The sequence below is a fragment of the Mercenaria mercenaria genome, chromosome 5 (genome assembly GCF_021730395.1).
Source record: "Mercenaria mercenaria strain notata chromosome 5, MADL_Memer_1, whole genome shotgun sequence".
In the NCBI taxonomy this organism is placed as follows: Eukaryota; Metazoa; Mollusca; class Bivalvia; order Venerida; family Veneridae; genus Mercenaria; species Mercenaria mercenaria.
In genome coordinates, this window is record NC_069365.1 from 27,243,126 (window position 1) to 27,309,918 (window position 66,793).

Sequence of the window (66,793 nt, forward strand, 5' to 3'; positions counted from 1 at the left end):
AAGGATTCATATGAAACCTGGTACAAATGATCATCTTATCAAGACGATGTGCAGAACTCATGAGTCAGCCATGCCGGCTCAAGGTCAAGGTCATAGCTTAAGATCAAAGGTTTGAGCCTTCCATTTTGTGTTCACTCTGTATCTCCTAAACCCCTTGAGATTTTCATCAAACCAATGGGTTAAATGATCACCTCATCAAGACGATGCACAGAATTGATTAGTCAGCCATGTCAGTTCAAGGTCAAGGTCACAGCTCAAGGTCAAATGTTTACTCTTTCACTATCCATAACAGTGGCGGGGGATTTAGCTGTCTTTCAGACTGCCTTGTTTATACAAAAATCACCAATGTACTTCATCCAGTGGATTTTCCTACAGAATCTGATGACCATTTTGTGTCGATTCGCCATAAAACCCAACTCACTCACTCACTTTCCTACAGTTTCACCATTTTCTTATTTTTAGCTCGACTATTCGAAGACAAATGTTAAAGTTTGCGTACCACCCCAAATATTTTCAAAGTCCATTGAGATATTGCTTTCATATTTTGCATACTTGGTTTCCATCATGACCCCAGTCTGTAAAAAGGAGAAGGCAACTTTATTAAGCATTTTGACTGAATTATGGCCCCTTTTCGACTTAGAATAAATGTTAAAGTTTGCGTACCACCCCAAATATTTTCAAAGTCCATTGAGATATTGCTTTCATATTTTGCATGGTTCGTTACCATCATGACCCCAGTCTGTTAAAAGGAGGAGGCAACTCTATCAAGCATTTTGACTGAATTATGGCCCCTTTTTGACTTAGAATAAATGTTAAAGTATGCGTACCATCCCAAATATTTTCAAAGTCCATTCAGATATTGCTTTCATATTTTGCATACTTGTTTACCATCATGACCCCAGTCTGTAAAAAGGAGGAGGCAACTCTATCAAGCATTTTGACTGAATTATGGCCCCTTTTTGACTTAGAATATGCTTATTGTAATGTTAAAAGTTTTACTCATTGCTTATACTATACTATCAAGCACTGAGAATAGTCGAGCGCGCTGTCCACTGACAGCCCGTGTTATATTTATATTAATAACTTGATTACAACTCAATTATCTTAGATATCATCAACCAACAGTAATTCTAACAATATTCTTATTAGGCGTAAAAAAAAAAATGTTTGTTTCCGGTATCCCGACCTACCCTAAATTTTTGGCCCGACCCTAAATGTTTTTATGGCCTTGGAGAATATTTTTTTCAACTTTTTAACAAAATGATGCAAAACTGCACTTTTTATGCGTTAAACATGACCAGTGATGTTAGAAATCAACTTACTGATGCTCTAAAGGCATATCCCACTTATTTGTAATCATTTTTTGATAAAAAAATAATTTCCGAAAAGTCTCCCTTAATAAAAAAAAATTCCAAAAAAAAATATTTTCCGACCTACCTACCCTAATTTTTTTTAGCATGTTACCGGAAACAAAGAATTTTTTTTTTTTTAGGCCTTATATTACCTCCCATTAATGTTGCACTCAAAGTAATATGAATGATTATTAATCTAAGAATTGATTAGCAAAAATGGACCTTGAAGTGGCAATTACTTCATCAAAATACAGTTCAACCCAAAAATGCTAAGGCTAAAAAAAATAAAATATGTTTAGTTCAGGTAACATTGGACAAAAAAACAGGGTAGGTAGGTAGGTTTTTTTTTTGTGATCACCCGTCGTCTGTGCGTCCGTCCGTCAACAATTTCTTGTCTGCTCGATAGTGGTTTCATTTATGATTTTATTTCAACCAAACTTGCACACAACTTGTACTCCATAAAATCTTGGTTCCTTTCTTGAACTGGCCAGATTCCATTATGGGTTCCATAGTTATGACCCCTGAAAGGGCCAGAATTAGCTATTTTGAATTTGTCTGCACAATAGCAGCTTCATTTACGCAAGTGGTTACAGACAGAAGTAGTCACACTTATGTAATAAACATATCACTTATACTAGTTTATGCAATTCTTAATGGCATTTTGTTATTACATACAGTCATATTGTACAAGGATGGTCCCTTCTTCGGATTGAAACCAAGGTTCGAATCCTTGTCCTGGCAAAAATATTAAACCACAGTTCTGCATGGAATTCAATTTTTTGAGCAATTCTAAAAGGGGACTATTCAAGGAACATTCCTGTGAAGTTTGATCAAAATTGGCAAAGTGATTTAAGAGATGTCATTTGAAGCTTGTAGCCATGACTAGCCAATTGCAAAAACATGGAGCCATTTTATATCCAAAAGTGCCAGAATTAGAAGCCATATTTTTGTGCCCCGAAGGGAGGCATATTAGTTTTCAACTGTCCGTCCGTCAAGGTCACAGGGGCCAACGTTAACTTTTTGCATGAAGGCACTTTACTCGCGAACCACTGCACCAAGGACCTTCAAACTTCACATAGTGATAGTACTTACTGAGTACACAACCACTACTGACTTTGGGGTCACCAGGTCAAAGGTCAAGGTCACAGGGGCCAACGTTTACTTTTTGCATGAAGGCACTTTACGCGCGAACCACTGCACCCTGGACCTTCAGAACTTCACGTGCTGATAGTACTTATTGAGTACACGACCCCTACTGACTTTTGGGTCTCCAGGTCAAAGGTCAAGGTCACAGGGGCCAATGCTAACTTTTTGCATGAAGGCACTTTACTCGCGAACCATTGCACCCAGGACCTTCAAACTTCACATGCTAATAGTACTTATTGAGTACACGACCCATATTGACTTTGGGGTCACCAGGTCAAAGGTCAAGGTGCTGCGGGGGCATTTGTCACCATTAGTGACAGCTCTTGTTTTAAAAATCTATTTCATTTGATACTTTAACCAAGCAATTCGCTCTTGAACCAGTACATCCTTATATCACACTGAATCAAAAATAGTATATATATAATAAAATGTTTTAGCCATTCTTCAAGAACATTTTCAAAGCAAAAGTAAGTGCTCCATGTATAAAATTACCCCATTAATAGTTTGCCATTTTTTAATTATCTCTCTTTAATTGGCATTTTTCACTACTTAGATGAATATTTAGCTCGTTATTTTTTACCATTTGTGTTTCAAAATTTATATAAGGTCATTTATCACAAAACAGAGTTATTTTATTTTATGACTTTTCAAAAGCTTTTTAAAATTCTTTAAAGTTTCATTATATATGTATTTCAATTTCTATTTCAATCCATACATATTAATGTATAACGAATATACCACCTAAAGGTATTAGTCGCTCTTTGTTTTGAAGCTCTTTGATGGGGCTTTTAACTTTAGACTGAACGCGACTTAAAGTTTTACAAACACGTACATTTATTTAACATATTTTATGATTGGGAACACGTAGATTTATTCAACACATTTTACGAGCGCGCATATATTTTTATGCCCCCCTTCGAAGAAGGAGGGGTATATTGTTTTGCAGATGTCGGTCGGTAGGTCGGTCGGTCTGTCGGTCGGTCGGTCGGAATGTAGACCAATCTGTTTCCGGATGATAACTCAAGAACGCTTGGGCCTAGGATCATGAAAGTTGATAGGGAGGTTGGTCATCACCAGCAGATGACCCCTATTGATTTTGAGGTCTGTCTGTCAAAGGTCAAGGTCACAGTGACCCTGAATAGTAAAACGGTTTCCGGATGATAACTCAAGAACGCTTGGGCCTAGGATCATGAAAGTTGATAGGGAGGTTGGTCATCACCAGTAGATGACTTCTATTGATTTTGAGGTCAGTATGTCAAAGGTCAAGGTCACAGTGAACAGGAACAGTTAAATGGTTTCCGAGCAATAACTCAAGAACGCTTGGGCCTAGTTTCAGGAAAATTGATAGTTAGGTTGGCCATGACCAGCAGATGACCCCTATTGATTTTGAGGTCATTAGGTCAAAGGTCAAGGTCGCATTGGCCAGGAACAGTTAAACAGTTTCTGATCTTCTTGTCCAAAACCATAGGGCCTAGGGCTTTGATATTGGGTATGTAGCAAAATCTAGTGGTCCTTTACCAAGATTGTTCAGATTATTTCCCTGGGGTCAAATATGGCCCCATCCCGGGGGTCACATGGTTTATATAGACTTATATAGGAAAAAAATTTGAAAAACCTCTTGTCCAAAACCACAGGGCCTAGGGCTTTGATATTTTGTATATGACATCATCTAGTGGTCCTCTACTAAGATTGTTCAAATTTTTCCCCAAGGGTCAAATATGGCCCCGCCCTGGGGGTCACATGGTTTACATAGACTTATATAGGGAAAAACTTTGAAAATCTTCTTGTCCAAACCACAAAGACTATGGCTTTGATATTTTGTAATGTAGCATCATCTAGTGGTTCTCTACCAAGGTTGTTCAAATTATCCCTCTAGGGTCAAATATGAACCCTCATGTCCATAACTTACATCATTCAAATTTGGACCACATGTATAGTTTTGAGTGGCAAGATGAACCTTATCCCTCTAGGGTCAAATAGGCCCCGCCTCAGGGGTCACATGGTTCATAAAGACTTATATAGGGAAAAACTTAGAATATTCATGTCCATAACTTACATTATTCAAATTTGGACCAGATGTATAGTTTTGAGTGGCAAGATGAACCTTGACATGAGTTGACCTTGATCTTGACCTAGTGACCTACTTTCACATTTCTTTAGCTACAGCCTTCAAATTTGGACCACATGCATAGGTTTGTGTACTGAAACAAACTTTGACCTTGTTATTGACCTAGTGACCTACTTTCACATTTTTGAAGGTACAGACTTCAAATTTGGACCACTTGCATAGTTTTTTGTTCCAAAATAAAATTTGACCTTGATTTTGACCTAGTGACCTACTTTCACATTTCTCAAGCTACAGCCTTCAAATTTGAACCACAAGCATAGTTTTGTGTACTGAAATTAACTTTGATCTTGAGATTGACCTAGTGACCTACTTTCACATTTCTGAAGGTACAGGCTTCAAATTTGGATCACATGCATAGTTTTGTGTTCCGAAATAAAATTTGACCTTGATTTTGACCTAGTGACCTACTTTCACATTTTTCAAGCTGCAGCCTTCAAATTTGAGCCACATGCATAAGTGAGCATATAATTTGTTCCTTGTGCAATTACTAAATGCATCAAGGGGGGCATTTCGTGTTCGACGAGCTCTTGTTACAATTTATTTTTTATTCTTTGTGAGTGCTTTTTTTCCCCTGTTCTCCTCGACGAATCAGCTTGATATTAAAAACTTGTAAATTTATCTTGTGATTTTAGCATAAAAATGGTTGGAGCTTTAGACGAAGCACGCAGCTAATATTTTGTTTCATTTGCTTTCATAGAAGTAGGCGGGGTGAAGTTTGGCAAATCAGATTCACTGATAATCGTTCTTGTGTGAAGGAACACTCTCGCAACTCTCAGGGAAGTTTTAAATTATGCCCCGAAGTCTAATTTGATATTGACACGTTCTTTGTGTATTGGTGAATAAATGTCTTGGTCTTCGTGTATTGCCAAATATATGATTATCAATTGACAGAAGCTTTGAGGAAAGCGTTTCAGTTCGTACTCAATATTTTTCATCCCTGGCAAAACATTTTCGTTCCAAAAATCGATAAAAAGTCATAGGGTCGGCTGTAAAAAATAGGGTCGGTCTGGTTACATGAACCACACATATCACTTTTTTTAGCCTTTACAACAATATGCAATACTAATTGTGCCAAGTATTCCTACAAAGTCTGGTTGAAATCCCATCAGTAGTTTCAGACAAGTAGTCTGGACAGACTTTTGTGACATAACAGACAGGCATACAGACAGACATGATATTTATATTATGCTTACACTATACAGAGAATTTTCGTAGATTAAAACAACAGAAAATGTTATCTAATGTGGAAGTTATTCATTCTTACAATATTTTCTTCATAAGAGTTTTACTGTTGAAATCTGTCAAGTGGTACACAACACTGTCAGCCCTAGTCTCAGCTAAAACAGCTTTTCGATGGGGATATGAATTTAAGACCTTTGAAGATAAAATGACTTCTATCTGTTCCATATGTCATTGATGCAACTGCAATCTACAAAGTGGTGTTATGATTTTAAATTTTACCTTAGACCAAAAACACAATAAAAACAAACCGTTATAGTTGAGGTATGGGCATCAGGCACTGGCCCTTTCACCATAACTGTTGAAGTCTGTGGTATGTGTATTAACTTCTATCAACTGTAAATAAGTTTTCTTTTGCTTCCTTACCACTTGAACATTAAGTCATTATCTAAATAATCAAATTTTCATGAGTTTCACTCAATTGAAATCTAGTCAGTATAAACAAAATATTACTGTCTTATATTTTAGCAAGCAAAACATCTCTTTATTTAAAGGTAGTTCTGCACGTTTGGATCAAAACGTTTTCTACAATGTAGAATTTGATTAAATTCTGATTTTTCAAAACTTCAGAATGTACCTACATAATTCAGTACATAAAAAGGATAGGGTCATGTGCTTGATTTTTTGCTAGACTGATTTGAAAAATTTTGACCTCACAGTTTTTCATAATGGGAGTCTATGGGAAAATCATAACTTTCAAATCAATTTCGCGAAGAGAATTTTTTCTACAATGTAGATTTTGATGAAACTTCTCACAGTTGTAAATAAACATATGGCCTTTAATATGGTGAAATAAAATGTATAGGTCCGTATGCTTATTTTTGAGATATTTGACAATGATTAAAGCCTTCCATAATCCAGCTTTGTGGCTTTCTCACATGAATGAATTCTAAAACTTCTCGAGCTGAAAAGGGGCAGATGGGGTCTTGAACATTTCATCAGACTCAATCAAACCACATCTGCTTCCAAAAATATCTTTCTAAAATTTTAACTGACAAAGTATTTTTTTCCAAAAGTAAAGTGCTCACTCTCTCTTCAGGCAAGCATACTTTGTGTGTTAGGTTTTTCAGCCAATTTTCCTCCAAACATTAAATAACAGTAATACTTATTATCTGGGTTGTGTTTTCTTTTGCAGTTCGCCCTAGGCATCTCTTCAACACCATCACAGGCCCTTACAATATCTATTGAATCATCTGTCACCTAAAAAAATAAAAAATAATTCACTTTAATATACATTTATTTTAACAGCCCAGTATCTCTTGTGGCCTCGACTTAAAAAAAGCAAGAGGGCCATGGCGGTGATATATAGCCTTGACTAAACAAAGCAACCTGTTACTTATAGTCCAAACTGGTGGTTTTAACATATGATTATTAAATGATATTTTGCATTCCAGGCTTTAACAGTACTCAACATTTGATCATAATTGCAATATCAATGTACATTTGAACTTCGTTAACTCGAACTAAAAGGGACCAGCAAAATTTGTTCAAGTTAACGGTTGTTCAAGTTATCAAACAAAATTCATTATACAGGGATTTTTCCAAGACCTGACAACTAGTTTGAGGGAAGGGTGGTGAACAAATTATCCTAGTTTGAGTTAACGAAATTTGACTGTATTTTGCAAATACTATATTATAATATGGTTCAAAATCAGGAACAAGTATATTCTACAGCTGGTAATGAGAGGAGAAGTGAGTAACAAGTACACTGTCTATAAAATGCAAGAGCTAATTAAACTTAAGTATACACAAATCATCCTAGTATTTCTGATAAAAAAGTGACCCCCAGGCAGAACCAATTTTGACTCCAGTGGCATGATTAAAAGTACTGAAAGTACAGAAAGACTGGCTACCACAAAACACTGGATGAAATCTGTGCGGGAAAGATGTTTGAAAATCTTAGATATGGGTTTACCATATCAAACTAAGGCGAGCATAGGGTATTGTTGTGATGAACCATCTTGATTAACTTGTAAAGGTAGTGTAAAGATATTACAGACTATTGATGTTGAAAAAATACATTGTGTTTACTTCATTTGGGAAAACATAATTAGTGAGACAAATGGCACATCATTCTCACTTGGGAATCTGAAACCACAAAAATTAATATCTTATAAAAAGTCAGGTTCTGAGAACGTAATCCAATCAAACCACATATGATAATGAATGAAATTCATAATTTATTCGAGGAACTTAGTTTATCAAATGTAAACCATGGTTTACGGTCGATATACAAATATATTAGGATTAAAAAATCGAATATTAATTTCGGTTGTGAACCTGCATTTACGAATGTGAGCCTAGGCCTATGATCTTGAACCGTAGCTTACAGACGTGACATGTATGGAAATCGTCCAATAATTACATGAACTCAGGTTCACAGTTGAAAAACTAGGATTAAAGATGGATAAACTAGGTTTTTCAAACTTAAAAGCATGTAAACCTATTCTTACAAGCGAAAACAAAGGATAACGTCGTAACCATACTTCACGCTCGTAAACATAGGTCCACGTTTGTAAACCCAAGTTAAAGTTCAATCGAGAATCCTAGTATGGGTTCAAGCGCGTAAACTATGGTTTACGCCCGCTATCCTATGTTTTCGCTCGAAAATATATGTTAGTATTCGATAATCCTAGTTTTTCGACCAAGAATGTAATTATTGGATAATTGGATTGCGGTGAACCATTGTTTACGGGCGTGAACCTATGTTTACGATCATGAACTTGGGTTTACGAGTGTGAACCATAGTTTAGGAAAGTGAACCTAGGTTTACGTTTAGTAAAATTGGTTTCTCGAACAAAACTATGATTTTTGGTCGTAATCCTATGTTCATGGGCGTGAACCTATATTTACGGTTTTAAACCCATTTTCACTGTCGTTAACTTAAGTTCTCAATCGTTAACATATGTTCACATTCATAAACTATGATTTACACTCGTGAACCCTGGATTTCGCCTGTAAACACCCGGGCGGGGCGTATGTTCTCCGTGACGATTTGATAAGAGACATTGCGTCTGACATCATTCGTCCTCCACCTCTGGTAATTCGTGGGGAAATTGGCAGCTACTTGCTGAGAACAGGTTTGTACTGGTACAGAATTCAGGAACACTGGTTAGGTTAACTGCCCGCCGTTACATGACTGAAATACTGTTGAAAAATGGCGTTAAACCCAAAACCAAACAAATACGCCCATAACCTAGGTTCACACTCGTGAACTTAGATTAACGACCAAAATTCAGAGTTCAGTTGAAAAAACAAAACTAGTTTAAAAGCCCGTTATCTTATGTTTCGCTCAAAAGTATGGGTAAGTTTTTGAAAAACTCGGGTTTTACGTTGAAAAAACCTACTTTATCGATTGTTAAATCAAGTTTTTTGACCGTCAACCTGGGTTCACATTATAATTGAGCAATTGGCGTGCCATTACCGTTTATATATGTTTATAAGCGATAATAAACATTGTATGAATGTATGAACACTGATCAGATGGGGTGATTTTCTTGTCGGTATGGGGGAAATTTTGGGCTCGAACCCCGCTACAAACCGGACTGTTAATGATTATGGTCTAGTCGTGTTCCTTTCTTAATACGATGATTAGGAAAATTGACGGACCCGTAATAGTGTACCTCCTTTTTTTTAAAGAGTATTCCATTCCTACCATAAGACTACTTTAACTAATTTTTCAGGAAGGCGTAGGTTCAAGCCCCACTAGGACAAAACTTCATTATATTTCTTTTTTTTTCAAGTAAGATAAACTGTTGTTTTTTTCAATACTTATTATCATTGATTTGTCATACAAAAGCGGAAATTTTTCATTTTATTAGCCATTTCTTGCTGTTTAAAATGAATTTAACCTGAAGGGTGAATGTTTAGACATCTTTGAAAATACTTTGTTACATTTTGTATAAGTTCTTGATTTTGCATTTATTTTTTAGTTTACAAAGTTTGGAAGAAATGTAGGTAGGTTTTACTTCTGCCATATGGTTCTTTTTGAATGCAAGGAGCAAGGCTATAACTCTTAAGAGTTGGAGCTTAATTTCTGTCCGATTTAATTCTCTTACTCGAGGCTCCCGAGAAAAATTGTTATCGACTATTTTATTTTTTGTTTTATAATTGTTACGCAATACTTTGAGGTTTCATTTAGAAAAATATGAGGTAAAATGACCTCTGTGACTGTTTTGCGCAATGGCTATCACTTTGAAATTTGTCTCTGTTTCAGCTGGAGGAAAAAACAGAATTTGTACAAGATTAACAAATAAAAAAAAAATCAAACAACAACGACACTGTAAAAGTCGTTTAAAGATGCAACACAGTGCAAAACAATGTTAACTTCAGGACTGTATCAATTAATGCATTTGTTAAACATTACCATTATGGGTCCACTATCTTAATATAACCTGAAATACAGTTGAATACTTGTGTTTAAACAAAAATCGCTTACATCTACACCCCACCCTTTAAACAAAATTATGACAAAGCACTTTTTACAATATATCTTTCAGCATTCGCCAGAATGTTTCTAAAACGAATTTAGTATAGAAATAGCAAAAAAAAAATATATATATAGCATGTACGCTCTTTAGGTATACAACTTGTAGAAAGTGGTCATTTGTTTCTTCTCACGTTACTGTGGCAATTCCATGCAGCGTTTACGTCCCATTGTACCTGTAGCAAATGATCTGAAAGAATAGATTCTTATAACTTTAGCCCTAAATACAAGACCTGACATAACTCATATCACTATAAGTTCATTTTAATTGATATTTCATATTTCTTATTTTCCATGTTAAGTCAGGTTGTCGAATAATGCGCAGTATAACTCATATTGACAATTGTTTCTCGGAACCAGCGTTTGTTATCGTTGGAGGGATATAGTTTTGGCGTTGTCCGTCCGGAGCCGTATCTAAGAAATGGTTGGGAATATTTATTTAACTTAATATACATGTTCACCACTATAAGTTCTTGCGGCCCGTCAAGTTTCAGTCAGATTGCCCAAGTAACACCAGAGTTATGGCCCTTAGAAATTTCTAGTGTTAACTATATAGGGTACTATAAATATGGCAATTTCTGCATCATAATTTTTGATATATTTGACCTAGAACTAAGAAACTTAAACAGAACTTAGATCACCATAATGTGGTTGTGTACACACAATTTCGTTCGGATTTATTTGTAAATTAAGAGTTATTGCCCTTTAATTGTATAAAAATCCACATATTTGTACATAACAAACTTACCATTTGGTAGAATTTCATTAAATTTCTTTCATTCTTTTCCATGAACATTTATTGTAAACATGTGAAGTTGTGTACCCACACCTGGTCACCCCTTACTTTGATCACACCCCTCCCTATCCCCCGACCCCCCCCCCCCCCCCCCCTCCCAAAAAAAATAAAAATTCCTTATTTAAATTTTTTTAAACAAACTTATATACATATATACATGTTCACCACTATGAGATTATGGGGCCCATCAAGTTTCAGACGTATTGCCAGAGTTATGGCCCTTAGAAGTTTCCAGTGTTAACTATATAGGGTTCTATAGATCTGGCAATTTCTGCATCATAACTTTTGATATATTTGACCTTGAACTATGAAACTTTAACAGAATTTAGAGCACTATAATGTGGTTGTGCACACACAATTTCAAACGGGTTTCTTTTGTAACTTCAGAGTTATTGCCCTTTAATTTTCTAAAAATCCACATATTTGTACATAACAAATTTACCATTTGGCAGAAATTTATTAAATTTCTTTCATTTTTTTCTGTGAACATTTATTATAAACATGTGAAGTTGCGCACCCACACCTGGTCACCCACTTGCCTTGGTCACACCCCCTCCCCCCCCCCCCCCCCCCCCCCCCCCCCCCCAAAAAAAAATTTTTTTTTTCCATTTCTTATTTTAGATTTTTTTCAAACCTTCCATGATTATTTATCAACATGCAAGTTGTACCATTCCCCCACATAGTTATTGTTATATTACGTTTATTTAAGACTTCTTTAATTTGAGACGTGTTTGTCGAGAAAATTTAAGTAATTCTGATATGTGTATTTTTGTATAAATGTTAAATTATAAATTGACTGTATGATTGTGTGTATGTGTGAATGTATATCAGTTGAAGGCCATACTGGAAATAAGTTGTATCTTAACTGTGTTCTCTTAAGAACATCTGTTCTTTTAAGTTCAAATGTACATGTTAAACAGCAACACCTGGTGCCAAACCACTCAAAAACAACATTTCGTTCCAGTTAAACTTCACTGCCATGTTCAAGATATCTTACCTGTGTTCTCTTAAGAACATCTGTTCTTTTAAGTTCAAATGTACATGTTAAACAGCAACACCTGGTGCCAAACCACTCAAAGAAATATTTCGTTCCAGTTAAACTTCAAGCTCACATTTCAATTAACTGCATTTACTTTTAAAAGCTAAGCTTATTACAGTAAGCATATCCCATTCAAAATAAATTCTTTAGTCAGGATCAGAGTATCATACATTTATTATGTACTCTTTTATTAAACATTTGTTTTCTGTTAAATTGTTTTTGACTAATGAAATTATTTGCTTCTTATTAACATCCTTAACTTTTTGCCGGATATAATTGCAGCAAAGCAACATGATAGCAGACTTGATTGGAATAAATCTGTTCATGAGATGTAATGAAATGAAAACACCCCTTTACACCCACTAGCACCAGCTAAAGCAGTTCCAACAACTGCAGTGAAATTCCAAATGTATTTACCAGTAGGTATCAATGAGGGGAAATATGCTAGAATATTTCTGAATAATCTTCCTTTTGTAATTAGCAACTACTTAATGGGATTTATATAATCTATACATAATAAAATATTTCAATGATAGAATGTGCAGTCCACATCAACATTGATTTTCCTTCCTCAGAATACACACAAAATATATTGAAATTTCCAAAATTATCACCTCTCTCTGTGCAGTGTGTGGTCACTTTTACTTACATGTATATAATGGGAACTAAGAAATCCGTAATACCCTGAGCTTAGATATTGGACAAGTAGCACTGTGTACTGATCCTCTGCCAAGTTCTGTCCGAAGCATGCCCTGAGGGTGAGAATTGATTCAGCCTGGGAGTCACTTATACATATATAAGAAACAAGAGCTGTCACTAATGGTGACAACTGCCCCCGCAGCACCTTGACCTTTGACCTGGTGACCCTAAAGTCAGAAGGGGTGGTGTACTCAATAAGTACTATCAGCATGTGAAGTTTGAAGGTCCTGGGTGAAGTGGTTCGCATTTAAAGTGCCTTCATGCAAAAAGTTAATGTTGGCCCCTGTGACCTTGACCTTTGACCTGGTGACCCCAAAGTCAGTAGGGTTGGTGTACTCATAAAGTACTATCAGCATGTAAAGTTTGAAGGTCCTGGGTAAGTGGTTCGCTAGTAAAGTGCCTTCATGCAAAAAGTTAATGTTGGCCCCTGTGACCTTGACCTTTGACCTGGTGACCCCAAAGTCAGTAGGAGTGGTGTACTCAATAAGTACTATCAGCATGTGAAGTTTAAAGGTCCTAGGTGCAGTGGTTCGCGAGTAAAATGCCTTCATGCAAAAAGTTAACGTTGGCCCCTGTGACCTTGACCTTTAACCTGGTGACCCCAAAGTCAGTAGGAGTGGTGTACTCAATAAGTACTATCAGCATGTGAAGTTTGAAGGTCCTGAATGCAGTGGTTCGCGAGTAAAGTGCCTTCGTGCAAAAAGTTAACGTTTGCCCCTGTGACCTTGACCTTTGACCTGGTAACCCCAAAGTCAGAAGGGGTGGTGTACTCAATAAGTACTATCAGCATGTGAAGTTTGAAGGTCCTGGGTGCAGTGGTTCGCGAGTAAAGTGCCTTCATGAAAAAAGTTAATGTTGGCCCCTGTGACCTTGACCTTTGACCTGGTGACCCCAAAGTTAATATGGGTCGTGTACTCAATGAGTACTATTAGCATGTGAAGTCTGAAGGTCCTGGGTGCAGTGGTTCGCGAGTAAAGTGGCACCATGCAAAAAGTTAACGTTGGCCCCTGTGACCTTGACCATTGACCTGGTGACCCCAAAGTCAGTATGGGTTGTGTACTCAATAAGTACTATCAGCAAGTGGAGTTTGAAGGTCCTGGGTGCAGTGGTTCGCAAGTAAAAGGCCTTCATGCAAAAAGTTAACGTTGGCCCCTGTGACCTTGACGTTTGACCTGGTGACCCAAAAGTCAGTAGGGGTGGTATACTCAATAAGTACTATCAACTTCTGAAGTTTGAAGGTCCTGGGTGCAGTGGTTCGCGAGTAAAGTGCTTTCATGCAAAAAGTTAACGTTGTGACGAACAGACGAACGGACGGACAGTTGAAAACTAATATGCCTCCCTTCAGGGGCATAAAAATAGAATTCTTATCTAAAACAACAAGCCCTGGAACTATTGGTATAAGCATTGTGTAGCGATTCTCTACATAGTTTAAAATTAGTTTTTAGGCTGGCGATTTATTCGCCAGACTATTATAACCATAAATCGAGATTCCATAAAGAGAGGTGCTGAGACTGACAACACAAAATATAATTTCATGCGCAATTCAAATAGTTCGCCACGTTTATCAGTTTTGACACAGTGTTGTATAAAGATTGTTAAACTTACCAGTTTCAATAAATCTATTTGCTTTAACATGTTATAATAATGTTTTATTTTTCTAACGGTAAATACTTGAAAGATAATATTAGAAAATATTACACAATGATGGTAAATTAATTCGCCCCTATGAATGAAATGTCTGTATGAATGGAACATTTTCGTAACTCAACACTGTTGACCGTTCCGTTATAGATTATGACCCCGGTCTATAAATAGCTAATTAAACAAGCAAATTCGATGAATTGGTATCCCCCGCCGAGAGGATCAGTACACAGTGCTACTTGTCCAATATCTAAGCTCAGGGTATTACGGATTTCTTAGTTCCCATTATATACATGTAAGTAAAAGTGACCACACACTGCACAGAAAGAGGTGATAATTTTGGAAATTTCAATATATTTTGTGTGTATTCTGAGGAAGGATAATCAATGTTGATGTGGACTGCACATTCTATCATTGAAATATTTTGTTATGTATAGATTATATAAATCCCATTAAGTAGTTGCTAATTACAAAAGGAAGATTATTCAGAAATATTCTAGCATATTTCCCCTCATTGATACCTACTGGTAAATACATTTGGAATTTCACTGCAGTTGTTGGAACTGCTTTAGCTGGTGCTAATGGGTGTAAGGGGTGTTTTCATTTCATTACATCTCATGAACAGATTTATTCCAATCAAGTCTGCTATCATGTTGCTTGGCTGCAATTCTATGCTTCCAAGGGATCTTTACATAGATTTTATGGAGATGTTTTTCTCTTTTTTTTGTCTTTTCAGATTTTAAAATGGAACTAAAGCATCTGAGGAGGCATGGTCAAAGACCCGTAGGACATGTGTTTAAGATGAAGCCCAGAGGAAATGAGGGTTATTTTTTCAGTTTGGTTACAAATGTCAGCTGTGAAACTGAGTAATATGTATGATGAGAATATAAAACTGACAAAGATTAGAGCTTAAAATGGAGAGGTTTATACTGCAATAGTTGCTTATCTGTGAGTCATTCCTTTTAGCACAGTTTTGTCTGGAGCACAGCTGCCAAAGGACTGCCAAGATTTATATGGAATTGAATTACACTTGGTTCAATATGATATAAAACTAGAAATGTGTCCATCGGACACAGATGCCCCCACTACATGACAAAGGACACAGATCAACTTGGAAAGTTTGAAAAAAATCTAAAATAAGAAATGAAAAAAAAAATTTGTGGGGGTGGGGAGGGAGGCGAAACCCCAGGTGCACAACTGCACATGCTGACCAACATTCCTGTAAACTTTGGTGACTCTAGGTCAAATACTTTGGAGTTATGCGCGACACAACATTAAAATGACCAATTTTTAACTAATTCAGGGGCCATAACTCCTACACGACTGAATGAATCCGGACGTGAAACACCAGGTGCACAACTACACATGCTGACCAACATTCCTGTAAAGTTTTGTTACTCTTTGTCAAATACTTCTGGAGCTAGGCGCGACACAACACTAAAATTACCAATTTTTACAAAATCAGGGGCCATAACTGCTGCATGACTGAATGAATCTGGACGCGAAACCCCAGGTGCACAACTTCACATGCTGACCAACATTCCTGTAAAGTTTTGTGACCTTACGTCAAATACTTCTGGAGCTAGGCACGACACAACATTCTCGGAAGGATGGACGGATGGACAGGGGCAAATCTATTATAAAAATTCTAGGCAAGAAAACAATAACTGTCTTTAATGTAGTTCAAATTAGATTCATGTTTAACAGTGGTTTACTGGAATATAACATGATCTTATTAGAAACTTTCACTGTCTGTAATAGTGGGGTATTAAGTGTGTACAAAATAATGTTCTAGATATGCTGCAAAAAAATACAGTAATGATCATCAGTGCTTACACATATAAGCCTCCCATAACAACTCTTTTAAAGACCCACCATGACCTAGTGACCTACTTTTTTCACCCACAAAAACTTCATGAAAATCATTCTTATAATACTGGTAATATACAGCTATTCTTCAAGTTTTCAGGTGAACAAGTTAGGCCCTCCCTGAATAAATATGTTTACAAAACTTCATCTGCAAACTTATTCAGTCAATCTTTTTTCAGCATAGTTTTAAGAATATAGAGGAATAACTATCTTACATTGTAGAAACAAAAATGTGATTGAAATTTTGATTAAATACACTGATTTTTGTGCATATTGCTACATTAATTCAATAACATGTTAAGACATTAAACACATATTGTCTTGGCCTTATATATGTCACTGTCAGTTTGTAACTAGATACTTGTTATTTCTCATTTTCTTCATGCAAAGCATGTATAATTACCATCATGGAAGTACAAAAGAAAACAGTTATTTTGTGGTGCCTTTTGTTCTGTACATTGATATTAATGTAAATCATTTACAATCCTTAGCAGTCATATGCTTAAGGTTTTGGTCGCTTCTCTGAAAACTTTATTGTCTTGCAATCAAACTCTGCTCAAATTTGCAATGCATTCTTCACTAAAGGTAGAAAACCGATTTTCAGCTCCAGGTCAGTGTGACCTTGGAAATCTGACACCCGTAATGAAAGGGGTCAGCCACAGATCACAGGCAATCATCCTATGAAGTTTGACTACTTCAGGCCAAAGTGCTATTCAGTTTTTGTGCCCCCCTCCATGAGTGGTGCGGGCATATAGATTTGCTCTTATCCGTGCGTCCGTGCGTGTGTCCGTCCGAGCTCACATTTGCATACTTAGGTGGCTATAGGAACAGTAGGTAACTGTACTTTTTCTTGATGTCATTCATTCCGTAAGGCTTTTATGTGGCTATTTTTCTCTTACGTGGCTAAAAGAACAATAGAGAGAACAAAAGAGTAGCCACATAAGTATCCATATATAGGAACTTCCGTCCGTGTGTCTGTCCGAAGTTCGTGACACGCCTAGCTCAAAAAGTATTTGATATAAATTAATGAAACCTTGCATGAGTCTTTATCATGATATGAACTTGTGCACCTACTATTTTTCATCTGGGTCCGCCCCCTATTTCCAGAGTTACGGCCCCTGAAATAGTAAAAAAATGCACAGTTTCACCTAATTATGTGCCTAACTCAAAAAGTATTTAATGTAAGTTCATGAAACCTTGCTTGAGTCTTTATCATAATGTGACCTTGCACACTTGGCATTCTTCTTGAAAATGTTAGCGTTTATTACAGAGTTATGGCCCTTGAAATAGCCAAAATAGTGGATTTTTTGTTTGTAATGCTCATAGCTCAAAAAGTATATGGTATAGAATAATGAATCCATTTCATAATTTTTTTTTGAGGCTATACCCCATTAAGACTGCAAACATTTGGATGATTTCTCCTTATCTGTGACAAATGTACCAGTGGGGGGCACACCCTTTGTCCTACAGACACATTCTAGTTTTAATCAGAAACTGACTTTCAGCTCAAGGTCACCTTCATCTTGACAGCTGAGTAACTTGCCTAGTTTGAGATTCCTGAGCTGAAGTGTTCTTCAGTTATTGATCTGAAACCAAGAGGAAGGACAAAGTGGACAGTCTGATTACTACAATAACAGCAAATTCAGTGAATTTATATCTACTGCCAAATACGCTGCTTTGTCACATTTGAGCCGTGTCATAAGAAAACCAACATAGTGGCTTTGCGACCAGCATGGATTCCGGATGATACACAAGTTATGTATAAAAGGCCCATACAACGGTTTGTTCCTTTTTTAACAAAATTAAGTCTTAAAGTTACTGAAGAGATCCTATTAAATGAAAGATGTACATGCACAACCATCATATTGTGATCTATATTTGTGTAAAATTTCATGAAGATCTACCAATGGATTACTTTGTAATAAGATAATTTATGGATTGTAAAGTAATTAAAGGGCATTGTCTCTAAAGATAATGAAATGATCCTGATGGAATTGTGTGTGCACCACCTCCCTATAGTGATCTACATTAAGATCCATCTAAATGTTACAGTCAAAAATCCTTCTTTGCCCAAACAAGGGAGAAAAATTTTACTGGGTCAAGTGGAATAAAATGTGAGCAAAGGGCATTTGCTCATCAATAAATTTATGAGGTTTACTGATTCTTGAGTTAAAATTTTCAGTTTTTTAACCAGATCAAGGGAAAAAAAACTCTGCATTTACTCACAGGGACATGACAAGGGGGAATAATACAACATTTGAGCAAAGGTCATGTATTAATAATTATGTGAAGTTTGGTGATTCTAGCTGAAATAGTATTTGAATAATGAGCATTTTCAATTTCTTTCAAACAAATTAAGGGGAAAAACTCTGTTTTACTGGGTCAAGGGGGATAATATGTGACAAAAGGACATGTTCTGATTAATAACTGTGACATTTAGCATTTCTAGTTAAGTACTTTTTGATTTATAACCATTTCTAATTTCAGAATGATGCACAGACACACAGATGGACAGATGTACAGCTGGAGGGACAACACCAAAACAATATCCCTCCGTCTTCCATGGGGGATAATTATTGACCAAAGAAACTTTTACTAACCCTTTATAAAAATAATCACATGATCAGCTCTTACCTATTGACATGCAAACATTTTAGATAATCTAAGAATATATTGTTCTGGTAGCTTGCGAAAATTTTGCAAAAAAAAACATATCATTCCGTACCCCGAAGGTGTGAAAAGTTCATACACAAGTGCTGTTCCGGAGTTTGCCAGTAGCAACAAATAGATTAATACACAGAGACCAAGTGTCATGCTTGAGTGATTGAGTTATCAATACTCGATCAACCATGGTAATTTCACATAAAAGGGAAACAGCTGGGGCCACATGCATTGACATTGTTACAGAGCCTGTCGAATTGTTATCTCAAAGTAAGAACTCGACCTTTCTGGGACATGAACACAGCAATTCATCTTGATAAGGGCAACATCAGGTCAAAGTTCTTTTTAAAATTGGGCCTTGTATGTGGAAATTCAAGGAGAGGACAACCATAACTGTCCACTTCCGTAATGTTTTGTAAATGTTTCATGTATTACTGAAATAAAATATGTTTAAACTTTAAACTAAACTTCAACCTGAAATTACAAGTTACAAGTCCCCACACTTCATGTTGTGTTACTGTATCAACAAGAATTATGAAACAAACATGATATTTGGTTGTTTTTATGTATATTTGAAATATCTTGCATCAAGAGAACACGAGATGCAACTGATATTCTCACAAGTTGTCACAAGCAAATATTTAAGATCTGTTGTTCAAGATTTAAAGTTATTTTGATTGTTATTTTTTTGTTATTTGAAAGTTATTCATGTTGAGTAAGTGTTTTAACCAAATGTTACCCATTCTGTTGTTCTGTACAAGTAAAAAATATATTGATATATTCAATTCAGGTGGTCCATAACCTGTCTAATATGCATTATGTAGATACCACATTTGGTAAAATTGTGCAGGTATTATATTTGATTAAACTTTAGCTTGCTGGCGGCAAGTGATTCTGCCTTTGCGACTAGTGCAGACCAAGGTCAGACTGCACATCCGTGATAAATGGTACTGCCCAAATTGAATGATGGACCAGTCCGTTATAGAAATTTAGCAGGGTAAAGGTTAAATTCTTTGAGGAAGTCATCTGGCAGGCTTGCACAAGATTGTTCTAATCTACCTACTGGTAGTCGACTGCATGGCCATGCCAGTAATCATGACAAAAAAAAGACACCTTTAAAGCATAAATTCTGGCTGTTATGACATCATGGGACCAATTTACTTTTATTTTGTACAAATATCAAGTCTACTTACCATACATGTACTAGTATTCCACAGCCCCCAGTTTTCCATAGCCCATCAACTCCTGTCAGAACATCATAGCTAGTACTGTAACATATTAGTATTATAATATCAAACTTACAACATATTTAACCCTTACCCTACTAAATTTCTATATAAACTTATCCATCTTTCAGTTTTAACAGTACCATTAACTGTTTAAAGGGGTGCTTACCAAAAAGATACTGACTGAATGGTGAACAGTGAAGATCTTGATCAGACTGCATGGATGTGTAGGCTGATCATGATCTACACTCTGGTCTCAAAGGCAGAATAAATCCTGTCCAGCATGATGAGGGTTAAAGCTGAAGTTATCTAGAATATCAGCTATGTTTAATAACAGGTAAATTAACTGCTGCTTGATTAGCTATAAATGAAAGCACTATTGCATGCATTTCTGGCCCTTATGAATCAGCTTCTGCAGCAAGTTGCGTCAACCCAGACCTTGGACACCTTCAAGTCAGGGTTGGCCAACCGCCATTAAGTGTTTTAACTATTTTTACCTCAACACTACCAAGTTGTTCATCTCACTGTGTTCTTTTATATACAGTGCTCCAGAGAGAGCCCTGCAAATTATAATGAAGATTGATTTTCCTTTTGTAATTTAATGATATCATTTCCTTTAGTTCTTTTTATACCATTTTAAATTTCTATTTCACTTACCAATAGAATGGGGTGTGCCTTCTTGTAGAGATAGACCCTAACATTTTCATTGATAGAAATACATTAAATAAAGTCTAGAAATTGATTTCCAAGTCCTTGAAATTAACAAAAATGATTTCACGAATGTGCAATGTATGATAGTTTTGCTAATATCAATAACAGAAATTTTAATATTTAATTCAAAGTTGTGATCCGCAAAGAATGCCAACTCTTGCCTTGGGCTAGTACTTTAAAGCAGAGATATTTATTAGTTTACTTCCCTTGCATTTACACAATAGAGTAGAAAAAGAAAACGGTTTAAAACACAATAATATACATTTTTGCACAACAAAATCGTTTAGGATTTATTAATACGTGTTTGATTTAACCCTGAACCACTGGTTCCTATGATTTTGTCAACTTACTTATGGTAAAAAATAACTTTTAACAAGCCGATAATAAAATGAAATACCAGTAAGTATTTTATAGTGCAGATAATACAGTTTTGCTTGCATCGAAATGTCACAATAGAAGCACTTTTGTAATACAGAACACCTGGTAGGATTAGTAAAGGTGCAATTATATTGATCTCTTTTTCCTATGCCTACTTCTTGTAGTTTCTGTATGTGGTGTTATTATTCATAATGACAAATCTTGCATAGCACTCATTACTGTAAAACTGTAATTTGTCTTTCAAAAACATGTCATCAAATGTACTGAAAAAGAGTTTGCTTTTCAAGAAAAATGTATGTTTCCAACAAGTTAAGGCAATTTCAGGCAGTTGTTACAGCACAACCTATTGATGGATGCCAGAGTTATGAACCTTTGAATTCCTAGTATGACCTTGGCCTATGAGCTAGGATCAGGGTGTTGTGCATGACATGTTGTCTCATTCAAGAAACATTTGTGCCAGGTAATATCAAAATTGATTGATTGATGGTAGAGTTATGGACTGGACAGTAAAAAAAAGCTATTGTCACTTTTCACCTCAAAGTATGACCTTGACCTTTGTGCTAGGTGTTTAAGTATTGCATATGACAAGTCGTCTCATTAAGGGGAACATTTGTGCAGGGTGATACTACAAACCCTTTTGATGGTGGTGTTATTGACCAGACAAGAAAAAAAGACGATATTATATTGACTGTCCGTTGGCTGTGACCTTGAACTTTGAGCTAAGAGTTTGGCTATTATATATGACACATTGCCTCATTATGGGAAACACTTAAAAATAGTAAGATCCTGTCATGGATGACAGAATTATGGACTGGACATGATAAAAAGCCATCTATATAACAAGTGACCCCCAGGGCGGGGCCTCTTTTCACCCCAGGGGCATAATTTTAACAATCTTGTTAGAAATCCACTAGGCAATGCTACATATGAAATATCAAAGGCCTAGGCCTTGAACTTTCAGACAAGAAGATTTTTTTTCTCCCTGTACAAGTCTTATGTTAAATTTGGGACCCCAAGGGCAGGGCCTCTTTTCACCCCAGGGGCATAATTTGAACAATTTTGGTAGAGGACCATAAGGCAATGCTACACACCAAGTATCAAAGGCCTAGGTCTTGTGGTTTTAGACAAGAAGATTTTTAAAGTTTTTTTCCTATATAAGTCTATGTAAAACTTGTGACCCCCGGGGCAGGGCCTCTTCATCCCAGGGGCACAATTTGAACAGTCTTCATAGAGGACTTTTAGTTGATGTCGCATGCCAAATATCAAGACTCTACGCCTTGCGGTTTTGGACAAGAATATTTTTAAAGTTTTTCTGCATGGAATTCCATTCTTTGAACAATTTTGTAAGGGGGCCACCCAAGGATAATTCCTGTGAAGTTTGGTGTAATTCTGCTCAGTGGTTTTCAAGAAGATTTTTTTAGAAATTGTTGACAGACGCACGACCCACTACAGACGACGGACATTGAGCGGTCACAAAAGCTCACCGTGAGCCTTTGGCTCAGGTGAGCTAAAAATGGAGATAATTCAAAAAATGGGACCACCTACAGTTATGGTTCTTTATCACTGCACTTCCTCTAAACAAGCTCTATCATTGTATGAAGTTACAACATAGCTCCTTCAAAACTTGAGTTATGCTAAGGACGAAATATGATGGACAGACAGACGGACAAACTAGGTGGCAACTATATGCCCCCCCCCACCCCCAATTCGGAGAGCATAAAAAATGAGCAGAACCCTTAATTAGATGTTTATTTATGACAAGTAGGAAAGGCTTATAGATCTGGGAACATTTTCTGTGTGTACAAGAAAAAGTCATTCATTACAAAATTACAAATGAATGTCCTATTAGATATATTACAAAAGTATGGAGTGCGGTAAATAATTTATTGCAATGCAATTTACAAAATGTTGTCTGCTGATGAATCTTTTATTTCATTTTGACTTTATGTATTCACATGAACTTTCTCACTGCTTTATGTTTCATGTAAAATGTAAGACATTTATGACAATAAAAATAACTAGAGTCATCCTATATACAGTAAACCTCACTTATAAGGAACTCGGATATAAGGAAGGAACAGTTTTCAATTCCCCGATCTAATTTCTTCTTTATTCAATGTAAAAGTCCTCGGTTATAAGGAACTCTCGGTTATAAGGAACACTTTTTCTAGTCCCAAAGTACGAAATTCAATGGAAACCCCCTCGGTTATAGCGAACAGACATAAGAAATAAAAATTATTGAAAACTGGAAATAATCAGGAGAATCGCTGGTGACGTCGGAGTAACGGCACTTACACGCGCTTTCATGCATATGAATAAACAAATAATTTCATTTAGAACTATGATCTTTAGTTTGTTAATTCATGGATACAATAAAAAGAAAATATACTATATCATCATTAACATTTACCAAATACTAGACGATAGTAGACTTATATTTACTCAAGATTTTGTTCGAGAGCTACATGTATTGGGTATTTCCTGTGACACAATGGTGAACGAAAATCAGTAATGGGCACCAAACCTTGGGATATTGATATTGGTCATTATTGTCTCGTACTATCCTAAATGAATGTGCTAATTACGTGTGATTAACAATGGCAAACAATCCAGTTTACCAAATTTTCAATTGTAAACATTATAGCAGGTGCTAAAATGGACAAAAGGAAAACTATATGGGTATAATTTACACTTTAATCTGTATGTATTGGTCTGATTTTGCTATATTAATGACTGTTTCTCCTTATGTAGATTTGAGTCCCTTGTATATGTACATGACAATGTGTGCAAAATAAAAATTTGAACATTTATTTTATATAAGTATTGATGCCTATTCTCGAGTAAAGTAAGGGGAGAAACTGCAACATATCTTATAGTTATAACGTAGCACTCTCTAAAACAAGAGGACCATGATGGTCCTGAATCGCTCACCTCTTCCCACATGATCCAGTTTTGAGTATGACGTCGTTTTTTCTATTATTTGACATAGTGACCTAGTTTTTGAGCTCATATGACCCGGTTTTGAACTTGACCTAGATATTATCAAGATAAAATTCTGACCAATTTTCATGAAGATCCATTGAAAAATATGGTCTCTAGAGAGGTCACAAGGTTTTTCTATTACTTGACCTATTGACCTAGATTTTTAAGGCACCTGACCCAGTTTCAAACTTGACCTAAATATCATCAAGTTGAACATTCTGACCAATTTTCCTGAAGATCCATTCAAGGGTATGGCCTCTAGAGAGGTCACAAGGTTTTTCTATTTTTAGACCTACTGACCTAGTTTTTGACCGCACGTAACCCAGTTTCGAACTTGACCTAGACATCATCAAGATGAACATTCAGACGAACTTTCATACAGATCCCATGGAAAATATGGCCTCTAGAGAGGTCACAAGGTTTTTCTATTATTTGACCTACTGACCTAGTTTTTGACGGCACGTGACCCACTTTCGAACTTGACCTAGATATCATCAAGGTGAACATTCTGACCAATTTTCATGAAGATTTCTTGAAATATATGGCCTCTAGAGAGGTCACAAGGTTTTTCTATTTTTAGACCTACTGACCTAGTTTCTGACCGCACATGACCCAGTTTCGAACTTGACCTAGATATCATCAAGATGAACATTCAGACCAACTTTCATACAGATCCCATGAAAAATATGGCCTTTAGAGAGGTCACAAGGTTTTTCTACTATTTGACCTACTGACCTAGTTTTTGAAGGCACGTGACCCAGTTTCGAACTTGACCTAGATATCATCAAGGTGAAGGTTCTGACTAATTTTCATGAAGATCTTTTGAAATATATGGCCTCTAGAAAGGTCACAAGGTTTTTCTATTTTTAGACCTACTGACCTAGTTTTTGACCGCACGTGACCCAGTTTCGAACTTGACCTAGATATCATCAAGGTGAACATTCAGACCAACATTCATACAGATCCCATGAAAAGTATGGCCTTTAGAAAGGTCACAAGGTTTTTCTATTATTTGACCTACTGACCTAGTTTTTGACGGAGAGTGACACTTTCGAACTTGACCTAGATATCATTAAGATAAACGTTCTGACCAATCTTCATGAAGATTTTATGAAATATATGACCTCTAGAGAGGTCACAAGGTTTTTATATTTTATATATAGACCTACTGACCTAGTTTTTGAAGGCATGTGACCCAGTTTCGATCTTGACCTAGATATCATCAAGGTGAACATTCTGACCAATTTTCATGAAGATTCATTGAAAATTATGGCCTCTAGAGAGGTCACAAGGTTTTTTTTTCTATTTTTAGACCTACTGACCTAGTTTTTGACGGCACGTGACCCAGTTTCAAACTTGACCTAGAATTTACCAAGATGAACATTCTGACCCATTTTCATAAAGATCCCATGAAAAATGTGACCTCTAGAGATGTCACAAGGAAAAGTTTACGGACGCATGCACGGACGACGGACGCTGCGCGCTCACAAAAGCTCACCTTGTCACTTCGTGACAGGTGAGCTAAAAAGAAGATAAAAATAACCGACAAAAAATAAACACAAATTACGGCCATTCATACCGACATAAATTTTGGCTTAGTTTAGGTTTAACGCTGTGTTTCAACACTGTTTCAGTCATATGCCTAGTTATAACGTAGCACTCTCTAAAAAAAGTAGATACAAATAACCGACAAAACATAAACACAAATTACGGCCATTCATATCGACATAAATTTTGGCTTAGTTTAGGTTTAACGCTGTGTTTCAACACTGTTTCAGTCATATACATGCAGGCAGTTTACCTAACCATCTCTCCAGGAAAGGACTGTTACTACTACTAGACTTAGAGATAGACCCTAAAATTTTCAATGATAGTAATACATTAAATAAAATCTAGAAATTGATTTCCAAGTCCTTGAAATAACCAAAAATGATATCACAAATGTGAAGTTTATGACAGTTTTGTTAATATCAATAACAGAAGTTTTAATTTTTAATTTAAAGTCGTGATCCACAAAGAATGACAACTCTTGCCTTGGGCTAGTACTTATAAGCAGATATATCTATTAGTTTACTTCCCTTGCAATTACACAATTGAATGGAAAATGAAAACTGTTTTAGACACAATATCATACTTTTTTGCACAACAAAAACATTAAGGATTTATTCATTTGTGTCTGGTTTACCCCTCAAAACATGGTTCCTATGATTCTGTCGACTTGCATATGGTAAAAAAATTAATTTTTAACAAGCCAATAATAAAATGAAGTACCAGTAAGTAACTAATAGCGCAGATAAAACAGTTTTGCTTGTATCAAACTGTCACAATAGAAGCACTTTTGTAATACAGAACACCTGGTAGGATTAGTAAAGGTGCAATTATATTGATCTCTATTTCCTATGCCTACTAGACTCGCAACTTTCTCACAAAGATTCATGGTCGGCCCGCCAGAGTGTGAACACATAGCCCTTTTCAAACTTCAATCAATTAGTGTTCACTATACAAATTGTGTTTGTTATACAAACTTCGGTTACAAGGAACTGGTCCGTTATATGTATATAAGGAACCTCAGTTATAACGAACAATTTTTAGAGGTCCCAAGCTGTTCCTTATAAGCGAGGTTTACTGTATTTATGTAAATGATCTTATATAATGAACTCTTGTCATTTGTATATTGAATTCATTCAATGCATATTTGTATATAAATGCTTTGGAAATTTTGCTATTGTTCACATTTTACTGGTGTGTATGTATATAATTTGTTATACACGAGTTTTGAACTGTATTGTACTCCTGTATCATCATGTTTGATTGCTCTACTACCTGGAGGGAATATACAAACTGTCGACCTATCAATTTAACAAGAGGACCATGATGGCCCTGAATCGCTCAGCTGTCCCCACATGACCCAGTTTTGAACTGAGTATGACATCGTTTTTTCTATTGTTCGACATAGTGACCTAGTTTTTGAGCTCATGTGACCCAGTTTTGAACTTGACCTAGATATCATCGAGATAAATATTCTGACCAATTTTCATGAAGATCCATTCAACAATATGGCCTCTAGAGAGGTCACAAGGTTTTTCTATTATTTGACCTAATGACCTAGTTTTTGAAGGCATGTGACCCAGTTTCGAACTTGACCTAGATATCATCAAGGTGAACATTCAGACCAACATTCATACAGATCCCATGAAAAGTATGGCCTTTAGAAAGGTCACAAGGTTTTTCTATTATTTGACCTACTGACCTAGTTTTTGACGGAGAGTGACACTTTCGAACTTGACCTAGATATCATTAAGATAAACGTTCTGACCAATCTTCATGGTTTTTATATTTTATATATAGACCTACTGACCTAGTTTTTGAAGGCATGTGACCCAGTTTCGATCTTGACCTAGATATCATCAAGGTGAACATTCTGACCAATTTTCATGAAGATTCATTGAAAATTATGGCCTCTAGAGAGGTCACAAGGTTTTTTTTTCTATTTTTAGACCTACTGACCTAGTTTTTGACGGCACGTGACCCAGTTTCAAACTTGACCTAGAATTTACCAAGATGAACATTCTGACCCATTTTCATAAAGATCCCATGAAAAATGTGACCTCTAGAGATGTCACAAGGAAAAGTTTACGGACGCACGCACGGACGACGGACGCTGCGCGCTCACAAAAGCTCACCTTGTCACTTCGTGACAGGTGAGCTAAAAAGAAGATAAAAATAACCGACAAAAAATAAACACAAATTACGGCCATTCATACCGACATAAATTTTGGCTTAGTTTAGGTTTAACGCTGTGTTTCAACACTGTTTCAGTCATATGCCTAGTTATAACGTAGCACTCTCTAAAAAAAGTAGATACAAATAACCGACAAAAGATAAACACAAATTACGGCCATTCATATCGACATAAATTTTGGCTTAGTTTAGGTTTAACGCTGTGTTTCAACACTGTTTCAGTCATATACATGCAGGCAGTTTACCTAACCATCTCTCCAGGAAAGGACTGTTACTACTACTAGACTTAGAGATAGACCCTAAAATTTTCAATGATAGTAATACATTAAATAAAATCTAGAAATTGATTTCCAAGTCCTTGAAATAACCAAAAATGATATCACAAATGTGAAGTTTATGACAGTTTTGTTAATATCAATAACAGAAGTTTTAATTTTTAATTTAAAGTCGTGATCCACAAAGAATGACAACTCTTGCCTTGGGCTAGTACTTATAAGCAGAATATCTATTAGTTTACTTCCCTTGCAATTACACAATTGAATGGAAAATGAAAACTGTTTTAGACACAATATCATACTTTTTTGCACAACAAAAACATTAAGGATTTATTCATTTGTGTCTGGTTTACCCCTCAAAACATGGTTCCTATGATTCTGTCGACTTGCATATGGTAAAAAAATTAATTTTTAACAAGCCAATAATAAAATGAAGTACCAGTAAGTAACTAATAGCGCAGATAAAACAGTTTTGCTTGTATCAAACTGTCACAATAGAAGCACTTTTGTAATACAGAACACCTGGTAGGATTAGTAAAGGTGCAATTATATTGATCTCTATTTCCTATGCCTACTAGACTCGCAACTTTCTCACAAAGATTCATGGTCGGCCCGCCAGAGTGTGAACACATAGCCCTTTTCAAACTTCAATCAATTAGTGTTCACTATACAAATTGTGTTTGTTATACAAACTTCGGTTACAAGGAACTGGTCCGTTATATGTATATAAGGAACCTCAGTTATAACGAACAATTTTTAGAGGTCCCAAGCTGTTCCTTATAAGCGAGGTTTACTGTATTTATGTAAATGATCTTATATAATGAACTCTTGTCATTTGTATATTGAATTCATTCAATGCATATTTGTATATAAATGCTTTGGAAATTTTGCTATTGTTCACATTTTACTGGTGTGTATGTATATAATTTGTTATACACGAGTTTTGAACTGTATTGTACTCCTGTATCATCATGTTTGATTGCTCTACTACCTGGAGGGAATATACAAACTGTCGACCTATCAATTTAACAAGAGGACCATGATGGCCCTGAATCGCTCAGCTGTCCCCACATGACCCAGTTTTGAACTGAGTATGACATCGTTTTTTCTATTGTTCGACATAGTGACCTAGTTTTTGAGCTCATGTGACCCAGTTTTGAACTTGACCTAGATATCATCGAGATAAATATTCTGACCAATTTTCATGAAGATCCATTCAACAATATGGCCTCTAGAGAGGTCACAAGGTTTTTCTATTATTTGACCTAATGACCTAGTTTTTGAAGGCATGTGACCCAGTTTCGAACTTGACCTAGATATCATCAAGGTGAACATTCTCACGAATTTTCATGAAGATCTCATAGAAAGCATGGCCTCTTGAGAGGTCACAAGGTTTTTCTATTATTTGACCTAATGATCTAGTTTTTGAAGGCACATAACCCAGTTTCAAACTTGACCTAGATATCATCAAGGTAAACATTCTCACCAATTTTCATGAAAATCTCATGAAAAGTATGGCCTCTAGAGAGGTCACAAGGTTTTTCTATTTTTAGACCTACTGACCTAGTTTTTGACCGCACTTGACCCGCTTTCAAACTTGATCTAGATATCATCAAGATGAACATTCTGACCAACTTTCATGAAGATCCATTGAAAAATATGGCCTCCAGAGAGGTCACAAGGTTTTTCTATTTTTAGACCTAGTTTTTGACCGCACATGACCCAGTTTAGAATCTGATCTAGATATCATCAAGGTGAATATTCTGACCAAATTTCATGAAGATCTTGTAAAAAATATGGCCTCTAGGGAGGTCACAAGGATTTTCTATTTTTAGACCTACTAACCTAGTTTTGAACCGCACGTGACCCAGTTTCAAACTTGACCTAGATATCATCAAGATGAACATTCTGACTAATTTTCATGAAGATCCATTGAAAAATATGGCCTCTAGGGAGGTCACAAGGTTTTCTATTTTTAGACCTACTGACCTTGTTTTGGACCGCACGTGACCCAGTTTCGAATTTGACCTAGATATCATCAAGATGAACATTCTGACAAACTTTCATAAAGATCCCATGAAAAATGTTACCTCTAGAGTGGTCACAAGCAAAAGTTTACGGACGCACACACGCACGGACGGACAGACGGACGCCACGCGATCACAAAAGCTCACCTTGTCACTTTGTGACTGGTGAGCTAAAAACAGTTCTACTTACCAACCAGACACTATCAGAATGAAACATAATTAATATAACTGTGGTTTTTGCAAAAGTAAGAAGAACATTTATAACAAGAAATGTTCCCACAAGACACGGATGCACTCACTATGTGATGTAAGGACATGAAAGTGCGAGTCCTGAGAATAATTGCATGTTGATAAAAGTTTGCACCAAGATATTTGTAGGCATATAAAATTTATAGACCGTATAAGAATAATAACATAAATTATTTGACCTCTAAGTGTGATCTTGACCTTTGATCTTGGGGTCTAGGTCTTGCACTTGACACATTATCTCATTATGGCAAATATATATAATATTATTTGAATATCTATCTATATACATAAAAACACAAAAGTTTTAACCTTCAAGTTAAATTTTTGACCTCAAAATGTGACCTTGACCTTTGAGTTAAAGTTCTATGTTCTACATGTGACATATCATCTAGTAATAGTGGATGTTTTGCTAAGTTATATGAATATTAATTTGTTTGTATAAAATCGCAGTATGAAGGGTGACCTTAATCATTTAGCTAGGGGTGTAGGGTTTTGCACATAACAAAATGTCTTCTAGTTTAGCGAACATTTTTGCCAAGATATTGATCATACAAGTTACAGATCAGACACGAAAAATGGCGTAAAACCTGTGTGACCTTGACCTATAAAATAGGGGTAGGGGTCTTCAGTGCGACCTTGGCCTTGAGCTTATGGTATGGATTTTACAAATGACACATCTTGTTAACTGTTGTTAAAAGTAGTTATTTGTGCCAAAATACTTCAAAATCTGACAATACATAACAAAGTTTTAGACCAGACATGATTTTGTGTACACACAAACACATATGCATGGGCGAAATAATGGATGCAATAGACACACACAGACAAGGCTTACACTACATGCACACCTATTTTAACAGTTGGGACAAAAAAACCCAGTTACAGGACTAACATAGTGAACAATAGTCTCTTTCATCAACAATAAGTATCTGAGTACATAATGGCATAATACTGCACTGGTCTGATTTTCGCTGATGTTCTGAAATCAAATATATCTCAAAATTTCTGACAGCAGCTTTTTATCACCACTTGTACAATATAATTATGTGAAAAAGGTAAAGGTTTTCCATACATCAAGCCATTTCTACATTTTTGCCTAGAGAGTAGCATCAAAATTCTGCATATTCTGTAGAAAAAAATTTGAAACCAAGAAAAACAAGAGCTCCGCTAAGCAGGGCAATATACGCCCGAAGGGTTATATCAGAGCATGGGAGCAAAATTTAAAGAACTTGACTGTTGAAGCCCAAAGGACAAGAACAACAAATTAAGGTTTAGGAGTATATATATCAAATATACCCTAAAATTTTCAATGATAGTTATACATTAAATAAAATCTAGAAATTGATTTCCAAGTCCTTGAAATAACCAAAAATGATATCACAAATGTGAAGTGTATGGTAGTTTTGTTAATATCAATAACAGAAGTTTTAATTTTTAATTTAAAGTCGTGATCCACAAAGAATGACAACTCTTGCCTTGGGCTAGTACTTATAAGCGTAGATATCTATTAGTTTACTTCCCTTGCAATTACACAATTGAATGGAAAATGAAAACTGTTTTAGACACAATATCATACTTTTTTGCACAATAAAAACATTAAGGATTTATTTATTTGTGTTTGATTTACCCCTCAAAACATGGTTCCTGTGATTCTGTTAACTTGCACATGGTAAAAAATTAACTTTAAACAAGCCAATAATAAAACGAAGTACCAGTAAGTAACTAATAGTGCAGATAATACAGTTTTGCTTGTATCAAAATGTCACAATAGAAGCACTTTTGTAATACAGAACACCTCCAAGGATTAGTAAAGGTGCAATTATATTAATCTCTATTTCCTATGCCTACATGTTCTGCCGTACTGTCCCGTACTGAAAATATTCTGAAAAAGTTGTCCCCCTTTAAAAATGAATGCCATTTGTAAAGAAATAAAAATAAACAATTGCTGAAAACTGTGTTCCACTTAATTATGTAAAATTTCAACACTCGCATGCGATTGCAAATGAATCAAAACTAACATGTGTAACAGTTCTTTGAAAATGGTGAGTTTTTGAAGGCGTTTGACTGCCCGGTAGTGGGTCCCATTTAGGAAGTCTTTTTTTCGGAATTCAATGTTTATTTTAGTATACTGACACTTGTTGTGTTGTTTTTGTAATGATAGCATGTATATTACTTATATTACTCTATAAAACAAGTGTCAGTATACTGATATAAGCATTGAATTCCGAAAAAAGAACTGTTTAAACAAGCCCCACTTCCAGACAGTCAAGCGCTTTTAAAAACTCACAATTTTCAAGGAACTGTTACACATGTTTGTTTTGATGCATTTGTAATAGCGTGCGAGTGTTGAAATTTCACATAACTAGGTCACGGCTACTAAACGCTAGCGCCACCACCAAATTGTGGTGATAAGGAAAAGAGCTATCGACATTTCCGTGGTGCAGCTATCGCCCATTTCTACTTGTAAACACTTGAGTAAATTTTATATTTTATCTTATATTTTCATTGATAGAACTTTTTTCGAAAATCGGAAAATGTAGTTCCGTGTAACAACATTTTTACTACAGATTGTCAGTGATTTCATTAAAATAATATGCAAATTGTGGTGTCAGGAGCTTTTCTCCCGAATCTAAATTGAATATATCAGTCACTAATCATATACAACAGCGCCACCACTACTGTATAGCGCCACCACTTGAGTGATAGCGCCACCATTTTCAAAAATACTCGTGTTATAACTTTTTCCTGTATTTATCGTAATTGTTTGGTGTATGGGAATAGGTGTAATTCATTTCTACACGATTTGCATGAGCAGGTATGTTCTTACAGTGTGTCTATTCATCGGAATGCTGTTCGAATACTGGCCGATATGAAAATATGCCACTGTCAAATTTGGGAGAAAAGCTCCTGGCGCCACAATTTGCATAATATTTCAATGAAATTACAGCCAACATGTAGTAAAAGTGTTGTTACACGGAACTACATTCTCCGATTTTCGAAAAAAGTTCTATCAATGAAAATATGAGATAAAATATAAATTTTACTTACGTGTTAACAAGTAGAAATGGGCGATAGCTGCACCACGGAAATGTCGATAGCTCTTTTCCTTATCACCACAATTTGGTGGTGGCGCTAGCGTTTAGTAGCCGTGTAGGTGGAACACAGTTTTCAGCGATTGTTTATTTTTATTTCTTTACAAATGGCATTCATTTTCAAAGGGGGACAACTTTTTCAGAATGTTTTCAGTACGGGACAGTACGGCAGAACATGTAATGGTCAGGTAAAATATTGGTAACGATGTTGTTCGTTTATAAAATATTTCTGTGTTTTGGTGATATACTCCTAAACCTTAAAGGGAAGAAATTCAAAAAAAAAAATGCTGTCCACAAAAAAAATTCTTATCAGGTACAGATATGTCCAAAAAAATCCTTATCAGGTACAGATATGTCAAAATACACCTAACAAGAGGGTCATTGACCCTAAAGTGCTCACCTTTGTATAAGGCTTTAAGTGTGTTTGTATAACGTAATGTTACAAGTATTGATAGGTTTCTTCTATGCTAGCCGTCACATTCTTTAACCTAGGGCAATAGACAGTAAAACACGGATATCATATGCAAAAAATCAAGACTCTAGCTATAATTGATTCAGAGAAGAAGATTTTCAAAGTTTCTTATATAAAAGCCTATAGTAAGTACATGTCACATACAGGGGCGTGGCCATTTTTGACCTTAGGGCAATAATTTGGTCAATTATGGTTAAACCTTTATATCACATGCCAAATATCAAAGCTCAAGAGAAAAAGGTTTTTAAAGTGTGATAGCTGAAAACCTATTTTTAACCAAAAAGACCCATATGTTCAATGAACTGGAACCATTTGAATAACTTTGAAAGAGGGGTACCCAGAGATCGTTTGTGTGAAGTTTCATCAAAATCTATTCAGTGGTTTTGGAGGAGATGTTGTTTAAAGAAATTGTTGATGAAAAGTGACCACGTCCTCTGGCGGCCATGTTTTTTAATAAATCGGAATAATTTGAACAATATTGGTAGAGGGTCAAACAAGGACCATTTGCGCAAAATTGTTTTAAAATTGGGCCAGCAGTTTCACATAAGAAGATTTTTTAAATTTCCACTTTATACATATAGGGAAAAGTGACCACGCTCTCTGACAGCCATGTTTTTTGACGAATTGGAATAACTTGAACAACCTTGGTAGAGGGTTATAAAAGGACCATTTGTGTAAAATTGTTTTAAAATTGGACCAGCAGTTTCACAAAAGAAGATTTTTAAAGTTTCCACTAAATACATATAGTAAAAAGTGGCCACGCCCTCTGGCGGCCATGTTTTTTGACGAATCAAAATAATATGAACAATATTGGTAGAGGGTGACAGAAGGACCATTTGTGTAAAATTATTTCAAAATCAGACCATCATGGTTTAGGAGATGTCGTTTGAAGATTTTACTATTTTTAGCTCTGGCGGCCCCTATGTGCAACCAAGCGGAACCGTTTGAACAACTTTGGAAGAGGACCATTCAGGCCAAGTTTCATCAAAATCCATTCAGTGGTTTTGGAGGAGATGTCGTTTAAACACAATTGTTGACGACGGACGACTTGACACACGGATGACTGACACAGCGTGATCACAATACCTCACCATGAGCACTCTGTGCTCAGGTGAGCTAAAAATTGTAGGTACCATCCATGTTGTACCACAGAAAAGTGGTTTGGGTTTTTCCCTATAATAAAATAGTAACAAAATAAGCTATTTATAGTAACATAAAAGGGTGCTTATTCGAAAAAATTATTGTAAGTGAACAAAAAAGGGATCTACCAAATAAAAACAAGAAAACCGCAATGCAGAGCAATATACACACGAAACAAAGTCATATGACCTTTGACCCCTAAAAGCGGCAAGCCATCCAAACACATGCTCTGCACGATGTGGTGTACATTTGTGCCAAGTTTCTTTGAAATCCTTCAAGCAGTTCAAGAGTTACAGAGCGGACATGAAACAAACTCATATGACCTTTGACCCCCAAGTGTGACCTTGACCCTGAAGCAAGCCATCCGAAACATGCGCTCTGCATTTCGTTTTGATGTGGTAAACAATTGACGTGTCAAGTTTCTTCGAAATCCTTCAAGGGGTTTAAGAGTTACAGAGCGGACACGAAATTGCTAACGGACGGACAGACGGACACCGGGGGTATCACTGGCACCAGACCAGAAAGAAAATGCCCCTGTACATGTTATACCCTACCTCTAGGTATTCTATAACAAGAAATATCTTTAAAAATGATGGTCGGCGAATTGTAATAAGGAAAGAAGTTTATAAATTTTTCATCTAACATTCATCTTTCATCTAACATTTTTCAAATTGCAAAACTAAACACCGCACTTTAACAATTTAAATGGTTCTCTTTTAATTTTTCGCAAAGGTTTCGTAGGGTTGCAATTTTGTTTCGTTTATCCTTAGACGAATAATTACAGCAGTAGTTCGATGAAGATTCATAAAGCGGTTCATGAGAAGAGGTCATTAAACGTGTTTATATTTTTAGCTAAATTGGTCCCTATCCCCATTTGTAACAAAATAGCAGGAGACCTTACGATATTGTTACACATAGAGTTTGATAAAAATCCATTACATTTTAGTGGTTAATGCGAAGAAAGGCATATCTACTTTTAGCTATAGTGGTCCCTAATAGGGCCCAAGTTCCTATATAAATAAATTTGGAAGAGGACCTTATAATGATGCTCCAGACCAAGTATTACAAAGATCCACCAAGCTGTTCATGAGACGCTGTATAAAGGCATTTCTAGTTTTAGCTCTAGCAGCCCCTAAAAGGGGTCAAATGTCCCAGCTGAACAAAGTTGGCTGCGGGCCTAATAAAGATGCTACAAATCAAGTTTGATTAGAATACATGAGAAAAAATCAATTAAAGGATTTTTTTTTTATTATTTTTATTTATTTCTAAAATAGGCCAACTGATCCCGCTTTAACAAATGCATATTCGCTATTCGTGAATCTTTGGACAATGACGTCACAACTATAACAAGAAATATCTTTAAAAATGATGGTCGGCGAATTGTAATAAGGAAAGAAGTTTATGAATTTTTCATCTAACATTCATCTTTCATCTAACATTTTTCAAATTGCAAAACTAAACACCGCACTTTAACAATTTAAATATTTCTCTTTTAATTTTTCGCAAAGGTTCCGTAGGGTTGCAATTTTGTTTCGTTTATCCTTAGACGAATAATTACAGCAGTAGTTTGATGAAGATTCATGAAGCGGTTCATGAGAAGAGGTCATTAAACGTGTTCATATTTTTAGCTAAATTGGTCCCTATCCCCATTTGTAACAAAATAGCAGGAGACGTTACGATATTGTTACACATCGAGTTTGATAAAAACCCATTACATTTTAATGGTTAATGCGAAGAAAGGCATATCTACTTTTAGCTATAGTGGTCCCTAATGGGGCCCAAGTTCCTATATAAATAAATTTGGAAGAGGACCTTATAATGATGCTCCAGACCAAGTATTACAAAGATCCACCAAGCTGTTCATGAGACGCTGTATAAAGGCAGGTATATTTCTAGTTATAGCTCTAGCAGCCCCTAAAAGGGGTCAAATGTCCCAGCAGAACAATGTTGGCTGCGTGCCTAATAAAGATGCTACAAATCAAGTTTGATTAGAATACATGAGAAAAAATCAATTAAAGGATTTTTTATTTATTATTTTTATTTATTTCTAAAATAGGCCAACTGATCCCGCTTTAACAAATAGCATATTCGCTATTCATGAATCTTTGGACAATGACGTCACACCTATAAAAATGTGAAGGTCAAGCAAAACATACAATTGTAATTATTTCAATATTTCTGCTTCATTTCAGTGTAATGAGATTCAGTCATTATATAGCATATATATAATAAAACAGATTTCAACTGAGTTCAATATTTGCATACCATACTCAAGAAAAATATTCATATATAATAAATCAGTTTAATAATTTATAACAAATATATCATAGCAAACAAGTACTAATTTTAATATGCAATCGGAATAAGTCACAAAAGCAAGAAACCTTTTCATATACAGACGACAATTGTAACAAGGAAAATCTTTTAAAAAGCACTTCTCTGCATAAAAGACTCTTATCACACCCTTATTCATGTGATACGCAGACCGTATTCAGCTCTTTCTTTAGTTTGATATATGTTGGTATTTGAACAGGTTTTTATCATAATTATTAAACTTACTTATCATTTTGAGATATATCAATATTCTAAATATACTGAGCCAAAGTTAGCTTTAAAACTGTGAACAGCGTCGTTTAGGATAAACGCTTTATCTACATTTCGCTCAGCGTAGCACAATCAACCGAGTGAAAGAAATTGACACTCTCGTCCAATCAGGCAGAGTGTTGCATAGATCTTTCATTTTGATGAATTATCTATAATGCGTTATCAAGTAGTTTGATTGGCAAACTGAAGTCGCGTGGCATAGGAAAACGAAAACGAATTTAGACGGCGTCGCCGAAAAACCATGGTCATGAACGGGAAAATATACTAACCCTTTTCAATCGCCAATTTCATACCTAAAATGCGCAGTTTGGTAAATGTGTACTATGGATATTGAACAAGTGGTAATTTATCTTCCAAAGTGTACCGGTCATGTTTCTTCAATATTTCTTATCTTAGAGAAACTAACGCACAGTTTATAGATTTTTCAACGTTACACAAAAAAACTTGGCTGAACTTCCCTAGTGAAGTTCCTGTCCAGATTATAAAACCATTGTGATTGGCTGATGCAAAACTGAAGTCACGTGGCATAGGTAACGAAAACGAATTTAGACGGCGTCGCCGAAAAAGTGAAGGTCAAGCAAAGCATACAATTGTTATTATTTCAATATTTCTGTTTCATAAGCAAATTTTGACCGCAGTTATATCACATAGATAAACTGTATGCAACGTACCTTCATTTCAGTGTAAAATGAGATTCAGTCATTATATAGCATATATATAATGAAACAGATTTCAACTGAGTTCAATACTTGCATACAATACTAAAAAAAAATATTCATATATAACAAATCAGTTAAATAATTTGTAACAAATATATCAAAGCAAACAAGTACTCATTTTAATATGCAAACTGATTAAGTCACAAAAGCAAGAAACCTTTTCATATACAGACGACAATTGTAACAAGGAAAATCTTTTAAAAAGCATTTCTCTACATAAGAGACTCTTATCACACCCTTATTCATGTGATACGCAGACCGTATTCAGCTCTTTCTTTAATTTGATATATGTTGGTATTTGAACAGGTTTTTATCATATTTATTAACCTTACTTATTATTTTGAGATATATCAATATTCTTGCTAAATATACTGAGCCAAAGTTGGCTTTAAAACTGTTAGCAGCGTCGTTTAGGATAAACGCTTTGTCTACATTTCACTCAGCGTAGCACAGTCAACAGAGTGAAAGAAGTTGACACTCTCGTCCAATCAGGCAGAGTGTTGCATAAATCTTCCGTTTTGATGAATTATCTATAATGCGTTATCAAGTAGTTTGATTGGCAAACTGAAGTCGCGTGGCATAGGAAAACGAAAACGAATTTAGACGGCGTCGCCGAAAAACCATGGTCATGAACGGGAAAATATACTAACCCTTTTCAATCGCCAATTTCATACCTAAAATGCGCAGTTTGGTAAATGTGTACTATGGATATTGAACAAGTGGTAATTTATCTTCCAAAGTGTACCGGTCATGTTTCTTCAATATTTCTTATCTTAGAGAAACTAACGCACAGTTTATAGATTTTTCAACGTTACACAAAAAAACTTGGCTGAACTTCCCTAGTGAAGTTCCTGTCCAGATTATAAAACCATTGTGATTGGCTGATGTGAAAATGTATGTCAGTCGTCGTTTAACTACATGTGTATGCTAAAATGTGTATATGCAGCATAAATGTGCAATATGAATTAAATAAACAGTATAGAATTATACCAATGTATGACTTTAAATTCAAAATCATATCTAAGATGAATTTCATTCATCATTTTGAGTTTTATTGTAAAACTGTGAATATTTTGCATTCAGTTTTTGTTTGTTTACATTTCGCCTAAGATGTGCACACTGCTGTGACCTCTAGACCGGATGTTCATTAGGGAAGTTCATGCAAGTTTTTTCTGTAACGTTGACGAAAGCATCAAATATGTGGAGTATCTCTGCAATATGAAATACTGAGACAATGTGACTGGTGCACGACGGAAGGTAAATTACCGCATGTTTAGTATGCCGGGTACCCATTCACCGAACTGTGCGTTTTAGGTGAGAAATGTACGACTGAAATGGGTAAGTGCACTTACCCATTCATAACCATGGTTATAATAGAGTACCTAGGGGAAGGGTATAACATGTACAGAGGCATTTTCTTTCTGGTCTGATGCCAGTGGTGGGTATAACATAATACGTCCCTTAGCGTATAAAAATGCATCGGCAGTGTATACTGATAATAAGAAATTACGTTCAAACGTTCAAAGCAAAACCTCAAGTTTTGAGACCCCAACTCCAGCTGAAAAGAGCAACCCTCCAGTTTTGGGATTCTGACCTTATCACATGTATGTCTGTTATACTGCCATTTTTAACATCAAAACACACAAAAAATTGGCCAAAAATACCTAGGACATTTGTTCAGTGTAAGATTGAAATATCTTTCACAAGTAAACAACAGATGCAATATTTTAAGATATGGTGGTCATGTGTGTTTTGACTAAATTTACCCATTTTATAGTTTCTTACCAGTGAAAACTACGTTGGACATTTTTCACTGTGAAGATACCAGATATACAGCATATTTCACTCTAATATTTCAAAAATTCACTGAAAAACGTGTAATAAACAAGGTTATAAAGCTGAATTTGGTGACCAGTCACCAATCAGCTGCTGAAGTTTTGACTGATCTCCAAATTCAGTTTTAAAACCACTGAAACAATTACAAATTTGAGAACATCAGTGATAATAGATCATGAATCATCAATGAAGCAGACAACATAAGAATAAAGCAGACGACATCATCTCGAAGCAGACGTCATCATGAATGTCTATCAGCTTGCTCCAACATGCCGAGGATAGCGACTCTGAGGGCTTCAACCAGTTCCTCTATACTGTATGGTTGACCTAGAGGTGGTACGTGGATAAATGCTGTGCGGTTTCTGTTGATATGTAGTGACGTGAAGTAGGAAAAGTCACATAGATACCTGGAAATTAGAGACAAATATGAAAATAGGATAGCACTCTAACCAGCATGAAGTGTTCACCTTTGGGACTGGATCTACTAACAGGTTACCGGCTACTTTTTGGTAAGGCACTTTGAAAGCAGAGCTATTAAGTATCTGAACATAGTAATAAAGTGGACTTGTTGGCACATCAAAGGTGAAAGCAAGCTTTTTTGTTTTGTTTTTGCTGGGTTTAATGTCAGATCAAATCAGTTATAGGTCACGTGGTGACTTTCCAGCTTTGATGATGCAGGAAGACCCCCAGGTGCCCCTCTGCACATTATTTCATCATGATCAGACACTTGGGTAGAACCACCAACCTTCTGTTACCCAGCTGGATAGCTTCTTCACATAAAGAATTCAACATCCCGAGTGAGGCTGGAACCCATATCGATGAGTGGCAAGTGATTTGAAGTCAGTGACCTTAACCACTCAACCACGGAGGCCCTGAAGGTAATCTTTATCTAACGTCTAATATAATCAACAGACAACATAAGTTATACTATTCTTTTATGTCAAACTACAGATATCCAGAATCAAATGCTTTATGGCACTTTTTATTCAAATTCAGCACACCTTTTACTATAAACAGAAACAAACAGAACTATTTTTTAACACAGACAATGCCATTTTTTCCATTAGGTTTTGAATACAAATAACTAAAGTTGCAAAGTGCATTTACCTACAAAGCGTACTGTGTACTGTGCCAAAATGACAAAGGTGTAAATCACTCTATTATATAGTTACCTGCTAGTGAAATCATTTATTTTCTCCTAGATAAAATTTTGCACTTTCGCCAAGAATTGCTATTTTGTTTGAACATGAATTAATCTAGTGAGTTTTAAATTCAAATGGCAAAATAATGAGAATCTTAAAACTTTTCATTGTAATCTAATTTAAATGCAACTATCATTGATTTTACAATGTGATGCAAGTCCCTCTCCTACATACAAAATTTATGTTCTTATCAAAATATTAGGTACTGAACCCCCAGTAGCCATAGAACATGGCTTCATAAGATCAGAGAAAGGTAGAAATGTAAGACTATAATTATAGAATTTAAAATCTATTTGATTCATTAGCTGACTTTTTCAAAATTTAAAATATAGGTAAGTTTGATATTTGAGTGCATCCACGCAGTCTGGTCAGGATCCGTGCTGTTCGCTAACAGTTTCTCTAATTGCAATAGGGTTTGAAAGCAAACAGCATGGATCCTGATCAGACTGCGCAGCCTGGTCTGGATCCATGCTGGTCGCAAACGCACTATGTCAGTTTTCTCATGGCGTGGCTCATTTTACCACCTTACCTCCCAGCATCATGAGATACAACAGCTTTTGTTTTGGTCCCTGACTTGTTCACTTTATCACAGACATTTTCCATATCTAGTCCAGCAATTAAACAGTCATCGGCTCCCGGCACACAGCAAAGGTCGTCTGCCTTACAGTTCTGTCAAATAAACATGTGACACAGTGTAACACCTCTAAACTAAATAGCTGGGCACCAGTATTTTAGTTTGGTTTGGAGAGGTTCCTCAAACAGCCAGACACTGGTATTTTATTTCAGTATGTAGAGTCTTTTAACAAAACAGCCAGGCAGCAGTATTTTTTAAGTGTTATTTTAAATTTATGAATGGAGATTCACCAGCTACATCATTCATTCCTTTAAAGACGGTCAATCACATTTAAGCAGCGTTTTATGATATTTATCAGTTAAAATGTTTGTTTATTACATTAGAGATTTATATGAGCCGCACCATGAGAAAACCTACATAGTGCATTTGCAACCAGCATTGATCCAGACCAGCCTGCGCATCCGCACAATCTGGTCAGGATCCATGCTGTTCGGTAACAGTTTCTCTAACTGCATCAGGCTTTGAAAGCAAACAGCATGGATCCTGACCAGACTGCGCAGATGCGCAGGCTGGTCTGGAGCCATGCTGGTCACAAACGCACTATGTTGGTTTTCTCATGGCGCGGTTCAATTATAGAGAACAAAAGGACCAGTAACTTACACAGAGTTAGATCTCTTTTAGGAATGTAGGTTTTAGGTTATACACCAGTAAAAGAATTGTTTCATTTTGATACAATTTCACGATTTTCACTCCAACATAGACCTTAATTTTTTCCCCAAGACATCCATACATTTGCTTTAAGAAAATGAAAAGAAAAAGGAGTATTGAATAGTATGTGCTAAAATGGAATAATTATAATCTATTTTTATGGACTTTTTCATGGGAAGCAGATTTTTTTACTGAATAACTGCCATCTTTTATGAAATTTGAAAACAACCCCACCCCTCAGTCAAAAGCTTTTAACAAGAGGGTCATGATGACCCTGAATGGCTCACCTGAGTAATATAAGCCACATGTTTAAATGGCACACTGATGCTAAAATATTAGAAAGTAGGTCAGTAGGTCACATTCATGGTCATTGAAAGTCAGTTTTAAGATCAGAGTGCAAAACTGTACATGTCATCCAAATTTCAAGGCTGTATCTTAAACAACAAGAAATTAGGTCAGTAGGTCAAGGTCACAGTCAAGTGACCCCTAATTGCTTAGGGTCATCAGGTAATTATAATTTAACAGTCTAGGAAATACGATCTGATACTTTTTTAAGTATATATTCCTATATAACTCATATAACAAGTGACCGCCAAGGCAGGGCCCCTTTTACCCCAGGGGCATTAAACTTAAAACTTGTTAGAGACCCACTAGGCTATGTATATCAAAGGCCTAGGCCTTGAACTTTCAGACAAGACCATTCTTATTTTTTCCCCTATATAAGTCTATGTTAAACAATTTTGGTAAAGGACCACAAGGTAATGCTTCACACCAATTATCTAAGGCCTAGGTCTTGTGGTTTTAGACAAAAAGATTTTTAAAGTTTTTTCCTATATAAGTCTATGTTAAACTTTTGACCTCTGGGGCGGGGCCTCCTTTCACCCCCAGGGGCACAATTTAAACAATATTTACAGATGTGAGCTAAAAAGCTGTTTATGTCTTTTCATTTTAATATCATTTCTAGTTTTACATTTAAACTTGACATTTGGTTTCTTCAACAGTCTGAACCACAAGGCTAGTTTTAATCAGGGTGTAGCTTCCGCATTAATTTATTTCGAATCTATCTTGGTTCTATCTTAGTTCTATCTTGGTTCTATCTTAGTTCTATCTTGGTTCTGCAACCAAAACAGGCTAAGGGAGGTAATATTATAATTTTACATACTTGAATTTCTAATAAATTCTGACTAGATATAAAAATTGTCACTGCAAATCTTTGACAAATATAATAAAAAAGTTCTAATACTCACATAATTCTCTAGACTGATGTTTAATAGAATCATACTTAATAGGCTAAAATAACTCTATCTTGGCTGGGCAACCAGGATTGGAGATTCAAATTTTGAAAAATGTTTTCAGTGACAATCTAACTTCATGTATCAAGCACAGAAGTGAAGAAAGACATATATAAATGATCAGTTGTTAAAGTTTAAAGATATCTATTACTTGGCTATTTAATCACACGTAATCTTATTATGAGAAACATTTATGCCAAGTTATTTCAAAATCCTTTGAAATTCATGGATGGCAGAGATTATGGACCTGACACGAAGTGTGACGCACAGATGGACGGAGGGACGGACGGAAGGACACAGCCTATTTCTATGACCCCCTTTTTTTCCTACAAAATAGGCGGGTGACAATAAATTTTTGTTCAATATGTACTAAAATGGTCATTACACAGATTGCAAGAACAGACATTTATCTATTTTCAGAGTCAAATACACCATTGAAATTTACCATGATTGTACTGTTAAGATTTAAAATGCTACTTTTGTCTTAGGATTTTGTACGACATCCTTATAAAATGTTGATCAACATGATTATTATATACATACTTTTTGTAAAACAAACAATTATATTGGATATTCTATTGTGTTAAAATGATCTATCCACTGTAAACATCATTATGTAACAATATCAGAACAGACAAGGCAGTCTGAAAGACAGCTATATCCCCCGCCGCAGTTATTGGAAGTGGCTCAAACTTTTAACCTTGAGTTGTGACCCTGACCGTATGAGGTGATAATTTGACCAAAGTTTCATGATTATCCTTGAAGTTCAAGGGATTTAGGAGATACAGAGCGGACACAAAATGGAATGCTCAAACATTTGACCTTGATTGTGACCTTGACCTTGAGCTGACATGGCTGACTCATTAGTTCTGCACATCGCCTTGATGAGGTGATCATTTGACCCAAGTTTCATGATTATCCTTCAAGGGGTTAAGGAGATACAGAGCAGACACGAATGGAAGGCTCAAACCTTTGACCTTGAGTTGTGACCTTGACCTCAAGCCAACATGGCTGACTCATGGCTTCTGCATATCGTCTTGATAAGGGGATCATTAGACCCAAGTTTCATGAAAATCCTCCATTTTTTTATATGAGATACAGAGCAGACACAAAATGTTATGGACAGAGGAAAGGAAGAAAGGACAGGACGGAAGAAGGAAGGACAAATGGAGACCATTCCTATAACCCCTCACCATTTGTGGCGGGGGATTAAAAAAGCTTAGCCATTTTGCTCAAATCATTCATTCCCAACAACTTAATTTTATTTGTCATGTCTGCGCATAAATAGACATGGAAATAAGACATCGCCTTACAAAATATTTCTCATGTCTCCATTAACAACCCAACAAAATGGGCTAGGCGGAGGTCAAATGACTCCAAATCTTAGCCTAGACTGAAATCGCCTCTCTTCGCTCTACCTAATTAGCTACCAGACCAGTATCTTCCATTTTAATTAATCATTCTAGTTCTTTCCATAAAAACTTAAGCACTGTTGTCATATGAGACTGAGGGCAGTGATAAGCCCATAGGGTTGAACAACTTTGAGTTTTGAAGTTTTCTATAATTTACCTGTATATCTTCTCTAATAACATCATGTGACTTGCTGTCTAGAATGATCTCTTTGCCTATACTGAAAATCCCCAACATGTACAACCCACTGAGAATAGGAGAAAACATCATAACAGTTACTTTTTTGTTTTTGGTTTAATGTCTTTCAACAACTTTTCAGACAAAACAAGATGGGTGCCATTGAGCAGTGAGCACAATGCCCATACTTTATAGTACAGCCTGATTGGAATATCACCCATACACATGACATAATACCCACCCAGTCACATTATACTGTCACTAGCGACAAGTCCCAAGAACTATTTTCTTAATGCTGAACCCAAGCGAGGAAACTTAGTAACTGGGACAATTTCATCTTTCATATGACGTGGGCAGCCAACCCAGCCTCTGCTCTTAAGCGCTCTTAATTTCCCACCAGACTACTAAGAGGCCTATTTCAGAGAACATATCACGACATTCAACATGTACAACCAACTGTGAAAAAGAGAATAACATCAGCTCCCGTTCTAGAGTGATCTCTTTCGCTATACCTGACCACAAACATGTACAACCACTGTGAAATAGAAATAAACATTACAATGTGTTCTAGAGTGAAAAAGAGGCAACTTTAGTAAGTGTTAGAATGTATTTGATTTAGTGATCAGAATGCAAGTCCTACCGGCCAACGACAGAGCTAAACAAAATGCCTCCCTCTTCTTCAAGTGAGAAAATGATTAAATATGTATGTTGTTTGAAAGAGATTCAAAGAAGATGTTTAACAATTGGGTGGCTGTGTATTGCTGTCATTTATGGTGAATTTGTTTTGCAGAAAAAAAAAAGTTTAAAAACTGGCCTTTCTGTAACCATTCTGGCTACATGAGCCGCACCATTAGAAAACCAGCATAGTGTTTTTGCGACCAGCATGGATCCAGACCAGCCTGCGCATCCGCGCTGTCTGATCAGGATCCATGCTGTTCGCTAATGGACTTTCTAATTACAATAGGCTTTGAAAGCGAACAGCATGGATCCTGACGAGACTGTGCGGATGCGCAGGCTGGTCTGGATCCATGCTGGTCACAAATGCACTATGTTGGTTTTCTCATGGTGCGGCTCATATTACCTTCATTGAACAGTGAGTGTACAAACAGTCATTTCAGACTATGCAATTTAAGTATAGATTTAGCAAGTTTAATCCAATTTTTGATGACCAACCATGATGACCAATTTTTCAATTTATATATGTTCTAAATTACTTTGATGTGATCTTCTGATTTAGCTTTTTTTATCTCCTCATTCCTTCTACATATGATAATCATATATGATTTACCAACAATCTAACTTTCCATTACATGTTCTGCTAAACTGTCCCGTAAGATGGGTACTAAAATAACCTCAAAAGGTTGTCCCCCTTTAAAAATGAATGACAAGAGCTATTAGTGACAAATGTCCCCGAAGCGAGCCCAAGAATGCTCCAGTTGTCTAAGCAAAATATGCCAGTATAATTTAGGTATGAATCATTTAGTGACCAGAAGAAAAACAAGAGCTGTCACAGGAGACAGCACACTCGACCATTTCGATGCTGGATAGTGAAACTGGGCACATCCGAGAAAACTGGAGCTGTCACTGGAGTGTTTAATGACTCCAATGGTGGATGAAGATATTGCACAATAGCTCGGGTCTGTGTCAAAAATATGAAGTACTAAGAGAGAGGAAAAGATAAAGTGTATCAAAACACTATGTAAGTATAATTCTAATCAAAAAGTAGGCATATTTCATAAAATATTGGTGCAAGAGTTATGCACCTTGTGTCATATAATGTGGGTGATGATATGGAACAACTACTTCAAGTTAGAATCAAATCCATTTAGTAATAACTGAGATAGAGTGAAAGTGTCAAAAGGACTGAGAGTTGCATACAACACTCTAAATCCACAAAAATATCCTTACTGGTAGAGTAATAATATGTCACTTAAATTGAATGTAATATGCATGTTGTACTACAGAAAAGTGGTCTTGATTTTTCCCTGCGATCAGTAATAAAAAAGTTACAAATATAGCTATTTATAGTAACAACAAAGGGAAGTAATTCTAGGTTCTTGCGCATGACATGATCCATCTCATGATGGTGAACAATTGTGCCAAATTACATAAAAAATCCCTCTGTGCATGAAAAAAAAGTCATTCCTGTATCTGACCTTTGACCTCTAAGTGTGACCTTAGACCTAGGGACCTGGTTCTTGCACATAACACTCTGTCTCATAATGACGAATATTCATGCCAAGTTACATCAAAATCCCACTATGAATTAAGAAGAAATGCTCCAAACAAACTCATTCTTCAATTTGACCTTTGACCTCCAACTGTGACCTTGACCTCTGAGATAGGAACATGGGGTTTGTGCATGACAATCCATTTCATTGAATTAACATTCATCCAAAATATAAACAAGATTGGTCCATGCATGTCAAATCTATAATTCGGACGGACAAACGCATGCACCAACAGACGCACATACAAAGAACTGCCAAAAGTGATGACTAAGTCGAGTTCACCACAAGCCTGCTCGACAATAAGGAATATTTATGCCAAGTAATTTTAAAATCCCTTTATCGATGGCAGAGTCATGGACCAGATGTTAACCATTTACCTCTAAGTGTGACCTTGACCTTAAAGCTTAGGGTCTGAAACTTGTGCAAGACAAGTAGTCTCATTAATAATGGAGAACATTTCTGCAAAGTAATTTCAAAATCCATTGATGAATGGCAGAGTAATGAACCTGACATGAAACAGACCCCGTCATGCACCTTTGACATCTAAGAGTGACCTTGACCTTGGAGCTAGGGTCTGGATCTTGCGCATGACACATTAGCTTTTTATGGTAAACATTTACGCCAACTTCGCCAAGTTATTTCAAAATCCCTTCATGGATGGCAGAGTTAGGGACTGGACAGGAAACAGACCCTGTTAACCTTTGACCTCTAAGTTTGACATTGACCTTGGAGCTAGAGGTCTAGGTCTTGCGCATGACAAGTCATCTCATTATGGTGGAAAATGCCAAGTTATTTCAAAATCCCTTTATGGATGGCAGAGTTACAGCCCAGACAAGAACTTATCGGACAGACACACGCACGGACGGACAGACGGATGGACAGGCAGTGCGATTTTAATATGCCCACCTTTGGGGGCATAATAAAAGTAAACTATTGCTGAAAACTACGTTCCAACTAGTTACGTGAAATTTCAGCACTGGGACATTATTGCAAATGCATCAAAACAAGGATATGCAACAGTTCTTTGAAAATGGTAAGTTTTTAAGTGTGGCCCCTTTATGTAGCCCTTTTCCGGATTTCAATGCATGTAGCATTAAACTGATAATCATTTTAAAGAGTACTATGTATGCTTTATAATTATGCTGTTCTATCTACATGTGAAACAAATCTTTCTTTCTATGATGGTTTGGTGTTGTCTGATTTTTTTTCTCAAAATATAAGGCTAAATTTCTCAAGATGCAATTAAGGCTAAGCGTTACATGTTATTTTCCTGTTAAAACACTCGGAGAGTCATTTTCCTGTTAAAACAGAAAAAAAGGAAGGAAAAAAGGGAACATCCCATAAGCCTACACACAAATTACTACGCAGTTAATAACTTCAGAACAATTTGAAGAGAATAATAATCAATTTGTTGACTTTATACCAAACCAAAGGTAACTAATTTCACAAAATTCATATTTAATGTTTTAATGTAATCTGTTAGCATGTAATGTCATGTAATTCTGTTAGAATCTGTTAGCATATTTTGCATAAATATGAAGATGCTACATCTTGTCTAGCTGGGCAAATGGTTTTTATCATCTTTCTAATTATACTGAAATGCTATCTACAATGTCATTTTATACCCTGCCAAACTTTGTCTTGGGAATGGCTATATGGGAATCACTGTTGTATCCTCTCTGTCCCAGTGTCCCGTCCTATTCACTTTCCTTGAAGATCTCTATAACCCACACAGATATCATTTTGAAACTTAAAACATGTCTGATAATTCTGACTTTTGACTTCAAAAACTTATTTCCTTTCATCACTTACAGGGCTCCACGTTAACTTTTATTTTCACTTGTCCAGTCAGACAAGTACTCTCCTGACCAGATACTAACTTGTCCTGACCTCTACACTGTTAGATGTGCCCAGGGCAGAGAGAAGTCACTTCTATCTCAGCTAAGATAAGGATTATTGTAGACTCTGTGTGTTTTGGGTTTAATGTCTTTTTCAACAATTTTTCAGTCATATTAACGATGGTGTCTACTTGTAGCAGTAAGCACAATGTCCAACTTTATAGTGCTGCCTCACTGGAATATCACGCTGTAGACACGTGGTATGATATCCCTCCCAGTCACATTATACTGACACCGGGCTGACCAGTCCTAGCAGTATCCTCTTAATGCTGAGCGCCAAGCAAGGAAGCTTGCAGCTTGTACCATTTTTTACATCTTTGGTATGACGTCGCCAGGAATCGAACCCATGACCTCCCGCTCTTGAAGCGGACGCTCTACCACTAGGCTACCGAGGCAGATTATTAGAGAGGTTTTAGGGGGAAGTGGAGAGATCTATTGGAAACATGGAAATATATGAGCTGTGCCATGAGAAAACTAACATAGTGGGTTGGCTAACAGTTTCTCTTAGACTTTGAAAGCGAACAGCATGGATCCTGACCAGACTGCGCAGATGCGCAGGCTGGTCTGAATCCATGCTGGTCGCAAAGCCACTATGTTGGTTTTCTCGTGGCGCAGCTCATATTTTTGCCATGACATTCAATATGAAAAAGGAACGAAATGTACTTGTAAATGTTTTTATATAATTTCCTGTCTTTACTTCAGTTTATAATTTTAACATTACTTACAAATTCACTGAAATTATATAAAATGAATCTGTTCTCTTATCCTTGTGAATCTAATGTGATTAAATTGAAATTCAAAGTATCTATCTATCTACTAGTATCTATCTATCTTCCATTGCTGTCTACAGGGACCTAGACACATCCTTGGCATTCTGTTGAAGCCACAAAAATAATGTTAGTAGAAGATAAACAAGAGCTGTCCTTAATAATGATTGATTTCTGGAATTGTAACGTCCAAGAAGCAGGAATATTTTCCTAAATGTTAAAATATCTATAGATTTTCAATCCTGAGTATCAGCATTCAGTTTTGAATATTATATGTTCCAACTTGCATGCAAGACTTTAACCAGAAATTCTAAGTTCAAAAGGGGACATAATTTTGCCAAAATGCATGTCAGAGTTATTGGACTTGATGTCATCACCTAAGACACATGTGAATCTTTAATTCAATGTCTGCATTTGTTTTGGAGATAGTAACATGTTCGTAAAACTTAAAACAAGAATTTTCTAACTTAAAGTCCAAAAGGGGAGGGGCATAATTTGACCAAAATACATGTAAGAGTTATGGGACTTGACCCAGAGAGGTTGGTTATTGACCTAGAATAAGAAAAATAAGTTTCAAAGCTGTATGTCTTTAAGTAATTGCTATGTACTTGCACGCTTTACTTGAACCAGGATTTTCAAAGTACAAAAGGGGGCACAATTTTGCCAAAATGCATGTCAGAATTATGGGCTTGAAATATAATGTAGCTTATCATATGTACCTGTATGCAAAACTTTAACCAGATTTTTCTAAGTCCAAAAGGGGACATAATTTGGCCAAAATGCATGTCACCTAGTTTTATGATATTGAAGACACATGTGAAGTTTCAATTCAATAGCTGCAATAGTTTTGGATATATAGCATATAAAACTTTAACCAGGATTTTTAGAAGTCCAAAAGAGGGCATAATTTCATTAAAATACATGACAGAGTTATGGGACTTGACCCAATGAGGTTGATAATTGACCGAGAAAGAGAAAAAAACTTTTTAAAGCTGTATGCCTTTAAATGATAGCCATAATTATGCACTTGCATGCAAAACTTTAAACAAGGTGTGATGCTGACGCCATGGTGAGTAGAACAGTCCAACTTAAAATTTATGAACCCATAAAAAATGGATCTGCCATAAAAAAAAAAGATTGATCAATACATGTCAAAGTTATGGCCTAGAATCTAATATGACCTTTGATACCTAAGTGTGACCTTAACCTTTGGGATTAGGGGCTTGCATCACACTCTATCTCCTCAAGGCAAATATTTATGCCAAATACAAGCTCTAAAATTACTTCTGACTTTTGAAACAGGAACTTTGGTTTTATGTGCAACACTGTCTCATGGAGGTTAACATTCATGCCAAATATAAGCAAGACTCTGTCATGCATGTTAACAAGATCTGACATGACATTTGACATTCAAGTCTGACATTGAACTTTGAGATAGGAATATGAGGTCTGCACATGACACCATGTCTCACAGAGTTAAATATACAAGCCAAAATAAACAAGATTCTTCCATGCATTTTAAAGTTAAAGTAATTGTACGGACAAAAAAATCCTGACGGACGAACACACTAACATTCATACACTGAACAGCAATTTGGACAACATTACTATGTCTTCACTCTCCACAAGCGGACTCAAGAAAAAGTATTACTGTTATATCCTTTTCTTAATATTAATTATTGTCTTCTCTAATACTTGCCCAAAGTTGAATACTGATGATCACAGAGGAAAGTTTTAAATCTATTGTTTTTATTACCGCTTTTAATGCGGCTATTAATGTAGAGGTCATGTGCAGTATTAATTTCTTTCTTCTTTTTAGCTCACCTGAGCAATGCTTGCTCAGGTGAGTTTTTGTGATCGCTTGATGTCCAGCGTCTGTCTGTTGCCTGTCAACATTTAGCTTGTGTATGTGATAGAGGCTGTATTTTTCAACTGATCTTCATGAAATTTTGTCAGAATGATTACCTTAGTGAAATCTAGACCAAGTTCGAAAATGGGTCATCTGGGGTCAAAAACTAGGGCACTAGGTCAAATCAAAGAAAAACCTTGTGTATGCGTTATAGGCTATATTATTATAATACCAGATTTATATAGCGCCCTTTTCATGATCAATTTCACGTTTAAAGGCGCTTTACATAGTTCAAATGCAGCCACATATGCAGGGCGCATAATTCATCCTCTACTAGTACAGACATAGAACGATCTGACCAGAGGGACAGAGTGAGACAAAGCCCCCACGACAGAGAGAAATCAGAAATCAGATACAGGCTTGTCCGGCTAACTTAGCCTAGCTCGTTTCGAATAGACAGCCTGGTTCTTTAACGTGCCCAGTGTATAGCACTGGTACACGCAAGGATTGCCTGGGTTTCTGACCAGTACACCTCTAGTTGGGTGGGAAACAAGTGATTTCAAGTGATCTTCATAAATTCTGGTCAGAATAATTACCTTGATAAAATCTAGGCCAGTTTTGAAAATGGGTCATCTGGGATCAAAAACTAGGTCACATCTAAGAAAAACCTTGTGTATGTGTTATAGGCTATATTTTTCAATTGATCTTCATGAATTTTGGTCAGAATAATTACCTTGATGAAATCTAGGCCAAGTTCGAAAATGGGTCATCTGGGATCAAAAACTAGGTCACTAGGTCAAATCAAAGAAAAACCTTGTGTATGCGTTAGAGGTTGTATTTTCAAGTGATCTTCACAAATTTTAGTCAGAATAATTACCTTGATGAAGTCTAGGCCAAATTCGAGAATGGGTCATCTGGGATCAAAAACTAGGTCACTAGGTCAAATCAAAGAAAAACCTTGTGTATGCGATTAGAGGTTGTATTTTTCAAGTGATCTTCACAAATTTTAGTCAGAATAATTACCTTGATGAAGTCTAGGCCAAATTCGAGAATGGGTCATCTGGGATCAAAAACTAGGTCACTAGGTCAAATCAAAGAAAAACCTTGTGTATGCGTTAGAGGCTGTATTTTTTCAATTGATCTTCACAAATTTTGGTCAGAATGATTACCTTGATGAAATCTAGGTAGAGTTTGAAAATGGGTCATCTGGGGTCAAAAACTAGGTCACTAGGTCAAATAAAAGAAAAACCTTGTGTATGCGTTAAAGGCTGTATTTTCATGTGATCTTCATGAATTTTGGTCAGAATGATTACCTTGATGAAATCTAGGCAAATTTCGAGAATGGGTCATCTGGGGTCAAAAACTAGGTCACTAGGTCAAATCAAAGAAAAACCTTGTGTATGCGATTGAGGCTGTATTTTTCAACTGATCTTTATGAATTTTAGTCAGAATGATTTCCTTGATTAAATCTAGGCCAAATTCGAAAATGGGTCATCAAAAACTAGGTCACTTGGTCAAATCAAGGAAAAGGCTTGTGTATGCGATAGAAGCTGTATTTTTCAATTGATCTTCATGAATTTTGGTAAGAATGATTGCCTTGATGAAATTTAGGTCAGGTTCGAATATGGGTCATCTTGAGTAAAAACTAGGTCACTAGGTCAAATCAAAGAAAAACCTTGTGTATGCATTAGGGGCTGCATTTTACACCGGATCTTCATGAAATTTGATCAGAGTATTTGTTTGGATGAAGTCAAGGTTGAATTTGAATATGGGTCATCTAGGGTCAAAAACTAGGTCACCCGGTCAAGTTAAAGAAAAACCTTGTGTAGACAATAGGGGCTGCATTTTACACTGGATATTCATAAAATTTAGTCAGAATGATAGTCTTGATGAAATCTGGGCCAAATTCAAATATGGATCATCTGGGAAACATGTTTACACTGTTAAGATGTGTTTCTCAGGGGAGCGACCTAGGGCCATCTTGGCCCTCTTGTTTTTGTTTGGTTTAATTCGCACAAACACAACTACTGGTCATAATATGGCAACTTTCCAGCTCTGATGGTGGGGGAAGACCCCAGGTGCCCCTCTGTGCATCATTTCATCACGAGCTGGCACCTGGGTAGAACCACCTACCTTCCATAAGCCAACTGGATGACTTTCTGACATGAAGAATTCAATGCCCTTAGTGAGGCTCGAACCCACATCGGTGAGGGGCAAGTGATTTGATGTCAGCGACCTTAACCTCTTGGTCATGGAAGCCCCCCACCCCCATGTGCAGTATCAAAAGTATCGTGTTAGGTTACTCTAACCATGTTATAACACATTATTAAGAACTGTTTAGACAGGAGTTTCATCTCTTTTTGATATAAAATCTAAACCATTATTGAACTTTAACGTTTGGTACCAGGAAAATGAAACAGACATGAAAAAAGTATCTGCAGAAGTATCATACAAAATGCTATAAAAACAAAGGGACAGGAATCAGATTACAAAGTAATTGTGTAGCTTACTTTATTTTCAGAATGTTTCAAGAACCAGATTATGTACACAATGTGTCATTAAAACTATCAGATGTACTTGATGATATAGGAGTAGACGAGAGAACTGTGTTGAAGAGGAGAAGAGCATACCTGCTGATGGAATCTATTGATAAAACAGATAGCATACTAGTGGATAAGATATTTTCAGTGTATTATTTAGGCAGTCTCTCAGAAGGCACAACCACAACAGGACTTAATTCTGACAGTGACAGACTTTGCTGTTTTAATAAATGTAATATGATACAAGACTGGAAAGATTGGCAACCTGGTGTATTAAATTTATTGATGATCCAAGATGAATCTGTATCACCAGGCTACTGTTTACTACAAAGTCTGAGAGCAGATGCCCCTCTTCCAAGCATTTGTGAACATGTATTTAATGAATGTATATGTGAAGTCATTTTTTTCAGAGATATGACAGGGAGACTGTTTATGAGGAATAGTGTACTGTGTGATGAATTAGCTTCTAATTTAGGGAGAGGAATAAGACATGGTCCAGCATTCACACAAGGAGGTGGGGTTATAGATACTGACACTGTTGGTGCTTTACACTGTAAATCATGGCCTCTACAAGCTAGACAATGGTTAGACTGGCAAGGTGTAGGTCAGTGGCCTTCAGTTGATATGAAGAGATATTGTAGCAATTCTGGATGTTTTGTTGTTGGTGTTGGTAGCAAGGGTAGTCAAAATGAGGAGCTTGAATGGAGGATATCAACATGTTTCGCAGAAAGGTGTCTGATGTTCAATCTCAACATCACACAGATTCGGTGCTACGTGCTGATGAAGATGATATTAAAAACTTACATCAAGCCGCACTATGAAGACACCATTTCAAGTTTCATGTGTAAAACAGTTTTGTTACAATTAACTGCAAATACACAGTCCAGTTTCTGGAGAGAAAATAACTTACTTGTTTGCCTATCACTTTGTCTATCTGTCTTATACAACTATATTTTGAATGAAAACTGTCCACATTTCATCATACCAGGAAACAATTTAATGGCAGGGTATATTTCTTTTGAGTCTAAACCTCACATTCTTGAAATACTGCAGTATATCATAAACAGCAAAGGAACAGCATTACTAGAGATTGAGTGTGACGATCTTGGTAAACTGCTTCAGCTGAAGTTGAATACTTTATGCCTAGTCAAAATAATTAACAGTGTTTCAGCATCATTATTAGAAGCTACTGCAGCGATAGTTCAATGTACCATATGCAAAAGTCTAATATCAGTTAGAAACAGCAGTGATGAAATCACTATAAGAACATTGATGAAGTATCTTTCCAAACTAGTCATCCTTTCTCAATGCCAAGGATTGGACAAAACAACTTGCAGCCTTCTTGCACCACGGTTTTGTACAACACTGGGATCAATCCTGGCATCCCAAAACACTGGACAGAACAATGGTATATCAGAAGAAGCTCTCACATGGATCTCACTCGGTCTGAACACAGATGTTTCATCTGGAAAACTGAAGCTAGCATCAGTCTTTTACTGCACAGGTGATGTTCAAAAAACAGAAACTGTGCTCAGAGATATCGAAAGATGCTATGACCCAAATATTGTTGAGCCAGTATGTACGTGCCATAATTACATCAAACAAATGTATAGATAAGAGGTTTCATTGCAATATCTGACAATCACAATGAAGATGCACTTCAGTACGCTACAGCATTCTGTGTAAGATTTCTGCGATGTGAAATCAACTGCATTCCAAAAGAACTACAATATGAACTGTTCAAATCTACAGAAGAGGATCTTGCTTTCCGACGTAACGAGGATAAATGGATGGACTTTGCATTGGTTGATTCTCTCCCCTACCTGTATTTCCTACAATACAAGACTTACAGCCACCTTGGGAGACAAGATGATACAAAAAAAGCACTTTCCAATCTGATCAGGACCATTGACCAGGAACCAAATCTAGGACACAGGGAAACAGCCCTGAATCTACTTGGACAATGCATGGAGCAAGAGAACAGACCAACAGCTGCTTTGCGTTGTTACTCAGTATCCCTAAATCTAAGGGGAAGAAACAATGCTGCCAAAATCCATATATGTAGGCTTCTATCTACTATGATAAATGGCCAGGCTTGAAACCAGACAAACGACCAGGCTTGAAACAAGACAAACGACCAGGCTTGAAACCAGTCAAACGACCAGGCTTGAAACCAGACAAACGACCAGGCTTGAAACCAGTCAAACGACCAGGCTTGAAACCAGTCAAATGACCAGGCTTGGAACCAGACAAACGACCAGGCTTGAAACCAGTCAAACAACCAGGCTTGAAACCAGTCAAACGACCAGGCTTGAAACCAGTCAAATGACCAGCGGATGCATGGATCCATGCTGGTCACAAACCCAGTATGTTGGTTTTCTCATGGCGCGGCTCATATAAAGGGGGCATTAAATTGATGACAAGACCATGCAAATGATACGTCATGCTAGGAGTAATACAAACAGAATCATTTCTTTGAAGTTTCACTGAAATCTGAAACGGGCTTTTGGAGAGGTAGTGTAGACAATCTAAAAACAAATGGTGAACAGATGTATTGGCAACAAAAAACAATACATTTTATTATAATTATTAATGACTGATACAAAGTCATTAAAACTTCCTTCTAAATGTTAAGTCTCAAAATAGAATATTTCTGACAACAAGGATCCTACTTCAATGTCTGAAATTTTGTGGAAAACAGCCTTTAATGTTGTAACACTCATTCAAGCTTAGACAATCAAAATATTCCAATGCAAAGGAATAATTTGGAATTATCTGAACCACAGCAGGTGGTCGTATAGTAATATTAGGTTTGTGTTTATGTATTCTTTATAACTGGTATACCTCAACATATGCTAACATCACTCCTACATGTATAACAACCAATAAAAATGCTGTAACAACTGAACCTTTATTTTATCATAGTAATAAATAAATGAGTCACGCCATGGGAAAGTCAACATAGTGCATTTGTGACCAGCATGGATGCAGACCAGCCTGCAGCACCTGGGGTCTTCCTCCACCTTTAAAGTTGGAAAGTCGCCATATGACCTATCATGTGTCGGTGCGACGTTAAATCAAAAAAAAAAAAATAAAATAAAATAACATCAGCGCAGTCTGGTCAAGATCCATTCTGTTCGCTTTCAAAGTCTATTGCTATTAGAGAAACTGTTAGCGAACAGCATGGATCCTGACCAGACTGCACAGATGTGCAGGCTGGTCTGGATCCATGCTGGTCGCAAATACACTATGTCGGTTTTCTCATTGTGCGGCTCAAATATACAATACAATTTAAACATCTTTTGAGAAATGCACAGGAAATTATTACTATTCCTTGAAAAATATAAAACATAGATGTACTTGTCTCCAATTAATTTATCAAGAGGGTTTCAGAAGGAAAAGAAAAGCTAAGAATCTGTAACCTAAGTAAGTAGTTACGGTTTTACTTTCAAACCTAGACCACGAGATCAACGTCATAAGTACAAGTTTCATTTCAAATTTGAACATTTGTCGTGTGCTTTGAAATCATTAATATTTGTGAAGGACTTATTTTCGTGGATTTCCATTGTGTAAATCCACGAAATTTAATCTCATTAAAAAAGATATTCTTCATATTATTAATTGCATCTTTAAAATTCAAAATCCATAAATTCACTTTCACCGAAAAAAAGGCACATTTGCTTAATCCACAAAATTTTATGCCCACAAAATGGAATGATTTTACAAAAACAGCAAATTCTTCCTTTTGGTTTTCCAGAATGCGGTCTATGAATACAGCTTTTTCAGTACATCATAAAGTAACAGGTTTTTTAGCAGGGTTGATATGATAACTCCTCATTATCATATAGGTAAAAAATTAAAGGCAAACAACTATTTTATTAGCTCAATTATTCGCAGAATAGGGGAGCTATCCTACTCACCCCGGCATCAGCGTAAGTGTGAGCGTCTGCGTGAGTGTCACACAAATGTTAAAGTTTGCGTACCACCTCAAATATTTTCAAAGTCCATTGAGATATTGCTTTCATATTTTGCATACTTGTTTACCATCATGACCCCAGTCTGTAAAAAGGAGGAGGCAACTCTATCAAGCATTTTGACTGAATTATGGCCCTTTTTCGACTTAGAATAAATGTTAAAGTTTGAGTACCACCACAAATGTTTTCAAAGTCCATTGAGATATTGCTTTCATATTTTGCATACTTGTTTACCATCATGACCCCAGTCTGTAAAAAGGAGGAGGCAACTCTATCAAGCATTTTGACTGAATTATGGCCCTTTTTCGACTTAGAATAAATGTTAAAGTTTGCGTACCACCACAAATGTTTTCAAAGTCCATTGAGATATTGCTTTCATATTTTGCATACTTGTTTACCATCATGACCCCAGTCTGTAAAAAGGAGGAGGCAACTCTATCAAGCATTTTGACTGAATTATGGCCCTTTTTCGACTTAGAATAAATGTTAAAGTTTGCGTACCACCACAAATGTTTTCAAATTCCATTGAGATATTGCTTTCATATTTTGCATACTTGTTTACCATCATGACCCCAGTTTGTAAAAAGGAGGAGGCAACTCTATCAAGCATTTTGACTGAATTATGGCCCCTTTTCGACTCAGAATAAATGTTAAAGTTTGCATACCACCTCAAATATTTTCAAAGTCCATTGAGATATTGCTTTCATATTTTGCATACTTGTTTACCATCATGACCCCAGTCTGTAACAAGAGGACCATGATGGTCCTGAATCGCTCACCTGTTCCCACATGACCTAGTTTTGAGTATGACGTCGTTTTTTCTATTATTTCACATATGGACCTAGTTTTTCAGCTCATGTGACCCAGTTTTGAACTTGACCTAGATATTATCAAGATAAAAATTCTGACCAATTTTCCTGAAGATTCATTGAAAAATATAGCCTCTAGAGAGGTCACAAGGTTTTTCTATTATTTAACCTATTGACCTAGTTTTTGAAGGTACGTGACCCTGTTTTGAACTTTATCTAGATATCATCAAGGTGAACATTCTCACTTATTTTCATGAAGATCTCATGAAAAATATGGCCTCTAGAGAGGTCACAAGGTTTTTCTATTTTTATATATACTGGCCTAGATTTTGATAGCATGTGACCCAGTTTCGAAATTGACCTAGATATCATCAAGGTGAACATTCAGACCAATTTTCATGAAGATCTATTGAAAAATATGGCCTCTAGAGAAGTCAAAAGAATTTTCTAATTTTAGACCTACTGACCTAGTTTTTGACCGCAGTTGACCCAGTTTCAAACTTGACCTAGATATCATCAAGATGAACATTCAGACCAACTTTCATACAGATCCCGTGAAAAGTATGGCCTCTAGAGAGGTCACAAGGTTTTTTTTATTATTATTTGACCTACTGACCTAGTTTTTGATGGCATGTGACCCAGTTTCAAACTTGACCTAGATATCATCAAGGTGAACATTCTGACCCATTTTCATCTTTGTGACAGGTGAGCTAAAAAGGAGGAGGCAACTCTGTCAAGCATTTTGACTGAATTATGGCCTCTTTTCAACTTAGAATAAATGTTAAAGTTTGCGTACCATCCCAAATATTTTCAAAGTCCATTGAGATATTGCTTTCATATTTTGCATACTTGTTTACCATCATGACCCCAGTCTGTAACAAGAGGACCATGATGGTCCTGAATCGCTCACTTCTTCCCACATGATCCAGTTTTGAGTATGACGTCGTTTTTTCTATTACTTGACATAGTGACCTACTTTTTGAGCTCATGTGACCAAGTTTTGAACTTGACCTAGATATTATCAAGATAAAAATTCTGACCAATTTTCCTGAAGATTCATTGAAAAATATGGTCTCTAAAGAGGTCACAAGGTTTTTCTATTATTTGACCTATTGACCTTGTTTTTTAAGGAACGTAACCCAGTTTCAAACTTGACCTAGATATCATCAAGGTGAACATTCTGACCAATTTTCATGAAGATCCATTCAAGGGTATGGCCTCTAGAGAGGTCACAAGGTTTTTCTATTTCAAGACCTACTGACCTAGTTTTTGATCGCAGTTGACCCAGTTTCAAACTTGACCTAGATATCATCAAGATAAACATTCAAATCAACTTTCATACAGATCCCATGAAAAATATGGCCTCTAGAGAGGTCACAACGTTTTTTCATTATCTTACCTACTGATCTACTTTTTGAAGCCAAGTGACCCACTTTCGAACTTGACCTAGATATCATCAAGATGAACATTCTGACCAATTTTTATGGAGATCCATTCACAAGTATGGCCTCTAGAGAGGTCACAAGGTTTTTCTATTTTTAGACCTACTGACCTAGTTTTTGACCGCACATGACCCTGTTTCGAACTTGATCTAGATATCATCAAGATGAACATTCAGACCAACTTTCATGATGATCCATTGAACAAGAGCTGTCCGTAAGACAGCCAAGCTCGACTATTCGAAATATTGTCCCAGAAGCAGGAAAATATTACCCAAAAAGGTTAAATATCAAAAGAGTTTTAAGTTCAAAAGGGGGAATAATTTGACCAAAATGCATATGAGTTATGGGACTTGCTGCTATCAACTAGTTTTATAACCCCGAAGGCACATGTGAAGTTTCAATTCAATATCTGCATTAGTTTTGGAGATAGAAACTTGCATGTAAAACTTTAACCAGAATTTTCAAAGTCCAAAAGGGGGCATAATTTGCCCAAAATACATGCAAGAGTTATAGGACTTGATCCAGTGATGTTAGTAATTGATCTAGAAAAAGAAAAAATAAGTTTCAAATCTATATGCCTTTTAGAAATAGCTGTATGTACTTGCACGCAAAACTTTAACCAGAATTTGCTAAGTCCAAAAGGGGGCATAATTTGGCCAAAATGAAGGTCAGAGTTATGGGACTTGCTGCTATCAACTAGTTTTATAACCCCGAAGACACATGTGAAGTTTCAAATCAATATCTGCATTAGTTTTGGAGATAATAACTTGCATGTAAAACTTTAACCAAAATTTTTTAAGTCTAAAAGGGGGCATAATTTGCTCAAAAAACATGTCAGAGTTATGGGTCTTGACCCAGTGAGGTTGGTAATTGATCTAGAAAAAGAAAAAGTAAGTTTCAAATCTATATGCCTTTTAGAAATAGCTGTATGTACTTGCACGCAAAACTTTAACCAGAATCCAAAAGGGGGCATAATTTGGCCAAAATGAAAGTCAGAGTTATGAGACTTGCTGCTATCAACTAGTTTTATAACCCCGAAGACACAGTTGAAGTTTCAAATCAATATCTGCATTATAGTATACCTAGAATTTTCAAAATTGTGACTTGCATAGGCATTCTCTGAAGATGGACGACTACCATGTTAAACGTTATCTACTAGGTGCCACAAGAAAGACTTGCCCGGTAGTCACGTTTGAGAGACCCTTAGTAATGAAATAAACAAGGTCAAAGGTCATTCGGTGCATATTTTTATGTGTGTCACATAAAATACCTTGTATCTTGGTCATTCATTGGTTTAGAATAACAACAATGGTATCAAAATAAAGCTAGGGCTTTGTACATTTATTTACAAACACTTAATCAAATATTTTCTCATTTACATACTTATGAATATTCATGAAAACTTAAAAATTGGGCAGATAATTCAATAAAAATGTTATTTTCAAATAATACAAAGATCAAATCTTCACTATTTGTGTTTATAAATGGACAAAAATAAGCAGTATTACATTTGAAACATTACTTTATATAAATATATATCTGTTTGTAGCATTATTTATTGTTTGCAAGAGTAAATACTGTCAAAAGTTGGTGGGGTATATTAATCATTAAAAAAAAACAAATATTAAAAAACTGACAATATCTATATTTCTCAAATATAAATCATATTTTCAGATAGTAAGATATTTGGAATTTGGAATAATGTTCTTCATAAATATTAATTAAGAGTTTTTCAGCTCATTTGTATACTCATGAATATTAATTGAAATGTATCAAATATGCATTTAAAAACATTCATTTAGTACACATATATCTGTAACCATTGATAAGAATTTTATCAGTTTTATAAATGTCCAAGTAAAGCTTGTAAATATTCCATGCATTAAGAATATATATAATTAGTATTTAACACTTATACAAATACTGCACAACATAGTTTACACAGTTCAATCTTGCTCCTAGTCTTTTCTCTATACACAATACCAGAGGACATTGTTATAAAAATGCCATAACTTTATTGTACTTGTTGCCTTGTACATTTCTACAGTTGGTATGTAAATAGCCTCGCATGCACATTCAAACATGCAAACCTGGTTGGATCGGTAGCATTTGCACATTGAACTGCCACATTTCGTCTTGCAATCCACATTAGTATATGACATGTTTCTTTAGGTATTATAGGAATACAGTCATACATGTCACCCGTAATATCCTTTGTATGCATGCAAACTTAGATCCATTATTTTACGCGATCGATGCAGAGTTGTGAAGCGTACTTAGTATGTATATAACTGGCATATATGTATAGCTATGATGGTCTGTCTGTATTCACAGGATACACATGCTGTCAGTCTGTATAACCAAGATAGCTAAAATGTCCTGCATCTATACCTAAGGTACCGATAGTTGCCTCTTTTTATGCCACGGCCACTCAAAATGTATCTGTATGTATCGATACCCTGACCTGTATGTATATCCATATTACCCAGAGTGACCTGTCTACCTTGGATACATTGCCAGTCTTTCTGTATATCAAGGATATCCGTATTGGCATACATATATAGCCCAGATAGCCTGTATGTATACAATGGAAACCACGAGAGGTGTTTGTACACCTAAGATACCCATAGTTTTCTGTTTATATAACCAGGAAGACCTATATATACCCAGTATACCCAGAGTGGTCTTTATGTATAGCAAGTTTACAAATAGCGGTACCCAGGATCCAATAGTGGCCTGTATTTATAGCCAAGAAGACCTGACAGTATACCAAGGATACCCAGATAGAACTGCCTTTATACCTAGGGTACACAGTACACCGGTGGCATGTATTTATACCCAGGATATTCATAGTGGTGACATTAAGTAAACGGTCAGGATGGTCTGTTTGTATACCCAGGATACTCAAGGTGGCCCACCTAGGAAGCACTCAGGTGACCTGTCTATATACCGAGCATACTCAACGCATATACTGGCCTAGTGTATAGCAACGATGGTCTGTCTGTATACCCAGTTTTTTACCCAGAAAGGCTTATTATGTAAAACCGGGATATCCGTAATGGCCAGTATATATGGCCACGATGACATGTTTGTATATCCAGGCCACACAGAGTGGCATGGCTATATACCGTGGATACATAGGTAACCTGTCTGTATACCAATGCCATCCAAACTGACCTGAATGTATAGCCGTGATGGCATTTCTATATACCCAAGATACCCAGAATGGTGTGTATGTAAATCAAAGATACCCTTAGTAGCCTTTATATACAACAGTAAAGCCAGAATGCCTTGCCTGTATACCCAGAATATCATGAGTTGCAAGGAAACTCGGTTGGCCCTTCTGTATGTCCAGAATACCCAGAATTGCCTGTCTGTGTATTCAGTATACCAGTATTTGTCAGTATGTATACATGTGTAGCCAATATGACCTGTCTGTATGCACAGGATATGCATACCGAGAAAGGGCCTTTCTGTATACACATGACCTGTACATGACCGATAGCGGCATCAATATTAGGCTCGGATAGCGTGTCTGTAAACAAATGATACCAAAAATGACCTGACTATATATCACTTATACACAGTTTGCCTGTCTGTATCCTAAGAATATCCATAGTGGCATGTATGAAAAGCCAAGTTTGCCTGCCGATATGCCAAAGATATACATGTTTGCCTTCTCTTTACCACTAGATACATTTAGTGCCAAGTCGTTATTATACCAAGTATACTATTGATACCAATTTAGGCTATTCTGTCTGTAAACATTTTCCAGTATATTGGAAAAACTGAACATACTGACTTCTTGACGGCCATTGTGAAAAGTGGCTGTCTTATTGGTTGTCTGAGATGGTGTCAACCTGATTTAAAATAGTAATGTTTTTCAATCACAATACTATGCTAAACTACATAAAACAACTATGTAAACTCTATAATGTATGCAAAGAAACCTTAACATATTGACATTTGGCAGCCATTTTGAAAAATGAGCGCCATTTTAGTTATCTGAGGTTGCCTACATGGCATATGGTCTTATTATCAATTGTATTTATCAATCTTAATATTGCTATAAATTACATTAAAACTTCTGTAAACGCTCATATATATGCATACTTTGGTGGTTGTTTTGGTAGCTATTTTGAAAAAAATGGCAGCCATATTGGCTGTGTGACATAGGTTCACAGTTTGAAATAACTGGCAGATATGTACCTAATGTAAAAGAATTGCCTTGCTTTTGTGAAAACAACTACAGAATTATTCTTTCTTCAGATAACTGTTGGTCAGAAGTCAGCTCAACCCACCAACTTCTAGCAGTATCTACACATAAAACACATATGATGGTGATATACAGTTGCGTTTATTAAATGAGTATCCCACATATCATTTGTTACCTTTCTGTTTATAAAATCATGAAAATTATATATAAAACAATAAATATTGTACAGCTGTACATACATGCCAATTTTTATCGTAATTTTGTATGAGTTTGTCGCTTTCATTAATATTAGTTAATATGCAAATGAGCTAATTTGCATAAAGTGATTTTATTTCATAGTTAAATACATCGGCTTCAATCAAATACCAATTTTGCTCACTTATTTCATCAAAATGGCGAAGATATGATGCCATATAAGTGAAATTAGTAAACACTGCACTTAATGACCTTTGACCTAATTTCTTGACCTTAATTTGACCTTAGAATTGTGACTACCGGCATCAATGAACTACTTATATCATATACTTCACATATAACACATAAAACTTTCATCTTCACGAAATGCCTACGTGGGTGTTTTCCAGCCACATATATGAAAATAATTGGTATACTATTAGTTTTGGAGATAGCAACTTGCATGTAAAACTTTAACCAAAATTTTCTAAGTCCAAAAGGGGGCATAATTTGCTCAAAATACATGTCAGAGTTATGGGACTTGACCCAGAGAGGTTGGTAATTGACCTAGAAACAGAAAAAATAAGTTTCAAAGCTTTATGCCTTTAATTGATGGCTGTATGCACTTGCATGCAAAAACTTAACCAAGGTGTGACGCCGACGCCGACGCCAGGGTGAGTAGAATAGCTAGACTATTCTTTGAATAGTCGAGCTAAAAATATGGCCTTCAGAGAGGTCACAAGGTTTTTCTATTATTTGACCTACTGACCTAGCTTTTGATGGCACGTGACCCACTTTCGAACTTGACCTATATATCATCAAGATGAACATTCAGACCAACTTTCATACAGGTCCCATGGAAAATATGGCCTCTAGATAGGTCACAAGGTTTTTCTATTATTTGACCTACTGACCTAGTTTTTGATGGCACGTGACCCAGTTTCGAACTTGACCTACATATCATCAAGGTGAACATTCTGACCAATTTTCATGAAGATTGCATGAAATGTATGGCCTCTAGA

The 66,793-nt window shown here is 36.1% G+C and overlaps 3 protein-coding genes across 3 annotated transcripts in view; 1 reads left to right on the forward strand and 2 right to left on the reverse strand.

Annotated features, from left to right (window-relative positions):
* Positions 1-40,076: 40,076 nt before the first annotated feature.
* Positions 40,077-45,961, reverse strand: LOC123558236 (pyroglutamyl-peptidase 1-like). Its single transcript, XM_045350114.2, has 3 exons — positions 45,854-45,961; positions 42,240-42,379; positions 40,077-40,915 (listed from the first exon to the last, which is right to left on the reverse strand). Exons 1-3 carry the CDS (start codon positions 45,959-45,961, stop codon positions 40,750-40,752), a joined length of 414 nt encoding a protein of 137 aa, XP_045206049.2. The 3' UTR covers positions 40,077-40,749.
* A 3,486-nt stretch (positions 45,962-49,447) lies between these two features.
* LOC123556706 (uncharacterized) lies at positions 49,448-58,064 on the forward strand. Its single transcript, XM_045347621.2, has 2 exons — positions 49,448-49,535; positions 55,138-58,064. The coding sequence occupies exon 2, from the start codon at positions 55,139-55,141 to the stop codon at positions 56,771-56,773; it is 1,635 nt and encodes a 544-aa protein (XP_045203556.2). The 5' UTR covers positions 49,448-49,535; position 55,138; the 3' UTR covers positions 56,774-58,064.
* Positions 58,065-62,707: 4,643 nt separating this feature from the next.
* LOC123558839 (microsomal glutathione S-transferase 2-like) overlaps positions 62,708-66,793 on the reverse strand; it is a 16,895-nt gene continuing 12,809 nt past the window's right edge. The window contains exon 5 of the mRNA XM_045350687.2: positions 62,708-66,793. This exon is cut by the window's right edge and continues 1,194 nt beyond it. The gene's annotated coding sequence lies outside the window, so the exon portion shown is untranslated.

Excerpts from the sequence above, each read along its gene's own strand:
- LOC123558236 (XM_045350114.2), bottom strand. The coding sequence starts at position 45,961 with ATGTTTTCTCCTATTCTCAGTGGGTTGTACATGTTGGGGATTTTCAGT. Across the intron at positions 42,380-45,853 it reads TTATTAGAGAAGATATACAG|AACTGTAAGGCAGACGACCT; the intron begins GTAAATTATAGA and ends TTTATTTGACAG. Across the intron at positions 40,916-42,239 it reads GTATCTCATGATGCTGGGAG|GTATCTATGTGACTTTTCCT; the intron begins GTAAGGTGGTAA and ends TCTAATTTCCAG.
- LOC123556706 (XM_045347621.2), top strand. The coding sequence starts at position 55,139 with ATGTTTCAAGAACCAGATTATGTACACAATGTGTCATTAAAACTATCA.